Source organism: Vicia villosa, linkage group LG2 (genome assembly GCF_029867415.1).
Source record: "Vicia villosa cultivar HV-30 ecotype Madison, WI linkage group LG2, Vvil1.0, whole genome shotgun sequence".
In the NCBI taxonomy this organism is placed as follows: Eukaryota; Viridiplantae; Streptophyta; class Magnoliopsida; order Fabales; family Fabaceae; genus Vicia; species Vicia villosa.
In genome coordinates, this window is record NC_081181.1 from 48,694,343 (window position 1) to 48,766,431 (window position 72,089).

The window sequence follows — 72,089 nt, forward strand, 5'->3', positions numbered from 1 at the left end:
CGAGAACCTTTCTAGGTTAGTCTTGTTTAAGACGTACCATAACCTGTCTTGGTAGTCCTATTTAAGACGTTTCATATCTCTTTAGGAGCCTTTCTAGGTGAGTCTTATTTAAGCCATATCATACCTTTCTAGGTAGCCTTCTTAAAATATTTATCCAATCTATTCTAAGACATACCTAGTGCTTTTAAAGAACTCCGCAGTAAGTCTTCTCCAAGACATTCTTCCTAAGCATTGTTCAAAGCCTAAGCTTCTTCGCATCAACTTTCGATATATCCTATTCAGGAACCTCTTCAAGTAGTCTTATGTAAGACATTACTTCCTCTCTCCTCAGATACAATCAAATGATCCAGGTCTAAAAAGCATATGCTTTAGACAAATGCCCCGCCAGGCAAACAGGTGGCATCTATAAATCCATCTCCCACAGAAATCCTTCCCTACGCAAGCAAATTTCAGGGCATTTCAGTGTCCAATCATCTTCTACCTCTTCAGGTTCAAGAAGATTGAACAGGGGCAGCTGTCATACCCCAAAATTTGCCTTCCATATTCCAGTTACAATAATTCAAAGTTCAAGATTCAGTCCCAAAGGTTACTCATTCAAAAGTCCAGATGATCCACAGTCAACTGGTTTGACCTAAAAGTCAACCATAATCAGAGCATAGTCAAAGCCTCCCAATTTTTGGTCAACATCAAGTATGTGAAGTATAACCATCATTTGATCAAAGATTGATCATGATTCCATTAATAGAAACTCAGAAATGAACAAATACAAAAAGGTTCAAATTAGGGTTTCTTAGGAGAAAGTCAACCTAACTTTGACTGGGCATAACTTTCACATGGAACATCAAAAATTCCCCACTCAAAGCCTATTTTGAAGGAAATTGGATTCTCTACAACTTTGTCTCTCACAAGCCAGGGCTAGAAAGGATTCATTTGAGAGATACAGTGCAAAAGATTACAGGTCATTTTCAGGCATCCTCCAAAAGCGGTTTTTTCCCAAAGAGGATATGATCAAGATAAAAGCTCCAAATGAAAAATATATTCCAAAGTGGCTTATGGAGGACCTCTTGAGGTTTCCAAAAAGTATTAGAACTCTCTCATAGCTTGAAAATTGGGTGAGATATGCTTGATCAAAATTGGGTGATTTTTTGAGGACCAAATATGAAAAAAGGAGGTTCAAGTTGAGAAAATTTGCAAATGGGCCCATGGTTTTTTGTTACACTCTTGGTCCACAAGACATTAGCATGCCCAAAATTATTTTCCACGAAATTTAACATTATATTTGATTTAATATGATTTTTAATTTTATTTTAATGATTTAATTAACATAAAAATCAAATATTTTGATGGAAAATAGATTTTTAAGTATTTCCAATCACAATTAATGTCTAAAATATATTTAATTTCGTGCATACATGGATTGGAAAGATTTGATACAATATTGATCGAAAATAGTAGCTTGCCATTCAAGAAAGAAATCAAATTTCTCAAATATGGCAAAATTTGATTCAATAATCCTTGGGCTCTCTTTTTTAACCTAATTCATTCCAGTATAAGTATCAAACACAAGGGACCAGATTAGGGGAAAGATTCTGGAAAAGGGAGTGCAACCAAGAACAAAAAAATCCGTCCAAAACTCAAATTCGATTTGCAAGAATTGGGAAGTTTCAACAAGATTCAAAGGTTACAATAGCTTGCTCGTGACATTCTGAAGGTGATTGGACATTGGCATAGCATCAACACCCCCAGAATTATCTCCCATTCGTCAAAGTAAGTTGCTCTGAAAACTTGATCGATCTGAACAATTCATGCACTTCCATTGAAATATGATTGCGCATTTAGGTTTGTCTTGATGCTATGAACGTCTCTGGATCGTTTGTTTGGAGTTTGTGTGTTTAAAACGTGATTCGCCATTAGAGTCCGTTTTAAGCTTTAGGGTTTCGAATTGGGGATTTCTTATAGAAGTGAAATTAGGTCACAATAATGGCATAGTTGAGTTCGCATGACTCAGACGAAGGCGAGGGTAAGGTTGCAAAATATTTATGCAAAGGGGTGTGCTATTCGCTATTTCCCTGGTTTGGTTTGCTACAACAAAATCCGTAGCTAAATCGCAGCTAGTTTTACAGGTTTTCCAATTTCTCTAGGGACGATGATGATGTGTCTTTGTACCACTGGTTTGTTCAAATATGCGCGCGCGTTTGGTTGCCAGTGTCGCGGGTCAAAAAATGATCGCCACGAAATTGTAACAAACAGAGTCGCCACCAAATTTTATTTATTCCAATGGGAAAGGGAAAATATTGATAAAACCCTTGGGAAATGGATACAATGAATAAGTTGGTCATCGCAACCAAATTTTGGGTTCGGGAGTCGGTTAAGCAAGGGGAAGGTGTTAGCACCCCTTACCTCCATCGTACTCGATGGGACCCATTTAGTTGTTTTGCAATCGAGTGTTAGCTTAAGTCTACCTTTATTTAATTAAGAGAAAGAACATGTTTTTGGTTTCTTATTATGGGGAAAAAAAGAAAAAAAGAAAGGAATTTTATTATTATGCTCGCCAAGAGGTTTGTGTCTTGTGCCTACGTATTCCCAATGGGGAAAATCAGAGCAATCGTAGTTCGGGACTACGAAATTATATTTTTTATTAGTGCGCTCGCCAAGACATTTGAGTCTTGTGCCTACATATCTTCAATGGAAGAATCAGAGCGATTGTAGTTCGAAAGAACTACGAGATTTGTTTTTTATGTTATGATGGATGTTTGCGGACGTTTAGTAAAGTATTTGAGCAAGGTGTTCACCTAGCGCGTCCTTTACCCAAGGTATTCAACAGGAGCGAGTCCCATTGTCACTTGTTGTCCAAGTTTTATTAATGTATTTTTATTCAAAAGATCAAGGTATTCAAGAGGTGTTCACTTCTTGTCACTTGATCTATTGATTTGATTAATGTATTTTATTCAAAAGATCAAGGTATTCAAGAGGTGTTCACTTCTTGTCACTTGATCTATTGATTTGATTAATGTGTTTTGATTCAAAGGATCAAGGTATTCAAGAGGTGTGCACTTCTTGTCACTTGATCACTTTGATTTGATTAGTGTATTTTAATTCAAAAGATCAAGGTATTCAAGAGGTGTTCACTTCTTGTCACTTGATCACTTTGATTTGATTAGTGCATTTTAATTCAAAAGATCAAGGTATTCAAGAGGTGTTCACTTCTTGTCACTTGATCACTTTGATTTGATTTAGAAAAGTTTTAATTATATTAGGGATTCAAAGGACCAAAGGTATTCAAGAGGTATGCACTTCTTGTCACTTGATCTCTTTGATATAGTTAAAAAAGAGGATTAACAACTTGACGTTGGATCAAGCGTTTTAGGGTTTATGAAATGGGTCTAGTCGCACTTTGGCGGAAAAGATAATTTTTGAAATGAGATTCACATTTGGGTGAAATTTGCACTTGGACAAATAAAGACTTCGCGCTTGGGCGAAAAATAAAATAATGAATTTAAATTGTTTTTTTGAAGTTTTTGTGAGAAGATTTGAAATAGACTCGATATTGGATCGAGAAGTTTTATTGAATGAAATTGTTTTTTAAACATACAAGCCAAATCCTATTCTAAACAAACAAGGTAAGATGCTTTTCATATTTTTGAAATTATTAGTAGAGATATTTTATTTTATTTTTTTATGTAAAAATAAACAAAACTAAAAACAAGAATTAAAATAAAGGACCAGGCACATGGGCCTAACCACAAGCCCAAATGGTTGTAGGGCTTTGGGGAGGTACAACAGAAAACAAGGTGTGATGATCCAAGTAGAATCGGGCCAGGTTGAGTTGAAGGCCCATTCGGGTTAGCATAGCCAAATGGAAAACCCTATATCTTCTAAGCGCTTAAACAGTCCACCCAAACAGCCGTATCGGCCTCTCATCGTCTCGGAATCTCTTATCACGAAACAGAAATTGACTCTCCTCTTTTAGTGAACAAACAACAAAGCAACCTCTTCATCTCTCTCGCGATTCTCTCAACTCAACTCTGCCATGGCTATGAACTCAAAACAACAACGAAATCAAACACCCCTCTCGTTCGCTCTCGATGCTCTCTCGATTACACTCTCTCTTTCGGTTCGAACAATAACAACAATACGCTTCTATCGGTTCTCTCTCGCGGATATGGCTCAACAACAAACAACACAAACAATCATAAACCCTAAGCCATTCAAAACCCTAACCCCAAGATTTCACAATATGATTCATTACTACATGGTGGTTACAAATTAAATGCAGAAAATTAAAGCATAGATTGAATGAAGAAATGAAAAACCAGGTATGCCTTTGGTCTTCTCTGCTTCTAACTTTGTCTCTCCTTTGCTTGCGCTGCTGCTTCTGTGTGGTCGTTGCTATGTTCGATGATGAATGACACTTGTTGTTTGTGCTGTGACTTGTGGTTCTGATTCTGTTTTATGGAGAGTGAAAGTTAAGCTGTGAGGCGAGGGACTTTGAGTATGATGGTGAGGTGAGGTTAAGGTATGTTGTGAGTAGTTTCGAAAGTGGGTGTGAATATGATGAGTTTTGTATTGTTGAAGGTTAATATGAGAGTAAAGCTGTTTGAAGGTTTGTGGTGAGTTTCGGTTGAGGAATGAAGTTAATGTTTATGTGAGAGGTTAGTGAAGGGTGGTATGCTGTTTATGGTGAGACTCGGTTTTGGATGGTTGTGTGAGTTGAATGTATTGAAGGTGAAATTTCAGTTGTGAGTTGAATTTGAAGTCATAATTTTGTATGTGACTGTTGAAAAATGGGCAGAGGTTTAGATGATAATTGTTGGTGGCCCCCTGCATTGCTGAAGAATGAGGCTGTTTATATAGGGAGGAGATTAGGGTTTTTGATGAGACTTTGAGGGGGAAAACTTGGTGAATTTGAACACTTTTGATGCTCTGTTATGTTGCTTTTTGATGCAGGTTTGTATTTGCCTATTTTGGTGCAATGTTTTGATCGTTTATGATACAGCAAGGTCAGTGGTGGAGCAGCATTTTGGACCACATGGGACAGCATGGTTTTTGTTGTTTTGTGCAAGCTGGATGATGGTGAGATGTGAAGATGATAAAGAAGACCGTTGCAGCATGGGAGTTCAATTTGTTTGTCTTTTCATGATGTACTCATGTGTGTAATTAGCTATGGTGGATAGTGTAAGTGAAGTTGATTTTTTTTATTTAATGGATAACTATTAAAGAAAATGGACCTAGACCTAAAAATGTGACACAAAAAAATGTATATTCTAGTAAAATGAATGCAAAGTGAAGTAAAAAGAATAAAATATGTCATGATTAAAATAATAATAATAATAATAACAAAATACAATTATAAAATAGTTAACTTGTCGATTAAATGACATTGCAAATTCAACTCTTTAATTTAAATGCGAAATGATGTATATGAGGTACTATGAATGAATTAAGATGCAAATTTTAATAAAATTATGCAAAACTTAAAATGATTTACTAATTGAAATAATGAGAAACTAATAGAAAATTTCATGCTGATTTGAAATGCAATGTGGGGAGACAAAACTTATTTTGGATACAGTTGAATTAATCGATGCTAATGCGAATGAATGATGAAAAAGCTTAGGGCAAAATTAGGGGTATGACAGCCAGCATCCTGTTATTTTCTATATATTAATTAGGGCGCATTTCGTTAACACCCCATGGCCATAGATGAGCTGGCAAGCGTGTTTGTTGGGTGTCCCAAGGGTCCAGGGTTCGATCCCTGGCCCCTCACTTATATTTTTTCTAAATTCTCTTGTGTGATCCCATACACCCCAGGCCTTGCACCTCACCATGAACACTTCAGATCTGGCCATTCAATCACCAGTTCCTTTGGATCCAACGCCCAAGACTAGTCCTTATAATATAGACCCTCAGGTCTGCCATACTAAATCCTAGCCTCAATAAACCAAAACAATTTTAATTAATATATTTGTTTAATTAATTCTTTTTTATATATTTATCAATATGCTAATAATTATTTTTTTTATAAATAAATTATTATATGATATTTATATTAAAAATACAATTTATTGTTCGTGCCGATTAAATCGATTAATCGCTATGGGCGATAATAATTTTAATTAAATGTTTATTTAACTAAAATACAATTAATTTCTATCTAGTTAAATGGTTTCAACCATCCTCATTGGTTGCGATGATTAACTATTCAATTTCCTCATTCCTAATTCGTTATTCTTTTTAATCGAATCAATCGATTACGAGGGGTAACGATACAAATTAATTATTAAATTATTAAAATACTATAATTCGTTATTAGTAATAATCAAATTAATTGATTAAAATTGGTAACGATACAACTTTCAATCTGTTAACTATGGCGATCGAATCTATTGATCGTTGCGGTTAATAGTGCTAAATCAAATCAGGGTTGTACGCCCAAATCCTAAAACACTCAAAATACACTAAACCACGATACTACGGTGTTTCAACACTGCGATGTTCACAACTACGATAAGGTAGCTCAAAATACCTTCGAACATTCGCATTTCAAAACAACTCCAAAACAAATTCAAATACATTCAATTCAACTCTAAGGCGTACAATCCTGTGCCCGAACTACGTTGACTCTGATCCTCCATAAGGAGGTACGTAGGCACTTGGCAACAAGGCGAGTCCCCCTCTTCCAAACTCTAATCATGTTCAAATAATTAGCCTTTAACTCTATTTACTGTCTGTCATCTTTCTTTATCTTTTGCCACAAACCTTCATCTTTGCAATGTTAACCTTTAGGAAAGGGTTTTGGGTGCCTAACACCTTCCCTTAACCCGAATATAGTATCTTACCCTGATCTCTTAATTGCATAGGTTTCCTATTCGCCTTGGTAGAATAGGTGGCGACTCTAAGTTTAAATTTTAGGCAGGTTGCTACAGCTGGCGACTCTGCTGGGGAAAACTTAATAGTGAATACTATGCTCCTATAGGTTTTAGGTTTTGGCAGGGTTTAGGTTTGACAACTTTTTAGGGTTTGGCTAATTCGCCTTTTTTAGGGTTTGTAATTATTTTTTTTTATATTTTTTTTTTAAAAAAAAAAAATTTTGTTTATTTGTTTTTTATCTAAAAAATATTTAATTGTTTATAATATGTTTATATTTAATTATTCATGTTAATATGTTTATATCTAATTGCCTGTTGTTATATTTTTATATGCATTGCTGGTATTTTCTATGTTGTGTTAAACCCTAAGTGTGGGAGTTAACTTTGAGATCAATAGGGGAGCATGAATCGCCTACGAGTCTCATTGATAACTCCACTCGGAGTGGGTTGAATATTCGGAAATGTCCAAAACGAGGCTTGACTTTGTTGAGGGCAGGACGGGATACTTGGTTGATCTCTCCGAGAACCTACCCCAAAAATTCGAACCTCATGGATAAAATGAGTTGTTCTAAAACCCAAAGAGACAAAAAGTCTCGGAGGCTACGAACGACCCCATGAGACCTTCTAGAACCCCCTATAATAAGGTTGGCTCCCAAGAGCCGCTACGTCGGACCTATGAACTTATGTGATTATGTGCTATATGTATATATATGTGTTGACCATTTTTTTTTATTATTTCTTTTTCTATTCATCATACATCAGGGGCATTCTTGCATCATATTTTATTCAAAAAAAAAGAAAGAAAAAAGGATATCATACATATCATGCATGGCATACACATCATTTTCATGACATTAAGAGAAGATTCCTCTTCTATCTCCAGAACAAGGGACCATTGGGAAGGATAACCTAACATCCCGACCATATTATCCAACAAGATTTCAGCAGAAGAGATCAATGGATTAGCAAAAGCAACAGGGTGGCCAACGGACCTGGAGGTCCAAGCCAAAACGATCATTCACTCCGTTGTACATGCCATTGTCTCAAGCTTTGCAACGTCTGCTCAGCCAGAACCTGGTAACTCTGCTGCCTCCATACTCAGCTCCAGCTAACCCCGCTCCCGGGTACAAGCATCATGCTAGATGCGCTTATCATTCAGACAGTCCTGGTCATGATACAGAGGATTGTGGGCCGTTGAAACACAAGATACAAGATTTGATTGAAGAAGGGCTCATTGAGTTCGAAGATCCTAGCAAGTCTAAAGCCATAGGTGGCTAGAAGGAGGATTTCTCAGATCATTAGTTTTGTTTTCATTCGCAATTTCTTTCCGTTTGTTTAAACATTAGTCTTATGACATATGCTATGTACTTTACAACAATCATTAATGCATTGCTTACGTTTGTCTTGATTCATTCCTAGTGTTCTCACTATATTCAAAACGGTGTTTTTACTTGGTTTTCTCCTTTGTGATATTCAACTCTCGATTAAAGTCGTACACCTTTAGAGGGAGAATGACGAAAACGATACCACAATTTCATACACTACGCTTTCGAACAGACCATGTTGACGATGTACAGGCATTGTTCAATTCCTAAATAATGGAGATATAAGGATGTTAATCCCTCGTCAACCCCTTTGAGCCTAAAGAAGTAGGAGTTTTCCTTCATATAAAATAAAACCCTTCATATATAACCTGGGGTAGGGTAGCTGCTCAGTTAACTTAATCATTCCAAGTCGTTCCTTTGAACATAATCACCGATGGTTCCCCGTCATCATTAAGTCTGGCAGTCAGTATCCGCAAAGAAAAAAGAGAAAGCAATGCAAGGGCCTGCTAAGTCAAAACCTATTAAGGAGACTTAGGCAAAATTGGGGCATCCCGCTGACTGTAGTTTTAAAATGAACAGTTCAGGCAAAAGTTAGGGATAACAAAGTCGAAAAGAGGTCACTATGTACCTTCGACAAAAGGAAAGATATCACAAAAAAGGAGAATGACTGCCTTTGCAGATAAACCTTTGGTTTTTGAACCATCATGACAATGTCATAATTCCCCAAATTCTCTTGGAGACTAAATGCATAGTTAACTGAGCATAGGACTGGAGAACATCACGAAGATTGGGATAGGTACAAATAAACTTTGAGCCTCTATCTTTTGTTTCTTTAAACCGTGAACCAGGCCACGTTACAACCCTTAAAAGTCCTAACTGAAGCATGGTTAGTTCGAAAGCATATCGTTAGTAAAGGTATCCCGACTCCTTAAGGTCTACTATAACTCCTGAGTTGATATCACTTCTTACAAAAAAAACTTGTTTTATTCAAAAAAATGTTTTTAAACTTTCAAGACAAACATATGCATTCGCATCTTATGAATTTCATTACAAAGTACACTTGTCTATGTGGATTCAGATGTTTAAACATCAGGGAGAAGTTGCATGGGGCATGGCTAATGACAAAAAAATCCTACTAACAGACGACAGAGCCTTCAACAAAAAAAGCTTATCAAAAGAAGAAACACCCCTTACACATGACCGGGATGGCTAATGTGTACACAGGGCATAACCCGTCATCATCCCATTTACATGGGGCAATCTAATCAAGATCCATAGAATCTCTCAAGGACGCTGAATAGCCCATGGGGCAAGCCCATTACCTGGGGGCACGTTGCAAAGGTCACTCAGTATCAGATGGGGTCAATACCACTCTCACATCCTTTCCAGGAATCTTTATAGGACATTTCTCAATTTGTCCATATAGTCTTCTTTAAGACATGTTCAAATACTTTTTACCCTTTCTAGGAGCCTTTTTCAGATAGTCTTTTAAGACCCATTTTCTTATCCTCTCTATTTTCAAACCCTTTCAAACAGTCTTCTCTAAGACATGTTCCTTTCTAAGAACCTTTTCTAGGTAGTCTTCTGTAAGACATCTCTTAACTTTTTCAGTTAGTCTTTTAAGACATATTCAAACTTCTCTTATGCTTTCAAGAACCTTGTCAAGCTTTGTTTAAAGTACAGAGTCTTCTCTAAGACAGTTCACCATCCTTTCTAGGGTGACCTTCTTCAAGATGTTTTTCCTAAGTTTTGTTTAAAACCCCACATTCCTTAAAAACAGTCTTTATCCTCTATGGGAATATTTTTGACCCTCTGCACAAACACATCTCTTTGAGCTTTGTTTAAAGTGCAGTCTTGTTTAAGACAATTTCCCATTCTTTCCAAGGACCTCTTCAGGTAGTCTTATAAAAGACATCATCTCATTCTAAGTACTCAGCAAATCACTGTCCGTCGGGCGCAACCGAAACGCAGGACCCATTCTGAAAAGCATCTGCTTCACATTCAAATCAACACTTACAATCAAGAATCCTATTGACTAGGGGCATATCTTTCAAGAATTCAAACACAAGGAGCATTGTTGCGTAACTGATCTTCCCACGCCCGTACTATTTGCGTCCCGCAGTGTGGGATCGGCATACATGCATAATTATCATTTATTTTGAGAATCTCATTACATGACACATGCATCATAACATTGCATACAACTAACACTGCCTTTTCAAGTCACTTCATAATCAGAAGGATGTTATCATTCAATTACAGTGCAAATACGATCGTATCAACGATTCAATCCTAACAGATACAATTCTAATACCTCATTCCAAGTCTTTCTTCAAAGACAATCCAGAAGCAATCTAAGAATTTCTTACCTCTCCAGGTAGTCTTGTCCAAGACAATTATCCTAACCTTTCCAAGCAGTCTTGTGTAAGACGTATCCTGACCTTTTCTAGGTAGTTTTGTTTAAAACGTCCCATGTCCTTTATAGGAACCTTTCTAGGTAGTTTTGTTTAAAACGTCTTATGTCCTCTATAGGAACCTTTCTAGGTAGTTTTGTTTAAAACACATCATGTCCTTTATAGGAAACTTTCTAGGTAGTTTTGTTTAAAACGTTTCATGTCCTTTATAGGAACCTTTCTAGGTAGTTTTGTTTAAAACGTCTTATGTCCTTTATAGGAACCTTTCTAGGTAGTTTTGTTTAAAACGTCTTATGTCCTCTATAGGAACCTTTATAGGTAGTTTTGTTTAAAACATGCCATATCCTTTATAGGAACCTTTATAGGTAATTTTGTTTAAAACATATCATTCCCTTTATAGGAACCTTTATAGGTAGTTTTGTTTAAAACATATCGTTCCCTTTATAGGAATCTTTCTAGGTAGTTTTGTTTAAAACGTATCGTTCCCTTTATAGGAACCTCTCTAGGTAAGTCTTGTTTAAGATATCCCGTATCCTATCTAAGAGCCTTTCCAGGTGAATCTTGTGTAAGACGTATCACACCATTTCCAAAAACTGTTCTAGGTTAGTATTGTTTAGAACATATCATTCCTTTCTAGGTAATCTTCTTAAAGACATGTATCCAATTCCTCCTTATCCTCTTCAGGAGCCTCTATAGGTCAGTCTTGTTTGAGACATGTCCAAGTTAACCTTATAGTCTTATTTAAGGCGTGTCGTATCATTCCCGAGAACCTTTCTAGGTTAGTCTTGTTTAAGACGTACCATAACCTGTCTTGGTAGTCCTGTTTAAGACGTTTCATATCTCTTTAGGAGCCTTTCTAGGTGAGTCTTATTTAAGCCATATCATACCTTTCTAGGTAGCCTTCTTAAAATATTTATCCAATCTATTCTAAGACATACCTAGTGCTTTTAAAGAACTCCGCAGTAAGTCTTCTCCAAGACATTCTTCCTAAGCATTGTTCAAAGCCTAAGCTTCTTCGCATCAACTTTCGATATATCCTATTCAGGAACCTCTTCAAGTAGTCTTATGTAAGACATTACTTCCTCTCTCCTCAGATACAATCAAATGATCCAGGTCTAAAAAGCATATGCTTTAGACAAATGCCCCGCCAGGCAAACAGGTGGCATCTATAAATCCATCTCCCACAGAAATCCTTCCCTACGCAAGCAAATTTCAGGGCATTTCAGTGTCCAATCATCTTCTACCTCTTCAGGTTCAAGAAGATTGAACAGGGGCAGCTGTCATACCCCAAAATTTGCCTTCCATATTCCAGTTACAATAATTCAAAGTTCAAGATTCAGTCCCAAAGGTTACTCATTCAAAAGTCCAGATGATCCACAGTCAACTAGTTTGACCTAAAAGTCAACCATAATCAGAGCATAGTCAAAGCCTCCCAATTTTTGGTCAACATCAAGTATGTGAAGTATAACCATCATTTGATCAAAGATTGATCATGATTCCATTAATAGAAACTCAGAAATGAACAAATACAAAAAGGTTCAAATTAGGGTTTCTTAGGAGAAAGTCAACCTAACTTTGACTGGGCATAACTTTCACATGGAACATCAAAAATTCCCCACTCAAAGCCTATTTTGAAGGAAATTGGATTCTCTACAACTTTGTCTCTCACAAGCCAGGGCTAAAAAGGATTCATTTGAGAGATACAGTGCAAAAGATTACAGGTCATTTTCAGGCATCCTCCAAAAGCGGTTTTTTCCCAAAGAGGATATGATCAAGATAAAAGCTCCAAATGAAAAATATATTCCAAAGTGGCTTATGGAGGACCTCTTGAGGTTTCCAAAAAGTATTAGAACTCTCTCATAGCTTGAAAATTGGGTGAGATATGCTTGATCAAAATTGGGTGATTTTTTGAGGACCAAATATGAAAAAAGGAGGTTCAAGTTGAGAAAATTTGCAAATGGGCCCATGGTTTTTTGTTACACTCTTGGTCCACAAGACATTAGCATGCCCAAAATTATTTTCCACGAAATTTAACATTATATTTGATTTAATATGATTTTTAATTTTATTTTAATGATTTAATTAACATAAAAATCAAATATTTTGATGGAAAATAGATTTTTAAGTATTTCCAATCACAATTAATGTCTAAAATATATTTAATTTCGTGCATACATGGATTGGAAAGATTTGATACAATATTGATCGAAAATAGTAGCTTGCCATTCAAGAAAGAAATCAAATTTCTCAAATATGGCAAAATTTGATTCAATAATCCTTGGGCTCTCTTTTTTAACCTAATTCATTCCAGTATAAGTATCAAACACAAGGGACCAGATTAGGGGAAAGATTCTGGAAAAGGGAGTGCAGCCAAGAACAAAAAAATCCGTCCAAAATTCAAATTCGATTTGCAAGAATTGGGAAGTTTCAACAAGATTCAAAGGTTACAATAGCTTGCTCGTGACATTCTGAAGGTGATTGGACATTGGCATAGCATCAACACCCCCAGAATTATCTCCCATTCGTCAAAGTAAGTTGCTCTGAAAACTTGATCGATCTGAACAATTCATGCACTTCCATTGAAATATGATTGCGCATTTAAGTTTGTCTTGATGCTATGAACGTCTCTGGATCGTTTGTTTGGAGTTTGTGTGTTTAAAACGTGATTCGCCATTAGAGGCCGTTTTAAGCTTTAGGGTTTCGAATTGGGGATTTCTTATAGAAGTGAAATTAGGTCACAATAATTGCATAGTTGAGTTCGCATGACTCAGACGAAGGCGAGGGTAAAGTCGCGAAATATTTATGCAAAGGGGTGTGCTATTCGCTATTTCCCTGGTTTGGTTTGCTACAACAAAATCCGTAGCTAAATCGCAGCTAGTTTTATAGGTTTTCCAATTTCTCTAGGGACGATGATGATGTGTCTTTGTACCACTGGTTTGTTCAAATATGCGCGCGCGTTTGGTTGCCAGCATCCTGTTATTTTCTATATATTAATTAGGGCGCATTTCGTTAACACCCCATGGCCATAGATGAGCTGGCAAGCGTGTTTGTTGGGTGTCCCAAGGGTCCAGGGTTCGATCCCTGGCCCCTCACTTATATTTTTTCTAAATTCTCTTGTGTGATCCCATACACCCCAGGCCTTGCACCTCACCATGAACACTTCAGATCTGGCCATTCAATCACCAGTTCCTTTGGATCCGACGCCCAAGACTAGTCCTTATGATATAGACCCTCAGGTCTGCCATACTAAATCCTAGCCTCAATAAACCAAAACAATTTTAATTAATATATTTTTTTAATTAATTCTTTTTTATATATTTATCAATATGTTAATAATTATTTTTTTTAAAAATAAATTATTATATGATATTTATATTAAAAATACAATTTATTGTTCGTGCCGATTAAATCGATTAATCGCTATGGGCGATAATAATTTTAATTAAATGTTTATTTAACTAAAATACAATTAATTTCTATCTAGTTAAATGGTTTCAACCATCCTCATTGGTTGCGATGATTAACTATTCAATTTCCTCATTCCTAATTCGTTATTCTTTTTAATCGAATCAATCGATTACGAGGGGTAACGATACAAATTAATTATTAAATTATTAAAATACTATAATTCGTTATTAGTAATAATCAAATTAATTGATTAAAATAGGTAACGATACAACTTTCAATCTGTTAACTATGGCGATCGAATCTATTGATCGTTGCGGTTAATAGTGCTAAATCAAATCAGGGTTGTACGCCCAAATCCTAAAACACTCAAAATACACTAAACCACGATACTACGGTGTTTCAACACTGCGATGTTCACAACTACGATAAGGTAGCTCAAAATACCTTCGAACATTCGCATTTCAAAACAACTCCAAAACAAATTCAAATACATTCAATTCAACTCTAAGGCGTACAATCCTGTGCCCGAACTACGTTGACTCTGATCCTCCATAAGGAGGTACGTAGGCACTTGGCAACAAGGCGAGTCCCCCTCTTCCAAACTCTAATCATGTTCAAATAATTAGCCTTTAACTCTATTTACTGTCTGTCATCTTTCTTTATCTTTTGCCACAAACCTTCATCTTTGCAATGTTAACCTTTAGGAAAGGGTTTTGGGTGCCTAACACCTTCCCTTAACCCGAATATAGTATCTTACCCTGATCTCTTAATTGCATAGGTTTCCTATTCGCCTTGGTAGAATGGGTGGCGACTCTAAGTTTAAATTTTAGGCAGGTTGCTACAACATGGACAGTCTCTGTCACCCTTATCTTCATCAATTTTTCTTAGTAGAGTCTAGGATCCATGTTTGCTTATCCTCAGCAAGAGTCAGCCTTCATCTTGGGCTTTAAACAAGAAGTCTCCACTAGATAATCTTTCTGCCAATCATTTTAACAAAACCCCTAGAAAGGGTTAGCCTCCAAAATCACTTCTTCAAAAACCAAAGATTCATTTCTCTTAGGAGATAATTTCCCCAAAAGAGTCAAAACCCCTGGAAAGGGTCAGCCTCCAAAAACATGACAAAAATCAGTCTTTTAACAGACAATTTCTCCAGCTGAGTCAAAACCCCTGGAAAGGGTTAGCTTCTAAAATCACTCCTTCAAATTCAATGACTCATTCCTTTAAAAGATAAATTCCCTAAAAAAGAGTCAGCCTCAATTCTGGGCTTTGTACAGAACACCAAAAAACTCCTTAGTTTAAATTTTCTCCAGTAGAGTTATCATTTCAATAAGTCAATAAATCAATCAAAAAGCCTCAAGCTTGGGCCTCATGCAAGCCAGCTAAAGTCAAACCTTTTATACAGTAGAAAGACATAGCTTATCTCTATAGAGAGATATTTTTACTACTCTACCACATTGAAACAAACATTACATTTTATTTCAATTTCAATCAAGTCTCCCATTTAGGATTTTGAAAGGCATGAGCTGGCAGTAAAACCCAGACATGTGGTAACTTTCCCTAATTTGGATGAGCATCTTTCTTTCATTTAAGAGGCATTTGACTGGTATACTTGCACATGTACAAGTAAGGTCCCCCTCTTGAATGAAATGAATTCAGTTATTCTGTCACTCTTTTAAATGTTTGTGGTGGAATAGTACAAATACCTCTCTGTAAAGATGATTTCATGTCTCTTTATTGTAAACAGAGATTTAATTCAAGCTTCAACCTTGAGCTTCAAGCAAGGCACCAAAAATAATTAATTTCCCTAGTTAGTTCCCCGAACTACATTAAGCTCTGACTTCCACTAGGGATATGTAGGCATGAGGTTCACAAGGAATCTCAGCGAGCTAATAAAATACCAAAAATAGTCAGTTTGTTTGTCTGTCTGTCTGTCTTTTAAAATCAATTTAATTCCTTCTCCTAACACAAAGGAGAAACTTTCCCAATCATTAGCAATAAACACAATCACAGTGACACAGAGAAGGTTCCTGTAGAGTACTACAGATATGTAGGGTGTTTAAACACTTCCCTATGTATAACCGACCCCCCGGACCCCAGAATTTCTAGTCTAGGTGAAATCCCCACACTTAGCAAACTCCTAGGGTTTAGTTGAGATCTTTTTTCCCCTTTCCTACTCGTAGGACAAATAAGAAAGTTCGTGTGATATCGTAGGAAGAACTGAAACAAAATTCATCCCACCACGGGCGCATTCTCCTTCCAAATTTCGCGTGAAGGGTCTAGCGTGCCGTCCTCCCAAGTGAAACGGGGAGGTAAAAAAAACGACACCACAATTGTCTTAGATAGCCAAAACTTGCTTTTCCTTGAGTCATTCACTTGTGCTTTTGTATTTGTTCATTTATGATGTTTGCCATGAATCAAAAACTCCTTGATGAGTATAGGCTTGTACTTACATACTCCCCCTTTTTGATGATGGCAAACATTTGATTAAATGACGAAAGCTCCCCCAGACTTGTATGCGTAAGCTCCCCCGTACTAAGCTCCCCCGTACTCTCAACTCATCTCCCCTTTGACAACATCAAAAGATAGACAACAGGAGAATAACATAATAATCTAAACAAAACAATATCTTACATAACATAATAGTAGAGCAGTAGAACATAATATCCAAACATATTTAAAAGTACAAACCAAGCTTAAGTTCAAGTAATAAAACTAAGCAATAACATAATAGAAATGAAATGCAATGCAATGAGATGAGCTAATGAGATGCAATGCTTGCTAATGTCTGCCCCGTCTTCCTCTTCCTCTTTGGAAACCTTGAGGTCGATCCTCTTCAACTTGTTCCAGCAGGTCAAGGACGGATCTGTTGAGAATGTTGAAGCTTTGACTCAGACTAGCATGCCGATTTGTTGCTGTTTCTTCAAAACGGTTCTGTCGTTCAGTCATGTTGGAGGCAAAGGTCTCAAAATCGCTTTTGTGCTCTTGAGCCAAACGATGAAGATTTGCATACTGGAGTTGTTGTTCATTATAACGATCTTGTTGAAGTTGTTGCATATTCTGAAATTGGAGCTGTTTTGCTTCAAAGTTTTGTTGTTGAAGAAGTTGCATGTTCTCTAGCATGGAAATGATGTTGGATTGATCCGGCTAAGGTGGGGCTGTGTATCCCCAAGGGATTTCCTCCTCTTGAGGAGGAACATATTGCCAATTTGAATCCCCATCATGGGGAACATCTTCCATGGTGTGATCATCATCATTTGGCATGTCAAGATCATGTCCTTCCTCTTCATGACCTTCAAGGTGACCAAATTCTGCAGGATCATCATAATTGTAGATAATTTTTCCGGTTCCCTTTTGGATGAGATAGTAAGCTTGCCTATTCGGATCCTAGTGATATCCCATGAGGGTCAAGGTTGTCTGAGAGAAGTCTTGAGGATGTTTGATCCTAATGTAAGACAGTCCATCAAGTTTCATACCAAAATGGTTCACAATTGTCTGAATAATCAATCCATATCATAGAGCAGTAGTTTTCTGCTTTACCTCATAGAACTTGGTGGCGAGAAAATTTGGCCAGTTCACACGCGTTCTGTTTTGAAGCAGATACATTAACAGAATTTCATTTCGTTCAACTCTAAAGTATCCTCCTACTCGTGGTCTAATGATTCTGGAGATAATCCAATTTAAGAGCCTAGGATCTCTCTTTAAGTGCCCTGCTGTAATTGTTTCATTTGGTTTGTCAATAACGGAAGGGTCTTTGAGGATTGATCTCATGTAGGCCAAGTGATCATAGTTAGCCGGAACCTCACTGTCTTCTATACAGAGTTCATCTCCCACAAGTGTAAGGCCAAAGATGCTGGCCCAAACCCTTTTGTCAACAAGGTGCGATCTAGACCCCATCTTAAACCTGAAGCAACCACCTTCCCCCTTTTGCAACCCAGCATAGAAAGCCCTAACAGTATTCTCACAGTATGGAGTGTCACATTCCAACAGTGGATGGATATTTTGATGCTTAATCAGATTAGTAACTTCGGGTATATGCATACGGTCGGCTACCTCAGGGTTATAAACATATTGTTTGATAATTTTCCGTTTCATCTGCCAATTTTCAAAGTTGTCTTTACAATCGGGATGAATGAGAGCAAGAGCACTTACCGGATGAGATGAAGAGTCGGATGCAATTTCCTTTCCTTTTCTGGACTTTGGAGCCATTGTTGAAGACGAATTGCGTGAAAGAGAGGAGTTTTGGAGGAATTTGATCTTGGAGGATTAGGGTTAGCCGTAGAGATAGTGTTTGAGGTGGAGCAAGTATGAGTATTGCATGCATAAGTATGTAGAATGATGGGCCGGGTCGACCTAAAAACCCAATTTTTGACATTTATGTCTCAGTAGGTCGACCTAAATTAAGGCTGCGTCGACCTAACAGAAGTACCCTGAAAATGATTCAGACTAGGTCGACCTAAAATAGGTCTAGGTCGACGTAACTGAACATGTTTTTGTTATTTTAAAAAAAAACTTCAGTAGGTCGACTCAAAGGCATAGGAGGTCGACCAAAAATGCTTCAAATGCTTGAAATGCAATGGAGAGACTTATGGATGTTAGATATATGCTTATTCTACTATTAGTATGCCCAAACATGATATATTATGAGTAATGATGAGAAACATATACATGTAAATGAGATATATGGAGAAGCATATATGAAGTCACTATAAACATGTTAATTGATAGCATATTATAGTATCAATAATATTTTTGGAAGTGAACAACAAACATGTTACCATTTTCCCAACTTGCAGATATCTTGTCATCATGATGTAACGTGAGGTACATTCCTCTTGTCAATGTAGCACGATCCTTGATTGATTTCGTACTACCTTCATACTAAGAGAAATGTTAGCTTGAGCATAATCAAAGTATAGAGTTAAAAATAATTAAATAAACAAAAAAAAGGAGCATGTTTAGCTCAAATTAGAGATATCTAATTTCCCTAATTCTCTTTGAATGTTGGAGAACGGCTCGGTTGCAAGAGGTTTGGTAAAGATATCAGCTAGTATTTTCTTGCTCTCTACATGTTCAAATATTACTTCTCCTTTTTCTACATGATCTCTTAGGAAGTGATGCCTTATTTCGATATGCTTGGTTCGTGAGTGTAGAACAGGATTCTTGCTTAAGTTTATGGCGCTGGTGTTGTCGCACATGATAGGTATTCGATCAAGCTTAATACCAAAGTCAATGAGCTGCTGCTTGAGCCATAATATCTGAGCACAGCAGCTTCCGGCAGCTACATATTCTGCCTCAGCTGTAGATAATGCAATTGATACTTGTTTCTTGCTGTGCCAACTTATCAATGAATTTGAGAATAGATGACATGTCCCACTGGTACTCTTTCTGTCAGATTTGCATCCAGCAAAGTCGGAGTCGGAGAATCCCACCAAATAGCATTCATTTCCCTTAGGATACCATAGGCCATATGTAGTGGTTCCACGGAGATATCGTAGAATTCTTTTTACAGCTTTTAGGTGTGATTCCTTTGGGCATGATTGGTATCTCGCGCACATACATACAGTAAACATAATGTCCGGTCTTGAAGTTGTGAGATATAATAGTGAGCCCATCATACCTCGGTATAATTTCACATCAACTTCTTTACCTTTTTCATCCTTGTCTAGGTTGCTATTGGTTGCCATAGGTGTGTCAATCTCCTTTGCCTCACTCATTCCAAATCTCTTAAGCAATTCTATGCAACACTTAGTTTGACCAACGAAGGTTCCACGACTAAGTTGCTTGATTTGTAGACCAAGGAAGAAGTTCAATTCTCCCATGAGGCTCATCTCAAATTCACTCTGCATAAGCTTAGAAAATTCTTTGACAAGTTTTGCATTAGTCGACCCAAATATAATATCATCTACATAAACTTGAACCAAAAGTATATCTTTATCTTTTCTTTTGATGAAGAGAGTAGTGTCAACTTTACCCCTAAAGTATCCTTGACTAAGTAGAAATTTGCTTAAATGTTCATACCAAGCCCTAGGAGCTTGTTTAAGACCGTATAAAGCACGTTTCAACTTATAAACATGGGTTGGATACTTGTAATTTTCAAAACCTGGTGGTTGAACTACATACACCTCTTCATTAATGTAGCCATTTAGAAAGGCACTTTTAACATCCATTTGAAAGAGCTTAAAGTCTTTTGAGCAAGCATAAGCAAGTAAGAGACGAATAGCCTCGAGACATGCTACGGGAGCGTACGTCTCTTCATAATCAATACCTTCCTCTTGATTGTAGCCTTGAGCTACTAATCTAGCATTGTTTCTAGTAATAACTCCGTTTTCATCAAGTTTGTTACGTAAAACCCATCTAGTACCGATCACTTGATGTTCTCCCGGGTGAGGGACAAGGTCCCAAACATCATTCCATTTAAATTGGTTTAATTCTTCTTGCATGGCCATTAGCCAATGCTCATCGAGTAATGCGTCCTTAGCGTTTTTCGGCTCAACTTGTGAAACAAAAGCAAAATGATGACAAAAGTTACTTATCTTGGAGCGTGTTGTAACGCCCTTTGAGATGTCCCCTATTATGTTGTCGATTGGATGATCTTTTACGTTTATCCAGACCTTAGGAAGTTCTTCGTTGTTTGAGATGCTTTCTTTTTCAACCTTATCATGAGATTCATCTTTCTCTTCCTTAGCATCTTCCTTTGCACCAATTTCACTCTCGACTTCCTTTTCTTTGACAATGTCTTCAGTAGATGGGCCTGCACTATCAAAAGATACACCATTCTCGACACATTTTGAATAAGATTGATCAAAGGACACATGAACTGACTCTCCAACTATAAGTAACCTTTTGTTGTAAATCCTATATGCTTTACTAGATTGAGAATAACCAAGAAATATGCCTTCGTCAGCTTTAGCATCGAATTTCCCAAGGTTATCTTTACCGTTGTTTAACACAAAACATTTGCAACCGAATACGTGGAGATGTGACACATTTGGTTTTCTACCCTTTAATAGTTCATATGGTGTTTTGTTTAGTATAAGACGTATTAGTATCCTATTCAAAACATAACATGCGGTGCTAATAGGATCAGCCCAGAAATATTTGGGTAGACTTCCCTCATTGAGCATTGTTCTTGCCAACTCCTTTAGAACACGATTTTTACGTTCAACTACTCCGTTTTGTTGCCGTGTTCTAGGAGCTGAAAAGTTATGTTCAATTCCATGTTTATCACAATATTTTTCAAAAAGATAATTTTCAAATTCTCCACCGTGATCACTACGGATTGCAACTATCTTAGTGTTCATTTTGTTTTGACATAACCTTGCAAATTGAGTAAAGGCTGGAAAAGTTTGATCCTTACTAGGTAGGAAGATTGTCCAACAAAATCTAGAGTAATCATCAACAATGACAAAACCATAGATGTTTCCACCTATGCTTTTAGTCCTTGAAGGGCCAAAGAGATCCATGTGAAGAAGCTCAAGGGGACGTGATGTTGAAGCCACGTTTTTTGATTTAAAAGAAGTTTTCGTTTGCTTCCCCTTTTGACATGCATCACATAGATGATCCTTTGAAAACTTTATTTTTGGCAAACCGATTACTAAGTCTTTTGTGACAACCTTATTAAGTAAGTCAAAATTTATGTGGGCAAGGCGTCTATGCCAAAGCCATGAGTCTTCGCCTAGAGCAATGAGACACTTGCCACTTGACTTAGATACTTCGTCCAAATTCAGCATATAGATGTTGTTTACTCTTATGCCATTAAACATAATGTCTCTTTTCTTAGTATGTTCTATTGTGTAGCCAGAATTTGTAAAGGTTACTTTGAAGTCTTTGTCGCACAATTGACTAATACTTAAGAGATTATGTTTAAGACTTTCTACTAGTAACACATCAGTTATAGTTGTGGTAGAAGGGTTACCTACACTTCCTTTACCAAGTATAGCTCCCTTATTGTTGTCTCCATAGGTCACATATCCCTTTTTCTTTGCGTGGAACTCAACAAAAAGTGATATGTCTCCCGTCATGTGTCTTGAACATCCGCTATCAAGGAACCACAACCTTTCGGCAATGTCAAGACACTTTTCCTGCAAAATTAATTTAGAGTAAGGTCCCCAATTTTCATTGGGTCCTTGGTAGTGAGTACATAAATTGTTGCACTTAGGCAACCATTGAAATACTCCTTTAGGAACTAAAATCCTCCTAAATTTGCATTTTTCAATGGTATGACCCTTTTTGAAACAATAGTGACAAGTAATATAATGAGAATATGATGTTTTGCTAGTTGATTCTTTTGGTACAAAAGTGTATTTACTATATAAAGGAGTATACGATCTTTTGAACTTATTTGGATCAACCGCAAAAGTCACTTTTGGTTGTAGGGCCTTATCTAATTTGGCCTTTAGATCTCTTACTTCATTTTGCCAAATATGACATGTCTCACAACCAAACCATGATGTATGATCTTCCTCAATTTTATCCTTTTGAATATCTAGCATAGATTGTTTTAAAGCTTCCATATCCTTTTCGGTTTTCTCAACTTTTGATTCAAAATATGAAAAAAATTTCTTATTTGAGGCCAAAAGTTTGAAAGCTTCAATTGCATCTCTATGTAGTTCTTCAAAAGCTAATTTTAATTGAGAATGAGATACCTTATCTACAAGTTCGGGTTTAAGATGACTTACACGTTTCTTTTTCTTATGTTGATGAGCCATAAGACATAAGTTTGCCGATTCTTCTTCATCACTTGATGAGTCTTCACTAGATGAATCACTTTCCCATGCTATGTAGGCTCTTCTAGGCTTGTTGTGACTTTTGCTTTGATTCTTCTCTTTCTCCTTCTTAAGGTATGGACAATCTGGTTTGTAATGACCAACTTTACCACAATTGAAACAAGGACCTTTGGATTTTCCTTTGTTATTCTCATCTTGTTTGTACTTGTTGAATTGCTTCCTATAGTTGATCAAGCTTTTGTCGGAGTGTTTTGCTCCATTTTTCTTTATGTATTTGTTGTACCTTCGCGCAAACAGTCCCATTTCCTCATCATCCGAGTCTTCCTCATCACTAGTATCACTATCCTCTTGCTCTTGCTTTGAGGTCTTGGAGCTTGAAGCCTTTAGAGCTATTGACTTCTTCTCTACCTCTTTCTCCATGTTCTTATCTTTCTTTGCCCTTTTCTCATGCATGTCAAGGCATTTAAGATGTTGCTCATGTTCTTCAAGTTTACCAAAGAGAGTGGTGATGTCTAAGGTATTTAGATCATTTGCTTCCTTTATGGCTGTAACCTTGGGTTGCCATTCCCTGTTTAAACATCTTAAAATTTTGTTAGTAGCAATTGCATTGGAAACAGGTCTACCAAGAGAATTTAAACGATTTTTAAGATGCACGAATCTCTTTTGCATGTTTTCGATGGATTCACCATCTTCCATGTGAAAGAGTTCGAACTCTTGAATTAACGTATTGATTCTAGCTAGTTTGACATCATTCGTGCCCTCATGGGCAACTTGCAATGTGTCCCACATAGCTTTAGCGGATCTACAATGGGAAACACGATAGTATTCATCAACTCCTAGAGCTGAGATTAGAATGTTTCTCGCTTTCCAATCGTATCCATATCTCTTTTCATCTTCAGCATCCCAAGTATTTTCTGGTTTTAGAACGACAGCACCAGCTGCATTTTTCATGGTAATTTGAAAGGGACCATTAACAATTGCTGTCCAAATGTTCCTATCAATGGCATTGATATGAATGCGCATACAGTCCTTCCAATAGCCATAGTTTTCACTGTTGAAAACTGGAGCTCTATTGTGAGCCCCTTTAGGTCCGGAAGCCATCTTTCCAATAAGTGTTTCACGTAGCACGGAATAAACCAGAGCTCTTGATGCCACTTGTTAGACGCTAGGCTTAAGAATCTAGAGGGGGGGTAAATAGATGCCTCAGAATTTTTCAGATTTATCTCAAGATTAGGCGAAAGCGTTTCGGGATCGACTCGCGTCTATTCCGAACCACTATTGAAAGGATCATATATGTGATTAAACCACAAAATATTTAAGGATTAACGATGAAAAGACAGCTTAGAGAATCAAACAGTTAAGCTAATGTAAATCGTTTAACTACTAACTTGATTAACTTTGTTTGCAATGACTTGATAATATTTGAAGCAATATATCAAACACTTGGTGATAATGTCCAAATTGATTATGATTCAAGGTGTGGTGACTTGTGGTGTTTATGCAGAATCTTATCACACAAGTTAAACACTTGAAGCTTTGATCAATTTGCACTTATGAACATAAATAAGCGAAACGTAAACGAAAAGATAAAAGCGATAAGAACACGATATTTGTTCAGGCAGTTCGTCGATCGTCCTCGCTACAACTACATCTACCCCCAATTCCAAACGGGAATTGGGATGTCTTTCATTATGATTGAAAACAATTTATACAATGAAGATAACAAAGCGATAACGATAAACCGAATATGTTGATCCTTTGAATCTTCTTCCCCTTAATCTTGAGCCAGATCAAGTATCTTCCAAGAGCTTCACTTTGATTCCCTTTCTACAGTGTTTTGAATTGCTCAAACCCTTGTTTTTCAATCTTCACACTCAGCTGAATCTTTGATGAAGTCTCTTGATAAAAACCCCCAAAATTCACCAATCTTGGAGGATAAAATCCTCAGATTTTATTCACCAAAAACCCCACAAATCTTCACCCACTAGGAATCTTCAATTCCGTTCCATGGACGTTATCGATCTTGATCGCAAACTCTCAATGCAAAAATGATTGTGTGTAGTTGTGTTGGAGTTGAGAAGAAGAACGAAGATGAGAAGCCTTTGTGTATCTTTCAGTTGTTGGTGTTGAAAATGAATAATTAACAGAAAAGGATATATATAGGAGCTGGTATGTTGATGCAGAGCAAACATACAGTTTGGCAATTTTTGAGGAGATAGGTTGACCTACTTCATTGATTAGGTCGACCTAAATAGAGCAGATTAAGCCAAGTTGTAATTGTTTCCAGTTGGGTCGACCTGTTGGAGGTTTGGGTCGACCTAAGATCAGTTGAAGCACGTTCTTGGAATTTTTCTTCAGTTTAGGTCGACCTAGGAACGTGGATGAGTCGACCTAACAGTGACATGAGTAAATCTCTTTAGTTTAGGTCGACCTAGGAATATGGGTGAGTCTACCTAACAGTAACATGAGTGAATTTTCTTTGTTTGCTTTAATTTGAGTCGACCTAATGATTAGCTAGTTCGACCTAACTGATGCAAAACCATATGCTGAGTAACTGGAGCTTTACAGGTTGACCTCGGCACATGGTAGGTCGACCTACATTGTCTTAGATAGCCAAAACTTGCTTTTCCTTGAGTCATTCACTTGTGCTTTTGTATTTGTTCACTTATGATGTTTGCCATGAATCGAAAACTCCTTGATGAGTATAGGCTTGTACTTACAACAGCTACTTCTGTCAGATACCAATGTCAAGACTTCAAGCATGACATCCATTGAAAAGTTGTACTGGCTCAAACATACAATCCTGCACAATTCCACATATATACACCAGGAATGTTTTACCACAAAATACAGCCAATTTAAAACATCTTCAATCTCCCCCTTTGGCAAATTTTTGGTTAAAACATTCTGTTATCACAATATCAGAGATTCTTTGCAGCAGAAAACAAACACACACATAAAGAAGATTGTAGCTTTAAAAACAGCTTACCAGCACATTACCAGCACATACCAGATAACAAAAAGTTTCATCCCGAATACACAAATTAGATGTCCAAAACGAAACATAATACCATCAATACAATACCATCATTACTCCCCCTTTTTACCAGAAATGTTTCCAAAGTACTCTCAACACACAAAAAAACAAAACACTGGGGGAGATCACCATACACACTTGCTTTAATCTTCAGACTCAAAGATACTAATTCTATACTTTTATCAGTGGCATCATCAGGACTGGCTTCTTTCTCAATCTCACTGTCTGATCCACCATCATCTTCACCTTGTTCCTTCACATCAGTATCTGCAGATTTAGAACTTTCACTCGTTTCAAGGGAGCCGATCAACCTTTCAAGAGCCAATTTTCTGGACTCCAGTTCCTTGCAGGTCTCTCGGAGCATAGCAATCATGGCAGCTTTACTCATAATTGTGCTCTCTTTGGATGGTCTAGCCGATGTTGTGTTAACATCATAAACATGAGTTCCTTGAAAGAGCTTATGATGAAAGATTAAAGGGCTTGGTCTTTTGCACACAGAATCTTTGTCAGTCAAAATATTGGGAAATTGTTTTAAGATGATTCCACAAATAAGGGTAGGGAAGGCAATGGGGCCTTTGACACTATAGCTACCAGCATGCTTTAAGGTTTGCTCAAAAATATAAGTTCCATAATCTACTTTGGACTTAGTACCAATAGCAAAGATGAATTTACCTAGGAGAGCATAAATTGTAGACTTGTGTTGAGTTGGCACCCAGTTCGCAGTTCCAATCCTGTGAAGTATAGCACACCTCACACTTAGTTTGCTCACAGTCAGCTTCCTTTGACAGACCATGTCTTCACTTAACCAGCAATAATCTCTTTGCAATTTGATTATCAGACACTTCCAGCTCTGGCTGAGCTTCATTTGACCTTTCCAGAAATTTGTTGATCACAGTGGGCGAGAAGTTAACATATTTACCTCTGACAAACACTTTTAAATACTCCTTAGTTTCCTTATTGCCACAGTCTTCATGAAGATTCACAATGAACTCCTTCACCAGGACTTCATAACACTTAGAGAGTTGAGTCACAGTCTTCATTAGACCAGCCTCATGAATAAGATTCATAATCTCTTCATACTCAAGAGCATTTTGAGCAAGTTCTCTCTCTAAGGCCAGTTTTTTACTGATAGACAAATTTCCATCTGAGTACACTGGAGGGATAGTGAAAGGAAATGTTATCAATAGGTACTTCAGGAACACTAGCAGCCAGCTTGCTGGTAGAGACCTTCTTCTTGGGATGAATGTCATTGACATTCGCATCAACATCAGAATCTGACTCATTCTCAGAACTGCTTCTGGCCTTTCTTTTCTTAGGCACCACTTTGCTCCATAGTTTCTTTGGTCCAACAGAAAAGGACTTAGCCACTGCCCTCTTCCTCTGAGAGTCCTCGACTACAGTTTCCTTTCCTTTCCTCCTCATTAGCCTTCTAGCTATGCTTGGATTGGTGGAAGAAACCAGGTCATCATCAGAGAGATCATCAAGGTTGATCACTTTGTCAGTCTGAGTCTTCTCTGGTTCTTTTTCTTTATTTTGGCTTTCCTTAGTGTGGTTTACACACGTGTTAGCAAAAACATTGTTGGGGGTCTCTTCATTGTGCTCAACACCATCAGGAATTTCAATGTGATCAATACTAACATCATCCTGACCAACAGTGACTTCTACTCCATCATTTCTTTTATTGTCACTTACATGCACATTCTCATTCATTTCATCTATGCCTTCACTGGTATTTGCATTCTTATCATTATTTGCTGGGACATAGGTGTCAGCAGTGTCACTAACATGCCCAATGACATTTGACTCAGGAAGCACAGGATTAGCAGGACCAGGGATCCTGGATGTAATATTGTTCTCATTTAGGATTTGGGTAACAATTTTGACAATGGCGATGTGATTAGACCTTGAGCCTTCTTTGGTTGATTCTTCCCTAGAGGAAGGGATAGACGATTGAGAAATCTGACTAGAGTTGGGATTTCTAGGTCTTCTTGCAGTCTCTTTGGTTCTCCGTGCATGCATTGTTCTGGGTCATTTTGTCACGAGATCGAAAGGAGTTACTGTCTGCAAAGGAGTGACTTCAAGAATCTCACTAGGGTTAATGGGAGCATTATGAGTGTCTTGTTCACGAGAAACAGAAGTGGACATTTTTTATGAAGACTGAGGAATAAATTGTTGAGACATTGAGGAAGATGTTGGAGACGATCTAAGTGTCTAGTTGTTTTCGTTGTCGGATGAGAGATGAGAGAAGTGTAAGAGACCAACGAAGTAGGGATGAAGGAGTAGAGGAAAGGGTTGTACTTGGAGGGGGAATTTAAATTTTGACCAATCATTAAATCTGAGTTATTTTCTTTGTTCAAAAAATAGTTACCTAGAAACTGTAATTGCTATAACACCTCACAGGAGTAAATACCTAATTTGTTCTTCAAGATTTCAACTTGGAGAGTGCTTAGATTCTCAGTAAGGATGTCTCCACTTGGTAGCTTAGAAGTTCCATGTTTCATGATTAAAACTTTGTTAACTGCAAGATTCCTGGGGAAAAAACATGTAGTATCCATGTGCTTGGTTCTGATGAGTTGGATGGACTTCTTTGGCACATCAGTACCCCTCTCATAGTGCAATGTCATGACATTCTGAGTGACATTGTATTCAGACATCATTAGTTTTTCACCTTCAATTTTTACAAAGAAGGTTTTGAATGTCTCTTTTCTTCGTATCCATTTCCAGCTTTTCTTTCACACCAAGTTTCAGAAGTTTGATAAGGCCTTCTCCTTTTTACACTGTTTATTTTTCTTTCTGAAATCCTTGTATTTAAACTTGGATGCTCAGTTTCATCACTTAGCTCGAGAAGATATGGCTCAGCTTTTAAGGAATTTCTCTGTTGATATATCATCCTTTAGGTAAGAGCATGAGCTTTAGGACATGTGGACTTCAAGTGATCTGTCCTGCCACATTGATAGCATCTCTTATATGGGAAATATTTGCTCCTTTCTTGATGTTTTCTTTTATGTTGCATCTTTTGATTAGGCATCATATTTTCTATCAAGTAAGTCTGATTTCTTACTTTTGCATCCTTGTTGTGAGATTTGTTCAGCAACTTCTCTTTCAAAGCATTAATGTTTGACCGAAGGCTTATGTTTTCTTCTTGAAAGAGAGTGTAGGCACTTCTATCCTCTAACATTCTTGCATATAGTCTCCCACAAATCCTATTCCAGACATGTCTCCTGATCTCTGTCCAATTTGCAGTATCTCTTCCAGAGAGTCAGTTTCAGAATTCAACATTCTGACAGATTTTGACATTTGATCCACCTTGGAGTTTAGCATGCTGATCTAATCATTGAGTGACTCTATGGTTGAAAGATGTTCTTTCTTTTTCAGTTTCCAACTCTTTTATGAGCCTCTTTTGCTTCTCCACTTGCTTACATACTTCAGTGCTTTTGGCATATAGCTCTTTGTAGGAGGTTGCAAGCTCATCAAAGGTCAATTCATCTTTACTGGAATCATCATCAGATTCACAAGTACTCGTTAGTGCTATGACATATTGTGCAGTATCTTCTGTATTCTTGTTCATAGTACCAGAATTTTGCTGTCACTAGATCTCACCCAGATGTAAACAGGCAGGGTGCCTGCTCTAATACCAATTGAAAATTCTAGTAACACACGCTCGATGTCAAACTAGATGTTATGACATCCACAATTATGCAGCATAGACAGTAATAACAAAACAGCATAAAAACAATAAAGAACAGACAGAATTGTTTACCTAGTTTGGTTCAAACAACCTACTCTGGGGCTACCAAGCCAGGGATGAAGTCCACTATCAATAGTATCAATTCAAAGCTAAACTCCCCCGTTTACAACTTCTCACTTAATCACTACCCAATGACCCTTCTACCTAGGTTCTACCTAGATATGGAATATCTCCATTCCACTGCCCCTCAATCACAGCAGTGATTACACATAAACAATAAACAATTATAGATAAAAGACACTCTTCAAAAACACACCTTGATCTGCTTAAAAGCTTCAATCAAGAGATACACACTGGTGCTTAAAAGCTTAGAGTGACATTACACAAACACAAACTATTCCAACGCAATCATCAAGGACAATTGCTTGGATCACATGTAACAAAAACAGAACAACAGTTCTTCACAATACACAGTCAAAGATAAACTACTCCACAACAATTATCAACATGATAGTTGTTTGGATCACAAGAAACACACACGGTGGAAACACAGAGAGTTTAATAATCTTTCATGCTGAAAAACTCTGTCGCTGAAAGTAGGATTTGCAGTCGATATAAAGTCAGCTGGCAGAAGGACTTGGGCCAAGGGCCTTTCATACATAAATTAGGGTTACCCATGTAAACCTAATTTCCACATCATCAGGATGATCACATACGTTGTGATTCGTGATATTTTAGCACAATATATAGTTTCCTAAAACAGAGACCTGAGATAAAAAAGTAAAAACCTCAAAACTAAAGGGTGGCAACTACTTCTTTCAGATACCAATGTCAAGACATCAAGCATGACATCCATTGAAAAGTTGTACTGGCTCAAACATACAATCCTGCACAATTCCACATATATACACCAGGAATGTTTTACCACAAAATACAGCCAATTTAAAACATCTTCTCATGATGTCAAAAGCTTTTGAACTTGACACAATCAATGTGGAAACAAAGGAATCAAGTGGAAGCACTAAGGAAAGGCATTTTTGGCAAAATTTAGTCAACAGGTCGACACACTAATGGTATAGGTCGACCTATTTGGGGGACTTAAGAAAAATGTTGTGTATGAGCAGAATGCGTCGACGCATTGCTAACTCAGGTCGACACATGGCATTTTGAGGAAATATCGGGTATGCGCACGCCGACCCTACAGGTCGACGCATGGAATTTTGGGGAAACATCGGGTATGCGCACGCCGACCCTTCAGGTCGACGCATGTGTCATGTTTGATCCAAAAACAAGTGCAGGACTGCAATAGGTCGACCTACACAGATGGACAGGTCGACCTATCGCTAAAATTACTGGTTTTTCTGCTGAGTTTAAGTGGAAAATGCAAAGGGTGTGGTATAAATATTCTTTGATCATTCTCAAGCAAAATCAACAAGAGACGTGAAAGATATACTCAAGCTTCTTCTCATCTTCAACCTTTCGCTTATTGATCGAAAATCACACATAATAATCTTTTTCGATCGGAGTAAGGAACGTGTGTTGATAAGGTTCGACGGTAGACTTTTGTCTTGTTCGAGTGAAGATTGCTGAGGGTGTTTCTTGTATAAAACCTTAGGGTTTTTCCTTCTACATCAAGGGTTTGATTTTAAGGTTTTTGACGATCGCTTCGCTTAGGGTTCAATTCATCCGAGCATAAGGAATTGAGGGATTGTAGATTAGCTCATCAAATTTGCTACAACCGGGGGATTGAAAAAGGAAGGATCGGGGTCTTGATCGGTGAAGATCATTGACATTGACTTGGTTCTACTTGAATCAAGGGGAGGAAAGAATTGTATTCAATTTTACTGCATGTGTGTAGTTGGTGATTGGTAAACTCTTTCCTTGTTAAACATTTTGCAATCAAATAAAACTTTCCTAATTTCATTTGAAATTAGGGGCAGATGTACTCCTGCGAGGACGATAGAGGAACTGCCTTAAAAAATCTCGTGTTCTTTATCGTTTTTAGTTTTATCTTTTCGATATTTGTTTTCGATAAAAATTCATAGTTGAGCAAAAATGGAAGCTTGGTGAAAATTGCTCACCAAGTGTTTGATAAAAGTACACACTCAATTTTTGTTCAATTTGAGTTAAACAGTTCATTGCGAGTAAGACTATTTTAAGTGTGTATGCTAGTCAATTGATAGTTTCGTTAAAGCGAGTAATTAAAATTCATAGTTTTCATCCGTTTCGGTTATTGCACATATTCGGTCCCCGATAACTTGATCGTTCAAGACGATAAGTTTGATTCCGGGGAATCACGTTTCAAAAGCTAAATTTTTCTTAAGTCGGAAAAAGGTGGTCTATTCACCCCCTTCTAGACCATCCCTATCGTCTAACAAGTGGTATCACGAGCGCCGGTTTATCTAGTGCTTGGCATATAACTTTTTAGAAAATAGAGAACGGTAAAAAATGGGAGTATAATAAAGCGTTTGTTTTCACCGGAGAAAACTATAGTTATTGGAAAGACTGTATGTGCATTCATATCAACTCCGTTGATAGAAAAATCTGGGATGTCATCGTCAATGGTCCTATGGCTATCACCATAACCAACGATGCAGGCGTTACCAGACCTAAACCTCAAGCACAATGGGATGAAAAAGATGAAAAGAATTACGCGTATGATTGGAAAGCTAGAAACATGATTATAGCTTCCTTAGGGGTCGATGAGTACTTTCGCGTATCACATTGCCAAACGGATAAGGCAATGTGGGATGCATTACAAGTCGCCCATGAAGGAACTAATGATGTTAAGCTAGCTAGAATCAATACTTTGACGCAAGAGTTTGATCTCTTTCACATGAAGCAAGGTGAAACCATTGCGGAAATGCAAAAGAGGTTTTCTCATATTATCTATCGTTTACACGATTTGGGACACATTACTCCCAATTTTGTAGCTACTAATAAAGTTTTAAGATGTCTTAGTAGGGAATGGCAACCTAAGGTCACGGCAATCAAAGAAGCCAACGATCTCTCTACATTGGATCTCACGGCTCTATTTGGAAAGCTTGAAGAAAATGAGCAAGATCTCATGAACCTAAACAAGTATGAAAAGAAAGAAAAGAAAGAGAAGTCAAAGGACATCAAAAAGAAGTCTATTGCTTTAAAGGCTTCAAGTTCAAAGTCATCCACCAAAGATGCGTGTGATAGTGAATCTAGTGACGAGGATGATAGTCCGGATGAAGATATGGGTTTGTTCGTGAGAAGGTATAATAAGTATCTTCGAAAGAATGAAATTAAACACTCGGACAACAATCTAGTCGACTATAGACATCAAGCAAAGCCTAACAAGCAAGATGAGAGTAAAAAGACTAAACCTAGAGGATCTTGTTACAATTGCGGTAAGCCAGGTCACTACAAGCCGGATTGCCCCTCGCTTAAGAAAGATAAGGCAAAGAGAAAAAATCAAAAGAAGCAAACAAAAGGTAGAAGAGCCTATATCGCTTGGGAGAGTGATAGTGACTCATCTAGCAAAGAAAGCTCAAGTGATGAAGATGAAACGGTCAACCTATGTCTCACGGCACATCAAAAGAAGAAAAAGATTGTAAGTCATGAGAAATATAATAATGTTGATGCTATGTCTTATTTTGAATTAAAACATGCCTTTGATACTTTACATCATGAAGCTAACGAAGCCTTTCAACGCTTAGCTTCAAATAAAAATATTTTCAAGTACCTTGAGAAGAAAGTTTCCGATTCCGAAAAGGAAGTAGAAACTCTCAAGGAATCTATGATTGAAAGTATCAAAGACAAAAGCGAATATGACAAGAGTTCTTGGTTTAGATGGGGAGGATGTGAAACTTGTCACATTTGGCAAAAAGAAAATAAAACTCTCAAATCCAAATTAGACAAGGCTTCACAACCTAAAATTACATATGCCATTGATCGATCACATTTTAAAAATATTATGATAAATCCATATCAATGATACACTTATGTGATAAAAGATCAATCTAGCAAATGTAATGACCATTCAAACTCAACATGTCAATGTTGTTGCAAAAGGGGTCATACCATTAGAAAATGTCTCTTTAGGAGATTTTTGGTTCCCAAAGGCATTTTCAAATGGATTCCCAAGAGCAACCTTTGTTTCACTCACACACAAGGACCCAATGAAAATTGGGTACCTATTTCCCTTGTTTAAATTTGTAGGTGGAATGTCTTGAGCCATCCGAGAAAAGATGGTTTCTAGATAGAGGATGCTCAAGACATATGACGGGTGACTTATCTTTATTCTATGACATTGTGGCTAAGAAGAAAGGATTTGTGACCTATGGTGATAACAACAAGGGTGCAATACTCGGAAAAGGTAGTGTAGGTAATCCCTCTTCTACTACTATCTCAGACGTCCTTCTAGTTGAGGGCCTTAAACACAATCTTATTAGCATCAGTCAATTGTGTGACAAAGGATACTCGGTATCGTTTTCAAAAGAAAGTTGCACAATTAGAAACAATGATAAGAAAGATGATGTGTTCAAAGGCCTGAGGGTAAACAATGTATACATGCTTGACCTAAATGAGGTATCTTTGACCGAGGCCAAATGTCTAGCAACTATGAGTGAAGACTCATGGTTGGCATAGACGTTTGGCTCACGTCAACTTTGACTTGCTTAATAAAATCGTTTCAAAAGACATAGTAGTTGGCCTACCCAAAATTAAGTTCTCCAAAGAATACTTATGTGATGCGTGCCAAATGGGGAAGCAAACAAGGATCTCGTTTAAACCTAAAAACATTGTATCTATAACGAGACCCCTTGAACTTCTTCATATGGACCTTTTTGGACCATTCTGAATAAAAAGTCTAGGTGGGAACTATTATGGGTTCGTCATAGTTGATGATTTTTCTAGGTATTATTGGACGATCTTATTGGCAAGCAAAAGTGACACCTTCCCCGCATTTGAAAAATTTGCCAAATTGTTTCAAAATAAGTTGAACACGAGCATTGTATCCATCCGAAGTGATCATGGGGGTGAGTTTGAAAATCATCTTTTTGAAGACTTTTGTGGAAATCATGGCATTAATCATAACTTCTCCGCACCACGAACTCCACAACAAAATGGAGTGATGGAACGTAAAAACCGTGTTTTGGAAGAACTTGAGAGAACTATGATTAATGAACACGGGCTTCCAAAATATTTTTGGGTCGATGCCATAAATACGGCTTGCTATGTTTTAAATGGGATCTTGATACGACCTATTCTAAACAAAACACCATATGAACTCTTAAAAGGAAGAAAGCCAAACATATCTCACTTTCACGTATTTGGATGTAAATGCTTTGTTTTAAATAATGGAAAAGAAAACCTTGGTAAATTTGATGCAAAAGCGGATGAGGTTATCTTTCTAGGATATGCTCAATCTAGTAAAGCTTATAGAGTATACAACAAAAGGTTACATATTGTTGAAGAGTCCGTAAATGTTTCTTTTGATGAGTCTTGTCCGAAAGTAGTTGGAAAAGGTAGTGTTTTTAATGGTGCAGGTATCTCAACTGAGAGTATACTTAAGGATCCAGATGCTAAGCTTGAGAAAGATAAAGATTGCCTCTCACCCGAGAATATTAAAGAGGAAGAGGATCAAGCACCTAAAGAGAAAGTGGAAGACCAACCAAGTGACAAAAGTGATTTTTCTCTTGAATGGAAAACCTCTAAGGACCATCCCATGGAGAACATTCTAGGAGACATATCAAAAGAAGTAACAACACGGTCAAGGATAAGTAACTTTTGTTATTATTATTCTTTCATCTCTCAAATTGTGCCTAAAAACTCCAAATATGCATTAGTCGATTAGCATTGGTATTTAGCTATGCAAGAAGAGCTAAACCAATTTAAGAGAAATGAGGTTTGGGACCTTGTCCCTCCTCCACGAGACGATCGAGTAATTGGCACTAAATGGGTGTTTAGGAACAAACTAGACGAAAACGGGATTATTACTCGCAACAAGGCCCATCTTGTTGCTCAAGGGTATAGTCAAGAGAAAGGGATCGATTATGAGGAGACTTATGCTCCGGTCGCCCGACTTGAAGCCATACGTTTGTTAATTGCATTTGCATGTTCACAAAACTTTAAGCTATATCAAATTGACGTTAAGAGTGCTTTTCTAAATGGGTTTATTAATGAAGAAGTTTACGTATCTCAACCTCCCGGTTTTCAAAACGTTGATTATCCCGATCATGTTTATAAACTTAAGCATGCCTTGTACGGTCTTAAACAAGCTCCAAGAGCTTGGTACGAGCGGCTTAGCAATTTTTTGATCAATCAAGGTTTCTCAAGAGGGAAGGTAGATACCACTCTATTCATTAAAAGACATGAAAAGCATTCTATATTGGTTCAAGTGTATGTTGATGATATTATTTTTGGGTCTACTAACATGACTCTTGTCAAGGAGTTTTCTAAGCTTATGCAGGGAGAATTTGAGATGAGCATGATGGGTGAACTAAACTACTTTCTTGGACTCCAAATAAAGTAACTAAAGGAAGGCACATTTGTGAGTCAAACTAAGTATTGTCAAGAGCTTATCAAACACTTTGACATGGCAAAATCAAAGGCCATTGACACCCCAATGCCTACCGCGGTCAATCTTGATAGGGATGAACATGGTAAGCCGGTTGATGTAAAAAGGTCTAGAGGTATGATCGGTTCCCTACTCTACCTTACCGCTTCTCGTCGCGATATTATGTGTGCAAGATACCAATCATGTCCTAAGGAGTCTCACTTAAAGGCCGTTAAGCGCATACTTAGGTATCTTGTTGGTACAACTAAGTATGGCTTATGGTTCTCCAAAGGTAGTGATTGTTCTTTGGTTGGGTACTCCGATTCCGACTTTGCCGGTTGCAAATTGGATAGGAAAAGCACTAGTGGTACATGTCATTTCTTCTCAAACTCCTTAGTGAGTTGGCATAGCAAGAAACAGGTTTATGTTGCTTTGTCAACCGCCGAGGCGGAATATGTGGCGGCCAATAATTGTTGTGCTCAAATATTATGGCTCAAGCAACAATTACTTGACTTCAATGTCAAGCTTGATCATATTCCCATCTTTTGTGATAACACAAGTGCTATAAATTTAACCAAAAATCCGGTCTTGCACTCTCGCACTAAACATAGAAATTCGACACCATTTTCTTAGAGACCATGTGGAGAAAGGTGATGTAGTGTTTGAGCATGTTGATAGCAAAAATCAACTTGCCAATATCTTTACAAAACCACTAGCTACCGAGCCTTTCTTTCACATTCGTAGGGAACTTGGTGTCCTTGATATATCGGATAGGTTGCAACTATGAGTAGTTACATGTGCTCTATTTATTAATTTTATTATCTATGCTCTCATAAATATGTTGAAGTGTGTATTCAAGATATATGAGGGCATATTTCTCTATCTCCCATGTGTGAAGGTAAATACCGTTTCAACCTTAGACTCTTCTCACAATAATGCATCAACATGGTAAACTTGCTACTTGTTCATAGTTATGTATGTTTTATGCATATTCTGGTAGTCTCATGCATACATACATTGAATTTAACCAAATTTGGAAAAATGTCAAAAATAGGTCGACCTACTCTTTCTATGAGTCGACCTATTACAAGATATTTTTTAAAAATTTGAATCTAATGCATCGATGCAAGACCTGCATAGATCGACGTATCGGTCGCAGATTTTCCAAACTAGGTTAAATTAAAAGACTGAAGGGCAAAATCATTTTCTCCTCTTTCTCTCTTGCACCGTCGACCTCCTCTCTGCAAACCCTAACATTTCCAACTCCAACTCTCTCAAAATCCTCTCAATCCTTCATCAATGGCTTCACACAAGTCCTCAAGAAAGAGAGCTCACAAGGGAGACTCCTCTTCTTAACCACAACCTGAACCGATAACTGCTCTCTCATACCTGATGAACTAGTTGAATCCTACTTTTCTAAGTTTAGCAAGAGGAAGATTATTAAGCAATTCATGTTGTTTAGTGGAACCTTACGTAAACTACATCTGGAACAAATTGTTGATTTGCTTAATGTTCAAAAGTTGGGTACATTTCTGGAATTGAGTCATGATTACAATGAGGATTTGGTTCGGATTTTCTATAATGGAATGGAAGGAACCTTCCATGGTAGCTCGTTCAATTTTCAGATAGGCACTACTACATATGCCATCATCGACAATACCTGGAAGCATGTCGGTCTATTTCTGCTAAGTGATGATGAGGTAACTGTGACGGATACAAATGTGATGGCACAATTCGATTACAATGTTGCTTTGAACAACATGTTAAGGCACCCCTATGGTGATGATATTGTTCGGAGTAACTTGTTTCCAAGAACTGCCACTACAGGTTTGCTTAAAATTGTTGATCGAATCTTGCAATGGATCGTGGCACGAATTATCCGTCCTAAGCAAGGTGGATACTCTCGTGTTGATCAACAAGAGGTTTATTTGGTTTGGTTGATTAAGAGCAGGATTCAGGTGAATTGGCCTCATTTCTTCGCAAAAAGGATGTTTGAGTTGAAAGAATCCGGTAGAGGCACCGCACTTTGCTAAGCTTCATTCATCCAATGGGTGCTGAACAAGGCAAATATTGGGATTCAACATATTCCCATGGTGTCCATCCCAATTGACCAAGAGTTCACCAAGAAAACTCTGAACATGATGGGATTCTTCTACAATCATACCTCAAGATCCTACTGAGCTGTGCTAAGAGGAAACAATGCGGACCTAAACAGAGGAAACAATGATGATGAAGATAATATGGATGTTGAAGAAGGTGAAGAGAATGAAGGTGAAGATGAAGATGAAGACGTGGGTGCTGGAAATGAAAGCTCCAATGTTGCAAATTTTCTTGAGGCTATGCGCCTTCAACAAATTGAGAATCAAAACTTAATGAATGAGCGCCTTACTACTTTGACTTCCCGTGTCACTGAGCAAGGTGAACAATTTACGGCTTACTCAAACATTCAAGAGCAAAGGTACAACACGCTTTATGGTATGATTGATTCGCAAAGCAACCAGCTCACCTCCTTCACAAATGCCTTCATGCAACACTATCCGTTTCCTCAAGTTCATGCTGCTCAACCTCCACCTCCTGATCAAGAGAGAAATGATAATCATGATGCCTAGAGTTATTTTTCATGCATGAATCATTAAGCATAGTCTATGAACAATTTATCTGTTTTGTGTACTTTATTTTATTGTTTTATCTGAACCATTCTTACCTATACTATGTGTTTGTGTAAGACTGATACATTGAGCTATGTGCTCATGGCTTGTTTGGTAATTTATGTTATTGTTGCCTTTTTATATTGTCTTTAGCATTGTTTTATGTGAATGTGTGCTATTTGACTATGATTGCAAAAGGGTTTGTTTATGATCAACATTGAATGATATCATATCCACCATGTATTTATAATATTGCTTGTCTCTTTTTGATGTTGTCAAAGGGGGAGAAGGTATTGGATTAGCCCAGACACTGCAGCAAATATATGCACCAAGATAGGGGGAGTGTAATACCCCAAAATTTGCCCATCACATTTTCACATTCAAGCTCATTTGAATATCAGAGTTTCAACACTTGATTGAATATGCACTCTCCTAAACAACAACCCTTCAACTAGGGTTTTGCCTTTCTCAAGGAAAAGTCAGGTTCTGATACCTCCAATGGACTACATGGCCTCTCATATGATTTAAATAATCCTCATGCCAAGTTTCAAGCTCTGATTCAAAAGATTGATCAATCAACAGCTCAAACGATCAATAATCGACTGGTTGACCTAAAAGTCAAACTATGGTCAAACCACAGTCAAAACTTCTGATTTTTGGTCAACATCCTTATTTTGAAGTATCATTCATCATTTGATCAAGGTTTGATCATGATTCATCGAGGAAGGATCAGAAATCATCAAATCTTGGAGTTGCTAAATTAGGGTTTCTAGGAGAAAGTCAACCCAACTTTGACTGATCGTATCTCTCTCATAATTTATCTTAAATTCCTCAACCAAAGCCTATCCTCAAGGAAATTTCATTCTTTACAACTTTGATGTTGGGCTCGAGGTCAAGAAATGCTTCTGCATAAGAGGTATGAGCCAATACATTACAGGTCCTTCTAGAAGCTCGTGAAAAGCTGTTTTCTTCCAGGAGCCATATCTTCAAGATAAAATCCTCAAATGCAAAATATGTTCCAAAGTGGATTGTAGAGGACATCTTGGGATTTCCAAAAAGTCCTAGATCATCCTCATATGATAAAAAACGAATGAGTTATGGCTTGCGCAAGTTGGACGATTTTGAGAAAATGCACTTAATGCAAAATGAAGAATTTTGATGTTTTAGGTTAATGAGCCTAAGATTTGAATCACAAACACTTCCATAGCATGAATAAAGATCCATAAGTCCTACCACTTATTTTTATAATTAATATTTAATTTATTTGGGTTTTTTATTCATTTAAAGGCCAAATTTATTGAATAAAATATGAAAATAATGTGATTAAATCATATGGCTTCACTTTTAATCATCCATGGGCCCAAATGACCTCATATAAAGATCCAAATCCGTGCTAGCATGTTACTAAAGGGAAATATCCAAAAATAGAAGGATTTAAGTTATATTTTCTTAAGTTTTCAAGGTAACCTAAAAAGCAAAGATCCAAGCCCAAGATAAACCCTAAATTAATCCTTATATATGGTGGAACATGTTCAGTACAAGGACTCGCGCAACACAGCCTCCATAACCAAAACAAAACTCTCACAAAAAGCTCCAAAGTTAGGGCACGATCAGAAATCTTTTCCAGCGAGTTTCAAGCAAAGCCAAGCTATTATTCGTCATCCTAAGGCTTCCAGGAACACGTCTCAGTCACTCTCGAAGCTCAAAAACTTTCAGAACTGCTCCTTTTAACTTGCACCGGTTTGGTAAAGTTTGATCTTTCTAACCTACTATTTACATGATATAAACATATTCTATGCACTCATAAATGCTCATGACATTGTTTAGAGTCACTTTGACGTTTTGTTTTTGAGGTTTAACGCATGGAGCTCAACTTGCCATTGTTAGGGCATGAGATGCATTAACGATCGGGTTACCACTTGCAGGCGTTTTTAGTCCAAACGGTTATCACCAGCGTGTTCAGTAGATGATTTTAAGTATATCTGGGCTGTTGGTTTGTTTGTTACGTTCGTTATTTTGCATATTCATATTTACAGCAATTGCTACGAAAAGTTGGTAGCAAATCCATGGCAAAGACGAAGCAAATTCGTAGCAAAGGCTTCAGACTTGGAATGAGGAAGAAGACGATGCTCACGTGGCCCTTCCTGGCTCTATGATTCGCCAGTCAACTCTCAGGCTTCTCTCTCTGACGCGCGAACGTTTGTCATTGGCCAGTCAATAGCACCTGGGCCCACGCGTGTGCTTTTCTTTTGACCTTTTCAATTTAATACTGATTTACATATTTATCTTGTTGTGTCCACTATACTAACAAGAATGCAGTGAAGCACACTTGGCAAGAGAAGGAACGAAATAAGCTAGAGGACCAGGGATCGACTCCTCCCCACGCCAATATCTTTCTCAACTGGTTTGTCACAAATCCTGCGTTCCTAGCTCGCGTAGATGCACCATATGGTCTCAAATTTGCACCGTTGATCATCGTTGTTATCAGATCTAATGCTCATAAAAGTGCAGGACCACCATACACCATCAAGGAATCAACACATATGATCTGAGCTGAGTATCTCCTAATTTTATTTTTTTGTTTTTTATTTGTTTTATATAATCCTCTTATTTATTTATTTTCTTTTATATTGTTTTGTTAAAGCTTTGCCCTAAATTTTTATATTTACTAATAATGTTATATTTTAACAATTATCTCCTTTTAATCGAAAACTCGATTTTTTATAATTTCATCAAAAATTGTTTCTTTAACATTTAAAAATTAATTGTTTTGCACATATCTTTTTTATCAATTAAATAATTAATTCTTAGGTTTGTTAACCTCGATTCATTTATAAACCCTAGAATCCTCAGGTAGGTGTTATCCACTAACGCATTTTTAAGCTTTATAAAACTTTTGGGTCACAATAAGTTTTCTTAAATAACCCTTTTAGGTTCAAGATTAGGGTTTGTAAGCTTTTTAGGGTTTGTAAGCTTTTTAGGGTTTGCAAGCTTTTTAGGGTTTGTAATCAATTAGGGTTTAGATCAGTTAATGCACTAACCTTCTGCGTGGCTAATTTTTAGGGTTAATCAAAGATCTTTCGGCCATACGCCATAACAATTCAAAAAAAGCTAAGTTTCCATTTTTTGTTTAACATCATTTTAATTTTATTTTTATTTCGCCTTTTGAACTAAAATAGGGTTTGCCTGAATTCCTCCTACACTCACCCTTATTATTTTCTGTTTAATTCTCAGATGATCAGAGTCAATTGAAGGTTCAAGGAAGATCAAGGCTGAAGATGTATAAATTAATTTTCTGCCTTTATTTTTCCGTTACTCTATAAGGGTTTTATTGTAATAGGTTAGGTTTTATTTTTCCCCCATCCCCGCAGGTGTTTATTGTAATAGCGTAGGATTTTAACTGTTTTATTTTCTGCCATGGTTAGTAATCCTAGGGAGTGCAAGCCTGCTAAATAACTTAGATCACTAATTACAAGATAAATGACTGAATTGAACTCACGTGATTATGACACACACACCTTTAGGGTAATCCCTCTTGTTGCCTGTTGCCTTATGATTCTGTTGCCTCTAATTGTACTAAAAATAGTCAAGTCCCTCGATTCCAAGGATACCTAAAGCAAGGTTGCCTATAGAGATTAAAAATCATCTAGTCCCTCGATGTTGCCTCGGAAAAATAAGATGATTGTCCTATTGCTAAAGTATCCTCGCATGATGCCTTAAATGACTATTATATCCTTCCCTTAGACTACCTGCCCTCTTTATGGCAAGGGACAGTCTTGTGGCGAACGATACTTTTCTCGATGACCCTTAACACCCAATTGAAAGACTTCCTGCCCTCTCATGGTATGGATAGACCCTTTCGCCCTGAAAAGCTAAAAGAACAAATTTCTAAACTTAGGGTAGTTGCTACTAATTGCTTGCTCTAAAATTCAAAATCTTTTTCCCACTAATTTTCAAAATCTTTTCAAAAAGACTACGCTTATTTACAAGCTAAAGTTCTTATTCGAATTTCTATTAACACACTACTTTTCAAACAATTCAAACAAACAAGTGAGCTAAGCAATTAAGAGCCCATGGATAACCATGGATACAAAGGGTGCCTTACACCTTCCCTTTGTATAACCTACCCCCCCGGACTCAAAATCTTTTTAAAGGTCTTTTCCTGTTCTTTTAGCCTTTCCTAAAATTGGATAACAAGTCGGTGGTGACTCTTGCTATCCACACATTTCGAATAAAGTCATTTCACCGTATTACAGGGAGCAAGCAGATAGGGGGAGCAAGCAAAATGGAAAGGCATTGTGTCAAAAGGAAAATTTGCTTAGTGCACTCGACAATATTCACAAGTTTTGCCATCATCAAAAAGGGGGAGTATGTGAAGGCAAATGTGTATTTTCATGATGTCAAAAGCTTGTGAACTTGACACACTCAATGTGGAAACAAAGGAATCAAGTGGATGCACTAAGGAAAGGCATTTTTGGCAAAATTTAGTCAACAGGTCGACACACTAATGGTATAGGTCGACCTATTTGGTGGACTTAAGAAAAATGCTGTGTAGGAGCAGAATGCGTCGACACATTGCTAACTCAGGTCGACGCGTGGCATTTTGAGGAAATCTCGGGTATGCACACGCCGACCCTACAGGTCGACGCATGGAATTTTGGGGAAACCTCGGGTATGCGCACGCCGACCCTTCAAGTCGACGCATGTGTCATGTTTGATCAAAAAACAAGTGCAGGACTGCAATAGGTCGACCTACACAGATGGACAGTTCGACCTATCGCTAAAATTACTGGTTTTTCTGCTGAGTTTAAGTGGCAAATGCAAAGGGTGTGGTATAAATATTCTTTGATCATTCTCAAGCAAAATCAACAAGAAACGTGAAAGATATACTTAAGCTTCTTCTCATCTTCAACCTTTCGCTTATTGATCGAAAATCACACATAATAATCTTTTTCGATCGGAGTAAGGAACGTGTGTTGATAAGGTTCGACGGTAGACTTTTGTCTTGTTCGAGTGAAGATTGCTGAGGGTGTTTCTTGTATAAAAACTTAGGGTTTTTCCTTCTACATCAAGGGTTTGATTTTAAGGTTTTTGACGATCGCTTCGCTTAGGGTTCAATTCATCCGAGCATAAGGAATTGAGGGATTGTAGATTAGCTCATCAAATTTGCTACAACCGGAGGATTGAAAAAGGAAGGATCGGGGTCTTGATTGGTGAAGATCATTGACATTGACTTGGTTCTACTTGAATCAAGGGGAGGAAAGAATTGTATTCAATTTTACTGCATGTGTGTAGTTGGTGATTGGTAAACTCTTTCCTTGTTAAACATTTTGCAATCAAATAAAACTTTCCTAATTTCATTTGAAATTAGGGGCAGACGTACTCCTGCGAGGACGATAGAGGAACTGCTTTAACAAATCTCGTGTTCTTTATCGTCTTTAGTTTTATCTTTTCCATATTTGTTTTCGGTAAGAATTCATAGTTGAGCAAAAATTGAAGCTTGGTGAAAATTGCTCACCAAGTGTTTGATAAAAGTACACACTCAATTTTTGTTCAATTTGAGTTAAGCAGTTCATTGCGAGTAAGACTCTTTTAAGTGTGTATGCAAGCCAATTGATAATTTCGTTAAAGCGAGTAATTAAAATTCATAGTTTTCATCCGTTTCGGTTATTGCACATATCGTCTAACAATGAGTGTATCAAACAATGAATTTTAAATAAACTATATAACTATTATGTTATGGTACATTAATTCCATTTTATCTTGAAATGAGGACGGTATGTTTTTCTCATCTACATTTAGGTTGCCAAAGTAAACCATATATAAATTACAAATTATATAGGCAGACATATCAACTATATAATAACACCTAAAGTTGATGTCTAGGAAACCTCTCAATGTCATATTCTCCATGATTTTAAATAAAGTGTCGTTTTGACTAATCCCATGCAAAAAATAAATTCCAAAACCACAATCAACTCAAAGATTTTTCCAGTTGACCCAAAAATTTATCCAATCATCACATTTAAAACATTTATTTACAAACATATAATTATATGTGTCATCTGCTTCTAATTGTAATCTTAAGTTGTACTTTAATTTTTTCATGAAGAATATATAATCCGTCTCTCTTTGAATTTGTCTTATTTTTTTAATTAATTTTATTTTTATTATAACAATAAAAACATTTACAAAAACAACTACATCAAATAAGAGCTAAAAGAAATGGCAAAATTAACTATGCATGATTAATCAAAAAAGTTTAGCTAAAATAAATATATTAAATTATTGGAAAGCTTCAGTAGAGACATCATTATTACTAAAAATAATAATTAACCTATTTCTTAATTTAAATAAAATTATTAATTTAATTTAATAAATTGCATAATATTTAATAGATGTATAAACAACTATTTTTTATTTTATTTTACGGGTCACTACCAACGTAATATCTATTTTATTTTTTTCAATAATTATTTTAATTTGAGAGACAAAATCTTTATTTTTAGAGAATAATGAAAGTGATATTTGTAAATTTCACCAACTCATGTGAATATTCTCACTGAAATTCACTATTTTCACGGGTCATTATCACCACCATACATTTTTTATTTTATTCAACAAAATATTTGTACATATTTATAGTTATAAGTGATATTTGTAACATTTCACTTCCAAGGATGATGTTTCACATTTACATTTCTAAGTATATTCCTAAGAACCACTAAGGTATATGTGTTCATTTCATTTGTACTATATTATTCACATTAAGATATGAATTACCCGTGCGGACGCACGGATCTTCTACTAGTTAATTATAATATTAATAATGATTTAGTATTATAAATATAATCATAATAATTTTTGAGAGATTTAAGTTAAAGATAATAGTTAATTTAAATTAATTTCAATTTCGTTAGAGTTGTCAATAGAGTTGTTAGAGTTACCAATACAGTTGTTAGAGTTGTTTTGAATTATTAAAAGTCATACTTTTATTTGGTTGCGTAATTTTGGCATGTTTAGAATTGTCAGTGTATGACGCTGGTGTTTGGGTTTTCATTAAAACTTTAAGAAATTCATAAATTTCAAATCGTAATTCCGTTTGAGTCTCCGTTCGAAGCGTTAGAAAGCTAGCATGACATTCTTTTCAGTAAAAATAGTTTTGTTGGCAGTAAGTGATTTAATCATTATCTAGTTGTGTAAAATGACATGTATGTGTGTATATATATGTTGAGAATTGGCCTAGGAAAGTTGATATACATTATAGGAATGAAGGTTTTGAACTCTGAGAAAGGTATCATTATGCATCAACTGAAGTGTGAACTTGAGCTTCTAAAGAGATTCAAGTTGAAAAATTGCAAGTCTGCAGTCACACTTGCTGAGACAAATCACAAGCTGGAATCTGATGCTAAGGGTGATGATGTAGACGCTACAACTTTCAAACAGTTGGTAGGCTCGCTGAGATATCTCTGTAATACCAGACATAACATCTAGTACACAGTTGGAATGGTGAGTAGGTTTATGAGGTATATTAAGGGGACTCTAAAGTATGGAGTTTTGTTCCCTTCTGGTGCTGAATGTGAGTCAGAACTGATGTGATACTCAAACTCTGATTGGTGTGGTGATAGAGTAGACAAAAGATGTAGTTATGGATATTTTTTAAAATATTTGGGAAGTCCCATTTCTTGGTTTTCAAAGAAGTAACCTATTGTTGTGTTGTCAACTTTTGAAGTTGAATACATTGCAGGTGCTTTGTCTGCGTGTCAAATTATTTGGCTGATGAATTTTTTGCAGGATCAGAAGATCAAGGTTAGCAAGCCTCTGAAGTTGATGATTGACAAAAAATATGCCATAAGCCTTGCGAAGAACCAAGTGTTATGCCCAGTGCTGCATAGCGAAAGTCGTCAATTTGAGAAATGGAATTGGTGTTGTTGATTTTAGATTTGAACGTAAATTAAGGGACGATGTTGAAGTGTAATTGCACATTCAGAGTATTTGCTATTAATTTGTTTTGGACCTTGTGTTGGCTTTAATTAGTTTGGCCCAATATGGTTTAGTATATATTACATTTTTGTTTTGTAATTGAAAACGAAAGAGAGAATCATTCATCGTAACCGTTTTCCAATTTGAGTAGAAAGTTTGTTATAATTGTTTTATCTCTTTTCTTCCATCTCCATCTTATTCATCTTGTTCATTATGCTCCAACAATAACTACACAATATAGTATTTCAAATTTATTTAAGAGTGCAATTTCATGTATATTGTACTTTAGACATAAGATAAAATAGTAAGACGCAAATCATATTTAAGCATCAAATTATAAATTTATTCTGATAATTATAAACTTATTTTATGGTAACATATGAGTGATGAAGTACAAAATTATGTTGTCCTCTATAAGTGTATGTATAACTCAATAAAAAAATTGTAAGAAATCAAACTAATCGAACAAATATAAACCACGATGGTTTGGTTCAATTTTATTTCTAAACACCAACCGAATCGCGCATTTTTTCTCTTATAATTCGAATGACTTTTAGTGTCAAAATCGCCCAAACCACACTGCGAACACCCGTACCACTGAGGAACCACACCCTACACTTCTAAGTCAATCACTTCAATGACGAGGAAGCATAGCTTATATCATCTCCATTAGATAAGTCCACAGAATTCCTGTTTGGATTTCCTAAGTTGGCCATGACTAAACAAAAAATGTGAATAATATATATATATATATATATATATATATATATATATATATATATATATATATATATATATACTAGTAAAAGACCCGTGCGTCCGCACGTGTAACTCAATTCTTAAGATGAAATAATGTATTACAAACGCATAAAAAGAAGTTTAAAAACTCGAATGAGGAATGTTAAATTGAGATTTTCATAAAACATAATATAGATGTAACGAAGCTATATATAGCAGCTATTTAGAAAAAATAATTTGGAATTGCAATAGGCAAAAGGGTATTATGGTGATAGCGACCCGTGAAAGTAGTGATTTTCAGTGATAAAATTCACATAAGAAAAGTATTATGGTGATAGTGATTCGTAAAAACAATGAGTTTCAGTAATAAAATTCACATAAAAAAAGTATTATGGGGATAATGACCCGTAAAAATAGTGAGTTTTACTAATAAAATTTAGTATATTAGATCCACTTGGTTGTTACTGATAATTATTTTGCAGGTACTCATACATATTAGGAACAATATTTATAAATATTTTGCTGTCTAAATCTAATTGGTTGTATATTGTGACACTTCATAAAGTATTTCATTCATTTTAACATTACATACAAGTGCAAGTGCAAATTAGTGATTGCAATATCTTAAAAGTGAATAGGTTTTTCAATCATATTAGAGTGATAAAATTGAAATACATAATATTATTTAAAATATTTTTTATTGAAATATTTTTTCATTGAGAGCAATATTTATGTATGTTTTATGTGTAAATTTATCGACTACTCATGCGGGTGCACCAATTATTTTATTTGGTATGTCATACCTATAGTGAAATATATATGTAATATTTAAAATATTTAAATAACGTGTAATAATGCCCAGATCATATATTTTTAAAGGAAAAAATATATAATACTAATTTACTAATACAAAATATTAAAATAATATGAATCGTTTAAAATATTGTAAAACAAATGGATCTTTAAATGTTATTGTTGTTTTTTTTCTTTAGTGTTTACACTGATATTTAAATGATTCACTTACATTTTCTTCATAATTTGTTTTAGCAGTATTTTGGATCTCAAAATTGGTTATCTTCACTCGTGCAGCAATCCTCTTTCATTTTAAATTATCAATTGCCCCCTCACAAAAATCATAACCACATCTCATTCAATGTATAGACCATTAAAATTATATGACTGCATGAGTTAAAATTGTAGTTGAACATTAGAATAAATCGCATATTAAACTCAAATGTAAATAACCAAATGAATATTGTTAATTGCACACTTATAAAACTAATAATCAATTAAATTTAGTAAATTTATATCCAAATAAACAAACAGATTACAAAGATAGATGTACAACATCACATCAGGGCCTCTTGAAATCATTCAAAAACTTAAGAAACTCCAAACTATAGCAACAACTAAATGTAAACACACTAAAAAGTCAAAAACTTGGAAATAGATTTATCACAATGTTCTAACTTTTTATTTCTAATAAATATATTCAGTCTTCTAACTTTTTATTAGTGTTCCTATTTTATAATTCTCATGAATGATTTCTTTAAAAGAATTTTTTTTACTAACCTTACTCTAGAAAAGCACTGCATTTCCTTTAGTTGGATTAACTTAGAAATATCATTCAAAGTACTGCTACACACATCAACAACCAAGTACACAACTGCATTATACTGCTTTAAAGGACTCAAAACAATATTATCTTAAGATACCACCCTTAAAATACCACCCTTAAAAACAAACAAAAATATTCAAATGTCTCAAAACAGAATCTGTATTTATTAAAAGATACCACCCTTAAAATACCACCCTTAAAAACAAACAAAAATATTCAAATGTCTCAAAACAGAATCTGTATTTATTAAACACAAAGGGTCCAGTGCACAACTTATTCAAAAGTGTAATATGTCAAATAGAACCCTGGGATCTTGCGTACTTGGACAGGACCAGCTCTTAGAAGCTCCTCTAGAAGTTTTTGAGTATTAGTATATTATCTTCTTTTTTAATCTGCATTTAGCAAAGGCATCCATGTACATATTTTAACAAACCTAGCAACTCGCCTTTTATTGCAAATGCAAGATGAGAAATCCAAAATATGTACCACAATTTGGGACTTGAGATCATTCTCCTCGGTAGTAGCTGATTGAGCTGCAAGAGATTATTATTTAATTTTGATGAAATTAGATTTGGTAGAAATCGGAACAAATATTATGTTAAAACAAAAAAAAACTCTTAAGATTGAAAAGAGGAAGATTAATAATCCATAAAAACAAATCACCAGAATCTTATCATGAAAAATCACAAGTAAAAACATTGTTGCTTGCATGAACTTGAGAAGTTAAGGTGCATTTAGAAAATAAAGAAATATAATGATCAATACGAAGGAAAAATGAAAATCACAGTTTACTTTGGTCAAGTTCCATCATTTAAGTTTAAACATTAAAACATCACTTCACATTTGTGCACATAATAATTCGATGATATTTTATTTTGTCGATTTTGAAGTTTAAATAAAAGTTAAGATATTACAACGGAGACAAAAATAAAGTGAATTTAGTAGCTTTCAAATCCTAGCACAAAATTTGATAGAAATGAGTCATAATATAGTCAATAGAAATAACAGAACTTTTGTTGAAGCAAACACAAGTTTAGAGTACCTGAATGTGTTAATGTCGGTGATGCGGCAGAAATGACACCGAACTCAGGCTAACGGTCTTTACCACCCTTGTTTTTGCATATCATTACCAGCAACAATTATCAACACTCTTGTTAACTATGCTTCAAAATCAAAGGACACATACAACATGTCATAGATGAAAATCGGTATTATGCAGCATACATAGAGACACCATTTAATTCAAACAGTCTACAGCAAACACAAGTTTAGAGTACTTGAATGTGTCAATGTCGGCGATGCGGTGGAAATGACACCGAACTCAAAGGCTAACGGTCTTTACACCGACAAGAACCAAAAGAAAGCTACCTTTGAAGCCACATCTAGATTCTTTCTGATAACTTTTCTAATGGAATAAATGTAACACGTAAGATGTCTAGTAAGCTTAATTAACTTGTCATGATTTACAACAACCACATGGAATAAGTTGTTAAAACAGAGTTAAATTCAGAAATCAAGCCAAACAAACAAAATTATAAAAGCCATTAAAAAGATCAGGCCATGAACAAATATTATAGTTTATAAAAAGAAAAAGGTCAGTGTATAGTACATAATGAATCTTAAAATACCTCAGTTAAAGGAGCACATCACCAACCGAAAGTCGGCATCCAATCAAATCTGTAATGTTTCCATTTGAAGCTGAAAACACAAATCATCATTCATTAACAGAGTGAAGATTTAAAGTTAAAGAAAAACATTATGATACTATCAAACGACAACTAAAAGAAATAGAAGAGAAGGATTGTCCCTGTGATCTTGGAAAAATGCAGCCACCGTGAAACCATCCTTCCTCCGCCACTTTTTTTTGCCAGAACACTACAAAAAGGACACAACAAAAAATATGTTATGAATAAATTTGTTATGAATACAAAAGGGAGAAGGAAAACGAAATCTATCGTTGATAAACACTACAAAACTCGATTACTAATAAAGCCACAAACCTCCAACATATCTTTAAACAGAGAAGGGGAGAATCAGAGATTTAGGGTTTGAATCGGAGAATGGGAGAAGCGGAGATGAGGGAGAAAGAGATGACCATGAATTTAGGGTTTGAATGTTGAAGAGAGAGAGAGAGAGAGAGAGAAGTGTGGGAAATGGAAAAGTTTTTTAAAAAGGTTTTTGGGTTTTGAAAAGTTGGATGGAAAAACCCAATGGTTAATAGATATATTAAAAAAATAATGAAAAGGAATATGAAAAGAAAGTGCCATTTGGAGGAATGAATATATGTGATTGGTGGGAATAAAACTTTGATTTAGCAAATTACTATAAAGGGCTTTTGTAAGTGTAATTATTTTTTTCATTAAGGGTAATTTTGGGTGTTTGGTGGTATGTTTTATTATTAGTTAGCTAGTTGACTAGTTGAAGTTGATATATATATATATATATATATATATATATATATATAGAGAGAGAGAGAGAGAGAGAAAAAAATATAGAGAGACCCGAGAATCGCAATTCTTGCTTCACTAAGAAACATCAAGAAATTGGGGTACAAATGTTTTTGGCAGGCTAAAGGCTCAAAGCGGAAGACCGGATTACGAAGGCCCAATCTAAATCTCCACCGAGTAGGATGAATGATCAAGTGAAACCTCATTAGAAATTCGAGCACTTGATTTAATCACCCAAGAATTGTCTGTCGTTATATATTATTAAACGACTCCATGCATCACATGTCTGATTAGACAAAGGCGGTTGGTTTTAACCTCCTGTCTTATATAAATCCTACCAATTAGTTATTAATGGATTATCTCACTCTCAGACTATATCTCTCTAGTTTCACTGACTTCACGTTGGATTACTAATCTTGCAGGTTCTCTCCGCTCCACTGTACCTGAAACTATCGATATCGCACCGAAATAGCTCATTCTTTCGGAATCTTCTTTTTCTTGTTCCACCATAGAATACAACTATTTAAAGGATTTTATTCAGGTCATCCATTGTCACTGATGAATTATTTACTAACAAATATAAAAATATATTTTAAATTGGTCTCCCAGTCTATTTTAATTTTTTTTTTATAGAAGCCTCGTATATTAAAGAAAGAAAAGGAATACAAGTAAGAAGGGTGGACTAGGTGCATAGTTCCACGTAAGACTTAAAAAGGCAAGTTTGTTTAGCACAATAATTGTCTTCCCTAAAAGTGTGTCAAATCAAAATTTGAGAATGACTTGCAAAAATCCTGTTATTCATCCATATATTTCTGATTTCCGAAGGAACAAGATTGTGAGACTTGCAAACCAAGGTAACATTAAGGGAGTCTGGAGATTGTGGGGTTCTGAAGATTCCTACACAAGCAGAGATAGAACTTAGAAGGGCTGCCTAAAGCTGTATCATCAGTGTTACATTTCAACCCGTTCAAGAAGGGAGGTTACTAGATCAGTTTCCTTGATGTTTGGAGCTTTAAAAGGGTGTGTAAAGACTTTGAAATTCTTGAGTTCCAAGAAATCAGTTATGGAAGACCATGTGACCAGCTTGGTGAGATTTCTAGTCATAGAACCAAAGTCAATTATCTGAGAAGTCATAATGTTAATGTTAAGACTTTGGTCATGGAATTTGTTTGAGTTTCTACAATTCCATATGAGATTGAAAGTTGCTATGATGGTCGAACAAATGAGCAACTTTCACTCATGGCTCCACCCTTTGCTGCACACCTCAAAAGTAGTGAGGATTGAGGAGAAATCTATCTTGTGCCAAATCAAAATCTTGGAGTCCAGTGGACAGTACAAGAAAAGATGGGATGGGGATTCTGTGAAAGAGTGGCAAAGATTACAAATTGGAGAATAACACTCTCTCTTCATCATATTCTCATAAATTTGCATCTTGTTGTGAATGAGTCTCCATTCCATTATGGATTGGGAAGGAGGAATTGCAATATTTCAAATGTGATATGTCTTGTATTTCTTGGTTGAAGGAGTTGCAACATAGTTGTAGGCATCCTGAAGGGCAGACATGCCATAACTTATGTGCCTCCAAATAAGTATAACCTCCCTACTCTCAATAGAAGTGATTATTTTCCATATATGAGTAATAAGATTAGGTATAATTGTTTAGAGATAATGAGAAACAATCTTGATTAGAGATGAAAATTTTCATAGTTGCGCTCAAGAAGGGTTGAATATGAATGAGTGATCTGATTCTTATTTATCATCAAAGGAGAGGTTTACAATATTTATATATGAAAAATCAACTACTTATCAGGTTCATCTTCATAGCTTATCTAGACACATAAAACTCTGATGGTTCAACATAGGTAATAGTTATAACAGACTAAATACCTTCTCCCACAAAATCATTATACATTTTGCCCCAAGTTTCGCATCATAGTCTCATAGAAAGGGAGCCAAAATTCTACATCAAGATTTAATGCTTGGTGTGACCATCTGATAGCATTCCTTGAATTGTGTCAATGAAATCAAGCATAGTTTCAAGACTCTTTTCATCTGGACCCAAAAAAATCACCAAACCAATTTTGTACATACAAAACAAATGTTTAAAATACATCCTAGAAACATCCATTGTTAAAAGTAAACAAAATTATCAAATGAAGTAAGTTCAGTTATGTACATACCAAGTCTTGGGATTGTGTGTCCTTTTGGGTGATGAATCACAGCAGGGTCAACAAAAGCCTCTTGCAAAATAATGCTTTCTGGCTTCATGAAATCTGACTCACCTTAATTACATTATAAGAATCAAGTATATTGATGAGTAATGTGACTTTTCAAGGTAAAATGCAAAGGAAAGAATAATAAGAAGTGATGGTTTCTTGAAACTATACCTATAATGTGAAGAGAAGGGCAATGAATTGGTTTTGAAAATGCATTGGAAGCTAGTTTAGGTGTTCCATATTTCATTCCACCAAACTTGGCTCCTGATATCAGAATCAGGAACTTTATCTTGCTTATCTTCTCAAGTGCTACTCCCTAAAAAAATCATCATTAAAGAAATTGCAATTCAACATCAACCTCACATTTTGTCGGGATAAACAACTTAATTAAACGCTTATAACATAACCATTTATCCTACAAGTATTTATGCATGACGCCTTTGAGGCCTGCAAGACATACTATCGCACAAAGCCTAAATTTTTTTACAGTTAAGCCGTGGCTAAATAAGACCTTATAAATAATTGTCACGGTTAAATCATAATTAAATAGATGCTCTATTTATTTTGCTAAGGTTAAACTGCATTTAACATTCACAGTGCTTCGAAAAATTTGAGAGTTGAGACAGATATCTTAAACCTATTAAGTTAATTTTTTTTCCTATAAACTGTCATGGATAGCTTCTAGAAATAAGGTGAAAAGAGTTTATAGACATGCATGAAGTAGTACCTGTTCTTGCATTCCTGGCAATGCAGCGGCTAAAAAAGCTCCCTGGATAACATTAACTCATGATAAATCAAAACCAAAAGGAAAAAAAAAAGCATTTTCATCTTCCAAGGAATCAAAACAGTACCTGAGAAAATCCAAGCACACCATCAAAAGGACCATTTTCTAGCATATAATCTTCAATGTATCCCAAACATTCTTCAAAGTTCCTATACACTGTGAAATCCTCGTTGGCTTGGAACCATTCATAATAAGGTGGATCGAAAATGCCTTCAACGTCTGATTTTCCTTGTGCTGGAAATTGACCATCGATGAAAACAAGGTCTAGTTTTTGTAGTACAGTTTCAGGCCAACGTAAGACTAGTTTCTTGAGGATTTGACCACTTGTTCTGAATCCATGGAGACACAGGATTCTGGGTTTCTTCTGGATTTGTTCTTCCATATGATGTTCAATATTGTCAGTCTTTGATTTTAATGCCTCTACCAACACAATCATGACACATCATCACATTCAATTTTTTTTATTATAAGAGATAGTTAATGTTGCATAAGACACGTTTTTTTCTGCCTGTTTGGTAATTGATTAGATTGGAAAATTCATGCTGCCAAACTTTATTTGGGTCAAACTTAGTTTGTGGACCATCTTAATGGGCAGCCCACTTACAATTTATGGGAAGAAAAAATATATAACCCTAGCATAATAAAACAAAAGAATTTACTCATCACCACAACAATTATTCTTCCACCTTTACAATTTGTTTAGACTTTGCTAATTTACAAAAAATACAATAAGTGTCACAACCCCTAATGAACAAGAGTTGTCAAAGGTTTTAAAATTGTTAGAGTATTGAGAGCCAGCACATGTAAGGTGAGAATTTATTGTCTAGGTGTATTTTTTGGAGTTATTGATTATCTTTTTCAGTACTGTGGCACTAACGTATTTATAGCCCTCAGAGATCTCAACTGAGGGAATCGAGTCTCGCTATTATGTAGCAACCTCACCAAGGGTGGGTGGTTGATTCCCTGAAATCCAAGGAGTGTAGTTAAGTCTCAGGACTTCCTGCATATGACTGTGGACCTGGTATACACTTCATACACAATCACGCGTTATGGACGGAGAAACGGGAAGGTCGGGTAATACATCAAGAAAATAGGCGATTGAACCATACGAAGGACGCTCGAACCAATAGAGGGGCGACTCAGGAAAGGAGAAAAACCAGGCATATGCCACTTGGACTACTCCTTAAGGTTTCTCTCAATTATAACATAACACAATCCCCAAGCATGAGGGTTCGTAGAGGGTGAAGTATTTTAAGCGCCGACTTATCTTTTGATCTTCCTGAGGAGCCTTGTCGAGCACTCATTCTTGACTTATGGTCTCAAAGTTCATATAATCTTTCTACCGAAAACTCCCCTAATGAGACTTAACTTGAGCCCCTCTAGTGAGTAATACAACGGCAGTAAGGATCTTCATATGGAAGTCCTACAATTTAATTACCTCATAGGGTGGCAAGGATCTTCCAATAGAAGTTTGTCAGTATACTTATCCCGTAGGGAGGAAAGGAACTTCCTATAGAAGTCCAGCAATATAATTACCACATAGGGTGGAAAGGATATTCATGTGAAAGTCCAACAATATAATTACCCAGTAGGGCAGTAAAGATCTTCTTGTGGAAGCCCAAAAACATAGTTTGATAGTCAAACCATAATAACTTGTTACAAAGCCATAATATGATATAATAATTTTTGCAAACAAAGGATTCTCCTTCCCACTTCTTAGATATAATAGTATCTTAGATTGGTTGAGTTCCAAGTTCTAGGAATAAGCTGTCTGTTCAAATTCTCGAGCTTTTAGGCTCCATTCGACAACTTCTGATATATATATATATATATATATATATACACACGATACAGCCCCTCCCAATTAGGTTTTAGTTTTCCCTGTTGAGTGGGTACCACAACTTGGCGTAGCACAAAATCGCATTCCTACAAATCTCTTCAAATTACCTTGGAACTATATCTGTTGGAGGCTCTTTATTGAAAGGAGAACTTTTGGATGTGTGTGACATCACTTGTCTCGTCGTTTAGGTCATCAGTACATATGATCCCTTCCTTATTTTCTTCCTTTTTAAAGCGGGAAAGTCTCCATGTTGGCGTGTCAATTTTGATTGGTAGTAGAGCGTCTGGTGGTGGAATGAGGAGTAGTGTGGTATTACGACAACATACAAATGTTTAGCCCAAAAACCCTTGGCCTCATCCAACTTTTTTTTATCCCTTTCAATATTATCTTATTAGCTGACTCTGCCTGTCCATTCGCATGTGGATGATGACGAATGCTAATTTGGTTTACACTCCCATTTCCTTGTAGAAATCAATTATGTCGGCACTAGAAAATTGAGTTCCATTGTCTAAGACAATGACTCATGGCAAACCAAACATGCACATGATCTTGTGCCAATAAAAGTGGTCGACCCTCTCTGCCGTTATCTTGGACACAACTTCTGCTTCTATCCACTTTGTGAAGTAGTCTACCCTAACGATCATGAATTATAGTTGGTTGGGAGCTATAGGAAAAGGCCTCAAATTGTCTTTTCCCCATTGGTAAAAAGACCAAGGCGTATATACATAATGGATAAGCTCAGCTGGCGCACAGTGTAGATTGGCATGCCTCTAGAATTTGTTGCACTTCTTGATGGATTTTATATTGTCTCTCATTAAAAAGGGTCAAAAGTAACCCGCTCTTAATAAATTGTGGGCTAAGGCTCGCCCACCAATATTGTTGCCATAAGCCCTTTGATGAACCTTGGCTAAGACTTGGGCGATCTCATGTTCCCCTATGCATTACATTTTGTAAAGCTTGCTTAACATAAGGATGCATTTCACTGCATGCTTGCGGATTTTATTTGCTTCCAACTCATCTTGTGGTAACTTTCCTGACTGCATATAGTGAACTATTAGCACCATCCAACTGCCAATCAGGTCGACATCGATAGCATTCACATCCTCGTCTTCTATTCTAGGAAGAGAGAGCATTTCCTTTATGAAAATGCAGTTGAAACTTGCTTTCTTCGAACTTGTTAGCTTAGACAGCAAGCCTGCCCTGAAATTTTGCCCCCTGGACACAAGTTTTATCTAAACTTTTTGAAGTGCTCAGATAAATCATGTAAATATTTTAAGTATCAGATGAGTTCTGGTTCCTTTGCATGGTACTCTCCAGAGACAAGTTCCGTCAATAATTGAGAGCCTATCTATGACAACACTGATTATATTGATGATTTTCCTATCATCTCTAAGTTGGATAATCCATAGGTGATTCTAGAACATATCAAGTTGCACAAAGAGCATATTGGTGCCACTCTGTCTTCGAAGGACATTCCAAGTGCACGTGCATATATGTACAAGAAACATAAGAAGAGGAAGATGGTCTCTTCTGAAAAAAATAATGAGGTTCAAAAGCCACCCAAGAAGAAATGTGGTAAGTAAGAAAGTGCAGAAAGAGGTGGAAGAGGTTGCAGCTTCTACTATCTTGACGCCTACCAAGACAAGAAGTGGTAAAACTGGTAGAACGGTTCAGAAGGTTGTTATACCTTATGTAGCTATAATTGTAAAAATACAATTATTTTATTTCATAGCAAGCAATATTTGAGATATCTTAATTTCAATAATAAACTCCAACCAACAAAATCATATGGTACTAGCACTAATATTTTCCATTATTTTTCGACTTTTAGATTATTTTGCTATTTGATTTTCTCATTAAAAATTAGGCCATTTGGAATTTCCGTGCCTTAGCTCAACTAGGTCATCGATTACTCAAAATAAAAATAAAAATAACATAGTACAACAGATTATAACCAATTATCAACAAAAATCCCCAAAGGGGCACAACCATAGATCAATCACAAATAATATCAACATGGATTTCAAACACACACATATATATATATATATATATATATATATATATATATATATATATATATATTCAAATCATGATCATAGGAATATAGAAATACATCAATCGATCGCCTCTAACGGTTTTGCTCAAACCCCTAATGCTGACAAATGTAACGCCCCGATAACTTAAATAATTATTGGGTTAATAGTACTTTACCCCCCTGTAATATGAGCGTGTTTCGGTTTACCCCACCCCCCACCGCCCACCGTTGCCAAAGGCAGGTTTTGGCAACAGTTTTTTTGAAAAAACCGTTGCCAAAAGGTAGGGAGGGGGAAAATAAAAATTCGCTAACATTACAGGGGGTGAATTACTATTAACCCATAATTATTTAATTAAATTATTTTGGAATTTAATTGTTAAAAATGTTGAAGCTAGAATTATTGGCAAAATACTATGATATATTCTTTAATTGATGGGTTAATTAAGTTGTAGAAAATAATATAGTATTAATTTATTGGAGTATTATAAGACAATATTATTATGGGCTTAATTAAGTGTTGATGGTAGTAGGAGTGGGAGGTGTGTTGTTAGGTCCAATAAGAATATTATTATTATTTGGCTAAAAAGGAAAATATTAGGTTTTATTCTATCAGTAAGAAGAGAATAAGAATAAGGCTTTTGGAGAAGAAGATTGATCGTGAAAAAGTGGAAAAGAGGAAGAACGCGGATTCAACCGGAAAAGTATAGAGAGGCCTCCAAATTCAAGGTAAGGGTGGGGTTCTTGCTCTATAACCGGGTATATGATGGATGATATGTGGGATTCGGGTTATTAAAATTGTTGATGTATGTGTGTGTTGAATTGTTGTTGTTCATATGATTTGGTGTTGTTATTGTTATATGTTAGCCAATAAAAAGTCGTTGGAAAAATAGTGAATCAGACGAACGAAAGTTGCAAGAAAAGAAACGAAGAAAAGACGAAGAAGGAGAAAGGATAAGACGGTGTCACAGAACCTTGTGACGACCGGCATGGGAGGGAAGGGAGGGGGTTCCGATCGGCACACCTCCACTGTGACGACCGTCACAGTGCCCTCCATGTGTTTGTTTGTTTTGTTTGTTCCTGAGTCGCCCGTGCCTTGTTTTATGTACCTTGTTCTTTTATTTTGTTTATTAAATTATATTGTGCTGCTGTTTATGATTAAGGATTAGGCAGTTGGTAATAAGAATAATAGTAACAGTAAATTAATAGCAAGTTACATGAGGATATAATAGCAGTATATATTGTATAACAGCAAGAATTAGCAGGTTAAATAAAATAGCAAAAAATTAACAGGTTGGTAGAAATAGTGATTTTAATTAAGTTGATGAATATTCATAGTTTAACAGAAGAATTTAATTAGCCGAATTTAGTTGATTTTACCCGAATAATTAAGTATACCTTAAATATATTTCAGTGAATTATTTATGTTGTTTGTTGTTGATTAATGTTGTTGTTGAAATATGTGTTATTGATTAATGTTGTTGTTGAATATGTTGTTGTTGCCATGTTGATACAAAGTTATAGGCCTATGGCCAACGTTGCAATGTGATGAGTGCCTCTATTTATTGGTACAAGGTTGACTAAGTTGTTGAGTTGTTATTAAGTTGTTTTTGCCGTTACTATTGTTGTTATGACGTTGTGGTTGTGTTGTTAATGTTGTACCGTTGCTTTGGTGTGTCTCTTAAGTTGTTTGCATACAAGGCATATCATTGTTTGGGGCTTATGCTCTACAAGTTGGCCTGGATTGGCACCATGTTGAAGTTGAAGGCTTATGCCTTGTTTACGCCTCGGATATTGGCATTTATTAAGTTGGGAGTTCTACTCCGTTTCTAAGTTGGGAGTTCTGCTCCGTTTCTAAGTTGGGAGTTCTGCTCCAATGATACCACATGAATGTGCATTTGTTGAGTCGCATTCATTGTTCTGTATTTGAATTGATGTGTATTTGAGTTGATGCATAATTGAGTTGATGTGTTGATGAGTTATTGCTATATTATGTTGATGATTGTGTGGTGAATAATATTGCTCTAAAATGTTGAGAGGCGTGATTTTCATATGAAATGGTTCTAATATATATTATTTATCCTGATTTCCATTATATTAATAAGTTATTATATAAAGTTGTTATTGCATGTTAATGAAAAAGTTGTTATAATATGTTGATGACATAATTGCTGTAAATGTTATATGAATGGTTGTGAAGTAATAATTGTATATAATTTGAGTCTAATATATTATTTATCATAAACTCGTTTATATTGTTTGATATTTCACCCCTTCTGTTTGAATGTTACACATATGTTGGTAACATGCAGGTAATCCATATTGAAGGTTGTTTACCTTCATTAGTTCGAGTGGTGTAATCGCTATGATACGTAACACTCGGGGGGATGAACGCTTGTTGCTTTCTCGTTGTTATTATATTTAGTTGATGAACTTTAAGTTGAATTTATTAAAGTACCTTGTTGTTTTGGAGTTGATTTTATTTGGAAAAGATGGTATGTCATTCAAGTTGAAATTAAGATTCCGCTGCTTAATTACAAAAAGTTGTTTTGTTTTGAAGATTTAATTACGTTGTTATCGGTTCATCCGAGTTTAAATGTTATGTATATGTTTTAAATGTCGTAGTTTTTAAGAAGTAAATGTGACATCCTATTTATATGTTGAAATTTGTAATTTTTATTTTGATATTATTCGCCGGGTAAATGGGGAGTTACAACAAACATGCGATCAAATACAATAAAGAAAGGAATGGGGAAGAAGAAGATAGGATGGTTAGGATCCCTCACTATCTGACTACCTTAAACAACCTATGAGTAAATAATTCTCCCTCTTACCTTAAGGTTTGAAGTTCGATAAACTTTTTTTTCCTTTTGGAATTTTTCCTCGATGTTGCTACCTCGTGAAAAGCATGGAAAGGAACATGATTTCTGATAGGATTCCCTAGAGTTCCAGAATAATCCTCCATAGTAGGGGCTAACTGATATTCGGGGAAAGTGAAGCATCTTAATGGAGGATCCTAAAATTGAAGAAGAGTGTGAATGGTATCTTGCTCGTAGGAAGTGATGGTTGTGTGAAGAATGCCAAGGATCCTTCCAAACTTTTTCTTGAAATCATCCATGACATCTGGAGTAGCCCTAGAAGCAAGGTTAATAAGAAGCTACAAATCTGGTGTCTGGAACTTGTATAGCTGATGTTGTGGTTGCCCTTCTTACTAGTGTCCATCTATAAGGAGCAAGCTTAATACAAGAATCAAAGACAAGGTTCCCTGTAAATATAATGAACATGATGATTACAAGTATGTTATGATGTAATATGAATGCAAAGGCATGGGATCAAGGTCCCACAACATCTGAATAACTACTGTACTGAATCTCTGAATAGGGTAACCATTTCAAAACCTTGTTAGAAAACCAAGAACAAGGTAGGATGGAAGTCCAAGTTTCCTGTCAAAGGTCCAAACCCCTCTCACATGTGGGTTCAGGACTATGAACAGAGGTTTCTAAAAGGTTCCCATATTTTGACGACCCTCAATGAAATAATATGTCTAGTGTATAGGCATGCAGGACATAGTATCTCAAAGAAGTCCTAACCTGGGTGTGGGTCTCATGCCAACTCAAATGTATCAAGCACTACGTGAGTCAGCATGATTATCCACTCTAATTTGGTGTGTATTCTCAAGCCTTGGTAGTGGGCTTATCTCTTAAAGTGTCTTCTCAACCCAACACAGAACCAAAACAACAATTTCCATAATATTGTATAAAAATAAAGACAATACAATAAATTCAAATGAATAAAGCAGGTAAAGCAAATAGATAAGCACTTAAAGAATAGATCAAAACCAAGATCTAGGACTGACTTACTACGGAGTCCCCGGCATAGTTGCCAATTGTCGCTACCTCATGAAAAATGACATGTCTATTAGAAACAATAGAATCGCCATCAAATATTTATTTATCCCAAAGAAGGGAAAGGAAAATATCAAAGAAAACCTTAAGAAAAGGGAAAATAACTGGTCTCGCCACCAAATATTGGGTAAGGGGGTGGATTACATAAGGGGAAGATGTTAGCACCCCTCACACCCGTTGTACTCAACAGGATCCACCTTGTTGTTCTAATTAATGATTGTGTATATCTAAAACTTACTCGCTAAGAGAATGCATGCATTATTGTTTAAACATAGGAAATAAAAAGAAAAGAGTTTTATTATTGTGTTCGCCTGAGATTTGCAACCCTGTGCCTACGTATCCACAAGGGAATCAGAACACCGTAGTTCTTCTTGAAAAGGTTTTGTTTGTTGATGTTTTTTATGGACAATGCTAAGTTCACATTCTAATAGTTAACGTTTTTGGCTCGACGTTTGGAGACTTACACGTTGTTGTATTGTGTAGAATGGAATTCAACATGTCCTTTTTGAAAAGGTTTTTTTAGAAAAGCCCTATGGCAAATATTGAATTTGTTGAGTGTTTTGTTAGGTAATCCCTCAAATGGTCCCTCGAGGCTGGGAGCATTTGATTACATTATCCTATAGTTTTAAAAGTATTTAAAATATTTATTAAGTTTTTTTTAGATTTGATTAAGAAAAAGGTTTTAGTAATAGATGCAAATGCATAAGAAACAAAATATAATGGAAAAACTTGACCTTAATTATTATCATGAAAAGTGAACTTAAAGTTGAGATTTGAGGAGGGAATTTCTAACCTAATGCTGACATGCCATGATGGACTAAAAGTTTGGATTGAAAAGGGGATTCCTAATCATGTTGTCATGCTTAGATAATAGTCCTAATTTCTATCTTAATTCAATCTTAATCAAAGATCAAGTTGAACTAAGAAACCCTGAGGGAACATGTAAGGTACAAGCAATGATCAACAACATCAAATGAACAAACTCAAGCATCAAGCACAAGAGATATCACTAAATAATTCATCATGACATAGAAAAACTTGAATCAAAGTAACATGCAAATATTCATGGTATTAGGGTTTTAGATCAAACATTCACAACAAGCAAGCACACATTCATACATCTCAAATATAACCTCATGTGTTCATGCATTAGTCAATAAAAGATGGCACCAAGAATAGGTCAAAGCATCAAAGGATAAGCCAACAAATTGGTTGAACAAATGCATGGCAAAGATTAACCAAAGCAAAGCATGGTAAAGACCGCATTCATGTGTCAAGATATATCATCAAGCATTTTGAACAAACCATCAAGACATAACATGGTATTAAAGTCAACAACACTTGACAAGGTAATTTTTTTATCAATTAGATGGCATAAAGTTTATAAATATCTTTAACAAAAAATAAGTCTTCACTTTAAGTTCATGCTTCAAGTAAACAAAGTAACATATCATGGCATACTATGATCAGTAAGAGGTCAAAGAAAAAATGAGCAAAAACATGGCAAAAAATTAGGTCAAAATAAATTCCAACAAACTAATTAAACATTTAATCATATTCTTTTGCATTTTTTAATAAATAAATAAATAAAAAGGAAAGAAAATAAATGTGAATAATAAAATACATAAATAAAAAAATGGAAGAAAATAATTTAAGGCATAGCATATTTAAATTAAAAATAATTAATATATTAAAAGAAAAGAAAACATAAAAGAAAAGAAATGAACAAAAAGAAAAAATAGAACAAAGTTGTAAAAAAACAGGTCCCTAGGTGTTGAACCAAGGTCCTTAACATACCAAAGCCTTAACCACTAGGAGACAATGCTAATTCAAATATGTAACACGTTCAATTAAATATATATTAAACAAAATTTTAAAAATGGAATCCGCACCAAAAATCCATCTTCTTCCTCGTTGCTGTAAGAAAAATTCAACAATGGCCAAATTTCAATTTTTTTTACCAAAACTAACATGTGAGTATATCATTGCGCTCAAAATTTCATGAGAATTTCAAATATAATCATAGTTTTCATTTATTTTACTCTTAGCTCACAAATTTAATCAAAAATCTCAAAAACCCTAAAACTTCAAAATAAAATTAAGTCACATAGAAGTAAAACCAATGCCTATTTTCAAAGGGCTTCAGCTCATGTTATTCAAGGCAATAGTTCTGTAAAAAGAATGGTATAAAATGATGCTTAAATGAGTAAAAATGAAGTGACCAAAATGTACCTATTAGAGAAGGTCCAATGCCTCTTCTAGAGTTGTTATAGACGCGCAAAAACAATCTCTTTAGCTTCCTTGAGACCTCAGGAACACGCGGATATGCTTGCTTTGCTTTGAAATAATCTGAAACTTCTCAACCAAGTCAATGTGCAAGGTGAAAAAATGGAGGTTGGGTGACACGGTTTTGATGGTTACAGTTGTGATCTATTGCATATAATAGATTCTACTAAGTGTATGGATGATGATTATGTGAAAAAACGGAAATAGATCAAAGGAAATGAGAGATTCAAAGATATGGTTTTTTGAGTTAAAATGAGAGCTTTAATGGAGTTTTTGTGTGTCTTTGATATGATCCAAGGTTGGCCTTTTATAGAGGCTTCAAGTGAGGTATGGGATTGATCGGAAAAATAGCAAGTGTACTATTTGTACCGATGTAGTAATAAAAAAAGTTAATCCCAAGTATCGATCTCGAGGACTCCGTAGGAAATATAAGTTATTTTAATGATTCAATTGAACAAAAGAACATGGAGGATTTTAGTGATTGTTGTGAAATAACGATTAATATGATAACAAATTAAAGTATAGCGTAAAATTGAGGTTTGGAAGATATGAGAAAGCATGCTAGGGTTAGGTGTGTGATTTTCTTTGCGAAAACCTTTCATCCATGTTTTATGACATATTGTTCAAATGAACCAATACCGAATCTCAAGATTTGTTTTCCTTAATTCCTTAACTGAAAACCTTTGATATTCATCCTTAATCCTAATTCCTTAGCTATTAATGGTGATATCAAGCAATTTGAATTGTTTACCAAGAATTTAACTGTTACTACGGTTAAATCCTCATTCCTAAGCGATTTCACCGTAGTATTAATGTGCAAAAAACGTTAAGGTGGTTTGTCCGGCCTAACCTTAAGCGTAAATCAATAACTATTGGTCCGATAGAAAAAACGTTAAGATCTTTGCACAGTAAATAGGACTCATAAAAACATCAATAACATAAAAACAATGGAAATTCGGTTCATAACAATTGCAAATCAGGGACACCCCTAGCATTGGGGGGTTTAGTAACTCATAATATTTAAAAGGATTACAAAATAAAATGTAGACATTATAAATATTATCGATTCCGTTGATCTTCAATTGCGCTTGCCCTTGAAGATCATTGTTCTTCGAAACCCTTGCTCGCTCTCCTCTCTTCTGTAATTCTCCAGTATGATCAAAATCCAAATGCTTTCAAAAACTATGTATAAATAGCCTCAAGTCATCAAACAGCAATGCGGAAAGTCCAAAGTATCCTTAATGAACCAAGAAACTTAAGAATTTAAAAATGTGTTTTTCTTCTCGCTCCTGCCAACACGGGTCGTGTCAGGCGACACGGGCACCCGTGCTGGCCCATTAACTTTGTGATTTCAATTCCTTGCTCCAGGCTTGTTGACACGGGCCGTGTCAGGTGACACAAGCACCCGTGTCAGCCTTCTGTTTTCCGTTTTTCTTGTGCTCTTAGCTCCATCCTGACACGGGTCGTGTTAAGTGACATGGGCACCCGTATCAGGCTTCTGTTAGTGAGAAATCTCACCTCTAGCTTCAGCAGACTGACCTTCGGCTTAACATCAATTTCTTGGACTTGTTCGCTTGCACCTGAAAGACTAACACTACCAAACCAAGCATCAAAAACACCCTAATTGACATGAAATTCAAAGCAATGCAAAACAACCAAACACGAAAACTGAAACAAAATACGAAAAAACGATAAAAGATAAAACATTATGCTACCGAAATGATAGATTTTTTCCGAATAATTAATGAAAACCAAGTAAAAATGGTGACCGGTGAGGGACATACTTTGAGTGATCTAAAATCTTATGAGAAGATGGTTTGCTTGTAGTGGAAAATAAGGTCCAAAAATGCATAAGTTTGAATCAAAAGAGGGCTTTTGGCATGGATGGAGATATTGGAGTGTGATCAGGTGTTTAGATGGAGTGTTTGCTGCTCATAACTTCTGATCACAAGGCTCCAGACATGGTTTCGTGGGAAAGTTGTCTTTGTACAATTTTGGCAAAAACACTTTATCCACTTATGGTATAATCTTTGGATAATGCTTGGTAGCTTGTTATGCATGAGAAATACCATGAAACAATCGTAACAATCAAATAAAATTTAAATGAGGATTTAAATTTGAAAGAAACCAAATCATATCTTTTTGTTGGAGATATTTGTGGACCAAATCATATCCAATAGAATATACATTATTTGTGGATGAATTCCAAGTTGATATCCATGAAGAAAAACCCAGAAGAATTATGCTATATAAGGATCTCTTTCCTATCTTGGAAGACACAGATTATACATTGAAGATCTATAGAGATTAGGGTTCAAAAGAGTCATTGTTTTATGTACACCACTATGTTTTAGTAACTTGGGATATAGGGTTTTCCTAGTTGAGTTGTAAGATTCAACATCACTCATAGTTATGAGTGAAGTTGATCACCAGGGTTTAGTGATTGTTATCCCTTATCACGGGTTGTGTGATAGAGAAGAAAGTGAGTAGGTTCTCATGTTTAGAGGGAGGATTTAAATAGAAAGTCATTGGGTAGTGTTAGGAAAAAGAATAGGATAACATAGGGTTTACTGTTGCTTGTAAGAATGATTGTACTAGGTTACTAATAGTGAATTCCCTTTCTTGGATTGTGAATTCAACCCTCCAGGCGTAGTTGTGGTTTCATAGAACTAGGTTACCAATTCTTTGTGTTATTTATTTCTTTTCTTCTCCATTATCTTGTACTAGTAAATTATGGTGGCTCTAGTTTAACTTATCGAACCATGTGCTAAGACATCGCGTGCGACATCTGTCCCCTTAGGAACAAAATTTTACATAATAACAAAGTGGTTTATTGCTCGCTATTTCTTCTGCAAGACCATTATCTTATTCCTCTGTTATCTCAGTTACTGTGTCATATTCTATAGGAAGGACAGAAACAACATTACATATGAAGTTTAATTCCCCTTATGACTCTGAATAAAATTATCCATCCACGTCTCATCTAGTTCGTTTGGCACAGATTTCTTTCCATTTCATTTGACCGCTGGTGGCAAAGGAGGGAATAATCTTTCTTTTAGGGGTATATTTGCCATTTTTTCAATTTTCATTTTTAGAATTTTACCATTTTTACTTGATTCTTTAGCCTCAAGAGTTTGCTTTTTTGTTCTTTGATATCTTATCTATTTAGTATGTATCATTGGATTGTTACCCAAATGGATTTTTAAAACCATATGAGTGTTTAATAGAAATCTGAGAATTGTCATTGTATGAGGAACCTACACCTACCTCAATTACCTTCCATTTGTGTTGGTCAGCATTGGGTTTTCCCACAGGTCGAATCCATTCACCAATAGGAGCAGAAGCGGGTTGCATATAAGTTTTTATCTGACTTTTCCGGCTGCGTGAAGATCCTTGATGTTTTTGGTAAGGTACTCCTATCTTGTCAAAGGAAAATTGAGGCCTTCTCTCACCCTTGAAATTTCTTATAGGTGATTGAGGTTTGAAATATTTGAGGCCTTTTGTGGCCTTCTTATCAAAGACAGCACTGTAATAAGGGAACGATATGATCTCAGAGCCTTTTATCTTGCATATGTTGAGGAAATCAATCAATTCTTCTTTAACCTTTGGGTACACAACTTTGACCTTCTCAACATAGTCCAGCATGTTCTCCTCTCCGGATTTCGAACTGGGGTCTTTAGGGATATCGACCATTATGAAATTGATAGGTTCGATGAAATTAACTACTTTGACTTACAGATGGTCAGAATTAATCTTCATAGGTGGTTTGCTTTTGTCTCTAAACTTCAGCCTTCCATCTTTTAGAGTATTTTGTACTAGATCCTTGATAGGACAAAATGGGAGGTTTTATGACCAAGAAAATTATGATACTTGCGTAAACCTTTTTCTTTCTTTGTTCCAATGGTGGAGCCTTTAGGCCTTTAGGCACTATGATTTGTCCATCGACAGCCAAAAGATAGAAATTTCATCACATTTAGTTACTTCAAACGTACACGTCTTTGCAATGAATTTTTTATTTTTAGTAGGTTTGACAATACTTTTTTCCATTAGAGGGCCTTAGGACCTTACAAACATATGGGGGGTCCTGGTTGCAACTGTGCTAGGTTAATATCATTTTCCATAAACTATGTTGAATTCTTGATCATTTTTATCTTTTTCTACATAAGCAACTTTTTCTTTTTTGTGATATTTATTCAACATAGCCTTTTCATCTTTCAACCATTCGACTTGCCTAACCATATCTGCTAATTGAGCCATATCCCTTAGGTATTGGGTATCTGACTCCTTCCTAATCGAATAGTCTAAATCTTCTGCAGCCATTTCGATTAACTCATGCTCAGGAACTTGAGTGAAGTATCTCAAATTCATTTTCCTAAGAATGTTAATCATCTATTTATTCAGCCAACTTTCATTTCACACTAGCTAATTCTTTCAGGTTGATCTTTGACTGACCCATGTAAAACTTTTCTTGGAACACCCTTTCCAATTGATTCCAGTTACATATATAATTCAGAGGTAAGGTGGAAAACCATGTGAAACCATTTTTTGTCAGAGAATTAGGGAAGTATTTCATCTTCTAGTTCTCATTATTGGCCAAATATCTCGCCTCTGATTGATATCGAGCAATATGTTCGATAGTCAAGTTTGAAATTTTCTAACCCCTGGGAAGTTAAGTTTTCAAAACATACTCAGACAATTCATAAACAAAATTAGGCATACGAAGACCAACACTAAGGCCATTTTTTGGGCTAAGATTATTTCGATCATATTGACTATGTTATGTTCCCCCCTGTTTACGGTGATTTCCGGTAAACAACCGCTAGTCTTCCAAACTATAATAAATATGATTTGGTTACTTGCAGGATCGACTAGATTGATCCTAGGACACATAGTCAAGAAGATTGTTATCAATGTTTGTTCGAGCCATATTCATTATTTGTCTTCTTCAATAAGCGTTGTTCGATTAACAGAACAAATAGTCTTGACAATCACTTTGTTACATATAAATGTGACTTCATCGAAGTGACATGATATAAAAATTAAAAGGACAATTGAAACGTAAAGAATCTTAAACTGCAGAAACATAAAAGACTTTGAAAGTAAATAGCGTGAAAGTAATTCGAAAGTAAATGACGTTAAAGTAAAGATGCAGAAACGTAAATGGCAAGAAGTAAACGAAATGCAGTAATTCTGAAAGATAAAAACAAAAAGATAATACACATGTATTAAAATGGTGGTGTCATACGTACATTTTCTCAGCGAACTCTTTCTCTTAACGCTTGATACTTGAGTAAATATGTGAGTGATTTGTACAAAATGAACACACAGAATCCTAACATTAAGACTCCTATTTATACTAGTTTCGACCTTAACGGTCCTATACTAATCTGCTGCCACGTTTCTCATCAGAACTTCCAGCGAAGCCATCTGTTGTTGAACGGTTACGAAACCGACTTCGAATTTCAAATCTTCCCGCCTGAGTCCATCTTCGACGCGTGGCAGTGTATTAAACAAACACTACTAAAAAACACGCTAAGTAGTAATACTTGAATACATATTCTATGAATTTTGTCTAAGTCCCGAAGACATATGCTTTCATTAATCTTTCAGTGTTCACTTATCTTCATCGAACTTAGAAGTCTTTATTTTCCGAAGCATGACCATCAGTAGCCATTTTTTTACTTTTTAAGGGATGGCCATCAGTAACCATCTTTCCTTCGATTCTCAACTCCTTCGAAGGATGAACAACATAAAACGAAATCTTCAGCTAACAAATTGCCCCCAATAAATGCCTGTTTCGAGAATCAACAGAAATAGGCGTTTCTTGTTATTATAAGATTTCGTTTTTATGATCCTTGAAAGTCCCAAGACTGCTGACTAGCGTCATAATCACTGATAACACTGTTTCCGAAACGTCTTGTCATTTTCAAAGATGTCTTCTCATAACTTACATTCCCACGTTTTAACCTTACTTCCTGATCATTACTCCTACATACTAGGAGTGAAGCTAACTCATTCGACCGCCGTTGGATTAAATCACCAGCCGCCACGTGTTTCTCGGGCTTTACCCAAAAGATTTAAAAAGTTCCCGTTAAACCTTTAAATACTTGATCTTGTGTCTCTATACCACCTTTCATTCATCTTCTTCACCAAAAAATTTAAACATCTTCACTCTTTTTCAGAATCTTGTTCTTTTAATCAAAAAATTTCTTCATGGCTTCTTCTTCAAATGTTCTTCAACCCGCTTTGAAGCTCCAATCAACGACACGTTCTGGGGAACGAGAGTTCGTTCCAAACCCTAACACTGAAGAAATACGCGCTATTTACGCTTCCCAGGTAATCATTCCCTTTGAACTCTCTGGAAAAACTCTTGCCTTTATGGGTCCGTTACCGAGTGAAAATATCCAATCTATGAATAAGTTTTTTCCTGCTTACTACAAGACTAGACCATTAGTTAGCAAAGTTAAGATAGATGAAGATGGTCGCTCTCCTTTAGGCAAATCTGCTAATATTGAGGAAACTTCAACCGCAATCCCTTTAGCTTTAAACAAAATTAGGTTAAACTATATGACCAATTCTGTAAAAGTGTTTAGGTCAATCCCTTTAGCCAAAGATCCTGACTTGTACTATGCCTGGCTAGAAAAGGTAGAGAAACAAAAAAGATCCTTCTGGAAAACATTAGGAATATACGATTTGATTCAACTGTCAAGAACGGGTTTAGAATACAACCAACCCATGCTAGTAGCAGCGGTTCATTTTTGGGATGCTTCTCACAACACCTTCCATCTCCCATGTGGAATGGTTACCCCCACGCTTTTCGACGTGGCCGCTATTACAGGACTTCGACCAACTGGTGAAACCTTCGATCCCAATGAAATGGATAATGACACTATTGGTTTTAACGATTCGCAAGTCACTTATACGGCATTCATCTAGAAGCATCATATTACCACTGAAACGACAGTATCTGATGAAGAGCATATTGCTTTTCTAGCATTATGGCTTTCACGATGTGCCTTCTGTTCAAGGTCTATTCAAGTTGCGAAAAGGTACCTTTGCATGGCTAATCAATTGCATGATGGGAAAAAGCTCAACCTCAGCCAACTACTTCTAGAGTCTCTTTATGAAAACCTTAGTGAAGCTGCAAACCTTACCAAGAATTTCAAATCTGGTAGTTTACTTTACGCTGGTCCTTTCTGGCTATTGCAATTGTGGCTTAATGCTACATTCGAAACTCATCTTCCCTTTCGAGGAGATGTCAATGAGGAGGATAGCACAATCAAAAATCGAACTATAGAGGGAACCAGGTTAGCTTACCTAACTCCAAAAGAGGAAATGGGAAAGCTTCATGAACATTTCCTGGCGTATTCGATGATGTTTGCTCGGCGTGATCAGTTCGATCCTTCTATGGCCCCATTTGTACACAGAACAATAGGTCCTGAATGGTTTACTCGAAAATTTCCACCAACATCTCAGGATCAACAAACTGAATCTATGGAAATTTGGGAAGCCTTTCTGACTCCAAGATTATTTTCCCACCGTCTTCGACCATCAAAGGGTCAATGTATCCTCATGTGCTATCAACCGAATTTGGTC

At 36.0% G+C, this 72,089-nt stretch overlaps 2 protein-coding genes across 7 annotated transcripts; both read right to left on the reverse strand.

Annotated features, from left to right (window-relative positions):
• Window positions 1–26,576: 26,576 nt before the first annotated feature.
• Window positions 26,577–27,798, reverse strand: LOC131649028 (uncharacterized). The gene is made up of 2 exons (XM_058918775.1): window positions 26,982–27,798; window positions 26,577–26,932 (listed from the first exon to the last, which is right to left on the reverse strand). The coding sequence occupies exons 1-2, from the start codon at window positions 27,796–27,798 to the stop codon at window positions 26,577–26,579; spliced, it is 1,173 nt and encodes a 390-aa protein (XP_058774758.1).
• Window positions 27,799–49,123: 21,325 nt separating this feature from the next.
• Window positions 49,124–54,891, reverse strand: LOC131650459 (uncharacterized). 6 transcript variants are annotated; one of them, XM_058920173.1, is made up of 9 exons: window positions 54,495–54,884; window positions 54,371–54,412; window positions 53,815–53,959; window positions 53,608–53,709; window positions 53,315–53,479; window positions 50,609–50,855; window positions 50,023–50,385; window positions 49,467–49,513; window positions 49,124–49,372 (listed from the first exon to the last, which is right to left on the reverse strand). In XM_058920173.1, the coding sequence occupies exons 1-5, from the start codon at window positions 54,861–54,863 to the stop codon at window positions 53,400–53,402; spliced, it is 738 nt and encodes a 245-aa protein (XP_058776156.1). In that variant the 5' UTR covers window positions 54,864–54,884; the 3' UTR covers window positions 49,124–49,372; window positions 49,467–49,513; window positions 50,023–50,385; window positions 50,609–50,855; window positions 53,315–53,399. The 6 variants fall into 6 exon arrangements, with proteins under 6 accessions (XP_058776156.1, XP_058776155.1, XP_058776154.1 ...); XM_058920172.1 differs by having other exon boundaries at window positions 50,981–53,479; XM_058920171.1 differs by lacking the exon at window positions 53,315–53,479 and having other exon boundaries at window positions 50,023–50,089; window positions 54,495–54,891.
• Window positions 54,892–72,089: the final 17,198 nt, after the last annotated feature.

Excerpts from the sequence above, each read along its gene's own strand:
- LOC131649028 (XM_058918775.1), bottom strand. The coding sequence starts at position 27,798 with ATGCATGCACGGAGAACCAAAGAGACTGCAAGAAGACCTAGAAATCCC. Across the intron at positions 26,933-26,981 it reads TACCAGCAAGCTGGCTGCTA|TGTACTCAGATGGAAATTTG; the intron begins GTGTTCCTGAAG and ends CTATCCCTCCAG.
- LOC131650459 (XM_058920171.1), bottom strand. The coding sequence starts at position 54,863 with ATGATTGTGTTGGTAGAGGCATTAAAATCAAAGACTGACAATATTGAA. Across the intron at positions 54,413-54,494 it reads GTGTGCTTGGATTTTCTCAG|GGAGCTTTTTTAGCCGCTGC; the intron begins GTACTGTTTTGA and ends AATGTTATCCAG. Across the intron at positions 53,960-54,370 it reads TGCCAGGAATGCAAGAACAG|GGAGTAGCACTTGAGAAGAT; the intron begins GTACTACTTCAT and ends TGATTTTTTTAG.